The following is a 72,089-nucleotide window of genomic DNA, read 5'->3' as shown; positions in this document are numbered from 1 at the left end:
AAACAATCGAATCCAATCGAATCGAAAACTATCGAATCCAAATGAATCTAATCGAAAAAAAGTGGAATCAAAAAGAATCGAATTGTTTCAGAAAAAACGAATCGAATTGAATCAAATCGAATAGAATTAAATGGAATCGATTTTAAAAGAAAGGAATTCGACTCGAAAAGACTCGAATCAAGATTCGAATCAAATCTAATCGAAACAAAAAGAATCGAATCGAATCTAATAGAATCGAAAAGAAACTAATCGAAAACTATCATATCGAAAAGAAAAAAAATCGTATCGAATCAAAAAAATCGAATTGAATCGAATCGAAAAGGATCTAATCAATTCTAAATGAATCAAAAAGAATCGAAACGAATCGAAAAGAATCAAATCGAATCGAAAAGAATTGAATTGAATGGAATCAAAAACAATTGAATCCAATCGAAAACAATCGAATCATAGAGTTTCAAATCGAATCGAATTCAATCAAAAAGAATCTAATCGAACCAAAAACATTCAAATGGAATCAAAAAGAAATGAATTAAAAAGAATCAAATCGAATTGAATCGAAAAGAATCGAATCGAATCGAATCAAAATAATCGAATCCAAATGAATCGAGTCGAAAGGAGTGGAATCGAAAAGAATCGAATCGTTTAGAAAGAAACAAATCGAATTGAATTGAATCAAATAGAAAATAATCGAATCGAATCGCACCAAATCAAAAGAATTGAATCGAATGGAAGTGAAAATAATCGAATCAAATCGAATCGAATCAAAATAATCGAATCGAATCGAATTGAAAAGAATCGAATCGATTCGAAAAGAAAGGAATTCAAATCAAAAACATTCGATTAGAAAGATTCGAATCGAATCGAATTGAATAGAAAAGAATAGAATCAATTCAAATAAAAAAGAAACGAATAGAAAACTGTCGAATGGAAATGAAAAAAATCGAATCGAATCGTATCGAAGAGAATCGAATCGAATCGAAAAAGATCGAATGGAATCGATATAAGAATCTAATCGAATCGAATCAAAAAGAATCGAATCGAATCGAAAAGGATCGAATCGAATTTTATCGAATGGAAAAGAATCAAATCAAATCGAAAAGAATTGAATTGAATCGAAAAGGATTGAATCGAATCAAATCGAATAGAAAAGAATCAAATCGAATCGAAAAGAATCGAATCGAATTGAATCGAAAAGAATCAAATCAAATCGAAAAGAATCGAATCAAATTGATTCAAAAAGAAAGAAATTCATATAGAAGAGGCTAGAATCGAAAAGAATCGAAACGAATCGAATCGAAAAATATCGAATTGAATCGCACCGTATCAAAAGAATCAAATCGAATGGAAGTGAAAATAATCGAATTGAATCGAATCGAATAAAAAAGAATCGAATCGAATCAAAAAGAATTGAATCGAATCGAATCGAAAAGAATCAAATCGAATCGATTCGAAAAGAAAGGAATTCAAATCAAAAACACTCGAATAGAAAGATTCGAATCGAATCGAAAAGAATCGAATCGAATAGAAAAGAAACGAATAGAAAACTATCGAATGGAAACGAAAAAAATCGAATCGAATCGGAGAGAATCGAATTGAATCGAAAAAGATCAAATCGAATCGAATATAAGAATCGAATCGAATCGAATTGAAAAGAATCGAATCGAATCGAAAAGGATTGAATCGAATTGTATCGAATAGAAAAGAATCAAATCAAATCGAAAAGAATCGAATCGAATAGAAAAGAATCGAAAAAATCTAATAAAAAGAATCGAATCGAATCGAATCGAAAAGAATCAAATCGAATGGAAAAGAATCGAATAGAAAAGAATCAAATCGAATCGAAAAGAAGTGAATCAAAAAGAATCGAATCGAATCAAATCGATTGAAAAGATCGAATCAAAAAAATCAAAGAGAATCGAAACGAATCAAAACGAATCAAATCTAATCGAATTGAAAAGAATCATTGAATCAAATCGAAAAGAATCTAATTGAATCGTATCGAATCAAAAAAAATCAAATAGAATCAAATCGAAAAGAATAGAATCGTATTTAATTGAATCAAAATAATCGAATCGAATTGAATCGAAAAGAATCGAATCGAATCAAAACGAATCAAATCAAATCGAAAAGAATCGTATTGAATCGAATTGAATCGTAAAGAATCCAATCGACCGTAATCGATTCGAATTGAAAAGAATCGAATCGAAAAGAATCAAATCGAACCGAAAAGAAAGGAATCGAATCGAATAGAATCTAATCGAATGGTATCATTGAATCGAAAAGAATCGAATCATATCGAATTGAATTGAAAAGAATCAAATCGAATAGAATCGAAAAGATTCGAATCGAATCAAAAAGAATCGAATCGTATCGAATCAAATCGAATAGAATCGAGTCGAATACAACGAAAAGAATCAAAATGAATCGAAAAGAATCGAATCAAATCGAATCAAATATTATAGAATCGAATCGAAAAGAATCGAATTGAATAGCATCGAGACGAATCGAATCGAAAAGAATCAAATTGAATAGCATCGAAACGAATCGAATCAAAATGAAAAGAATCGAATAGAAAAGAATCTAATCGTATCGAATGGAATCGAAAAGAATCGAATCATATCGAATTGAATCGAAAAGAATCGAATCGAATCATATCGAATTGAAAAGAATCGAATTGAATCGAATTGAATTGAAAAGAATCGAATCGAACTGAATCGAAAAGAATCGAATCGAAATGTAACAAATTGAATCCAAATGATCGAATCGAATCAAATCGAAAAGAATCGAATCGAAACGAAAAGAATCGAATAGAATCGAACTGAAAATAACTGAATCTAATCGAATCGAATAGAATAGAATCGAACAGAATTGAATCGAATGAAAAGAATCTTATCGAATCGAATCGAAAAGAATCGAATCGAATCGAATGGAGAAGAATCAAATCGAATCGAATCGAAAAGAATTGAATTGAAAAGAATCGAATCGAAGAGAATCTAATCGAAACGAAAAGAATCAAATCGAATCGAAAAGAATAGAATCAAAACGAAAAGAGACGAATTGAATTAAATCGAAAAGAATCGAATAGAAAAAAATTGAATCGAATCGAATCGAAAAGAATCGAATTGAAAAGAATAGAATCAAAAAATTCGAATCGAATCGAATCAAAATGAATCGAATCGAATCAAATTGATTGAAAAGATCAAGTCAAAAAACATCAAAGAGAATCGAAACGAATCGAAACTAATCGAATCGAATTGAAAAGAATCGTATCAAATCAAATCTAAAAGAATCGAATCGAATCGAAAAGAATCGAATCGAATTTAATTGAAAAGAATCGAATCGAATTGAATTGAGTTGAAAAGAATTGAATCGAACAGTATCAAATCGAATTGAAAAGAATTCAATCAAACGGAAAAGAATCGAATCGAAACGAAAAGAATCGAATCGAATCGAATTCGAAAGAATCGAATTGAATTGAAATGAGAAGAATCGAATCGAATTGCATCGAAACGAAAATAATTGAATCGAATTGAATAAAAAATAATCGAATCAAATCAAATTGAAAATAATTGGAATTGAATCGAATCGATAATCGAATCGAATCAAATCGAGTCAAATCGAAAATAATCGAATCGAATCAAATGGATTCAAAAACAATTGAATTGAATCGAATCGAAAAGAATCGAAAAGAATCAAACCGAATCAAAAAGAATCGAAAAGAATTGAATCGAGTAGAATCGAATCGAAGCTAGGGGAAAAGAATTGAATCAAATCAAAAATTATCTAAACGAATCCAATGAAATCCAAAAGAATTGAATCGAATCGAATCGAAAAGTATCGAATCGAAATGTAACAAATCGAATCCAAATGATCGAATCGAATCAAATCAAAAAGAATCGAATCGAAAAGAATCGAATTGAATTGAATCGATTCAAGAAGAATCGAATTGAATGGTATCAAATCGAAAAGAATTGAATTGTATCAAATCGAATCGAATCGAAAAGAATCGAATGAAGAGAATCTAATCGAAACGAAAAGAATCGAATCGAATCGAATTGAAAAGAATCGAATTGAAGAGAATCTAATCGAAACGAAAAGAATCGAATCGAATCGAATTGAAAAGAATCGAATCGAATTGAAACGAAAAGAATCAAATCGAAAAGAATGGAATTGAAAAGAATGGAATCGAAAAAATCGAATCGAAAAGAATCGAATCGAATCGTATCGAATTGAAAAGAATCGAATCGAATCGAAAAGAATCGAATCAAATGGAATCGAATCGAATGAATCGAAAAGAATCGAATCGAATCGAATTGAATAGAAAAGAATCGAATAGGGGATCCCTGGGTGGCGCAGCGGTTTAGTGCCTGCCTTTGGCCCGGGGCACAATCCTGGAGACCCGGGATCGAATCCCACATCGGGCTCCCGGTGCATGGAGCCTGCCCTTCCTCTGCCTGTGTCTCTGCCTGTCTCTCTCTCTCTCTGATGACTATCATAAATAAATAAAAATCTTTTAAAAATGTTTTAAAAAAAGAATCGAATAGATTCGAATCGAAATGAATCGAAAAAATCGAAACGAATGGAATCATATCGAATGGAAAAGAATCCAATCGAATTGAAAAGAATCGAATCGAACGTAATCGAAAAGAATCGAATAGAAATGTAACAAATTGAATCCAAATGATCGAATCGAATCAAATCGAAAAGAATCGAATCGAAACGAAAAGAATCGAATAAAATCGAATTGAAAACAATCGAATCGAATCGAATCGAATGGAATAGAATCGAACAGAATTGAATCGAACGAAAAGAACCTTATCGAATCGAATCGAAAAGAATCTAATCGAATCGAATGGAGAAGAATCAAATCGAATCGAATCGAAAAGAATCGAATAGAAAAGAATCTAATCGAAACGAAAAGAATCAAATCGAATCGAAAAGAATCGAATCGAAATGAAGAGTCGAGTCGAATCGAATCGAAAAGAATCGAATAGAAAAAAATCGAATCGAATCGAATCGAAAAGAATCGAATTGAAAAGAATAGAATCGAAAAATTCGAATCGAATCGAACCGAAATGAATCGAATCGAATTAAATCGATTAAAAAGATCGAATCAAAAAACATCAAAGAGAATCGAAACGAATCGAAACGAATCGAATCGAATCAAATCGAATTGAAAAGAATCGTATCAAATCAAATCTAAAAGAATTGAATCAATCGAATCAAAAAGAATGGAATCGAATTGATTCGCATCGAAAAGAATCGATCGAATCGTATTGAATCGAAAAGAATCTAATCAAATCGAAAAGAATCGAATCGAATGGAATCGAATCGAATCGAAATTAATCGAAAAGAATCGAATCGAATCAAATTGAATCGAAAAGAATTGAATCAAAGAATATCAAATCGAATTGAAAAGAATTGAATCAAATCGAAAAAAATCGAATCGAAACGAAAAGAATCGAATCGAATCAAATTCGAAAGAATCGAATTGAATTGAAATGAGAAGAATCGAATCAAATTGCATCGAATCGAAAATAATTGAATCGAATTGAATAAAAAATAATCAAATCGAATCGAATCGAAAATAATTGGAATTGAATCGGATCGATAATCGAATCGAATCAAATCAAGTCGAATCGAAAATAATCGAATCGAATCAAATGGATTCAAAAACAATTAAATCGAATCGAATTGAATCGAAAAGAATCGAATTGAATCAAAAGAATCAAACCGAATCAAAAAGAATCGAAAAGAATTGAATCAAGAAGAATCGAAATGAATTTAATCGAGTAGAATCAAATCGAAGCTAGGGTAAAAGAATCGAATAGAATCAAAAATTATCTAAATGAATCCAATTAAATCCAAAAGAATTGAATCGAATCGAATCGAAAAGAACCGAATCAAAATGTAACAAATCTAATCCAAATGATCGAATCGAATCAAATCGAAAAGAATCGAATTGAATCGAAAAGGATCAAACCGAATCAAAAAGAATCGAAAAGAATTGAATCAAGAAGAATCGAAATGAATTGAATCGAGTAGAATCAAATCCAAGCTAGGGTAAAAGGATCGAATCAAATAAAAAATTATCTAAACGAATCCAATTAAATCCAAAAGAATTGAATTGAATCGAATCGAAAAGAATCGAATCAAAATGTAACAAATCGAATCCAAATGATCGAATCGAATCAAATTGAAAAGAATCGAATCGAATCGAAAAGAATCGAATTGAATCGATTCGAGAAGAATCAAATCGAATGGTATCGAATCGAAAAGAATCGAATCGTATCGAATCAAATCGAAAAGAATCGAATCGAAGAGAATATAATCGAAACGAAAAGAGTCGAATCGAATCGAATCAAAAAGAATCGAATTGAAACGACAAGAGGCGAAGTGAATCGAATCGAAAAGAATCAAATTTAAAAGAATCGAATCGGGGATCCCTGGGTGGCGCAGCGGTTTGGCGCCTGCCTTTGGCCCAGGGCGCGATCCTGGAAATCCAGGATCGAATCCCACATCAGGCTCCCGGCGCATGGAGCCTGCTTCTCCCTCTGCCTATGTCTCTGCCTCTCTCTCTCTCTGTGACTATCATAAATAAATAAAAAAATAAAAGAATCGAATCGAATTGAAAAGAATCGAATCGAAAAATTGAATCAAAAAGAATCGAATCGAATCATATCGAATCGAAAAGAATCGAATCGAATCGAATTGAATCGAAAAGAATCGAATCGAATTGAATAGAAAAGAATCGAATAGATTCGAATCAACATGAATCGAAAAAAATCGAAACGAATCGAATCATATCAAATTGAAAAGAATCGAATCAAATCAAAAAGAATCGAATCGAAAAGAATCGAATCGAACAGACCGAAAAGAATCGAATCGAAAAGAATCGTATCGAATCGAATCAAATAGAATCAAAAGAATCGAATCGATTCAAATCGACTTGAATCGAAAGGAATCGAATCGAACAGTATCGAATCTAATTGAAATGAATCGAATCAAATAAAATAGAAAAGAATCAAATCGAAACGAAAGGAATCGAATCGAATCGAATCGAATTGAAAAGAATTGAATCGAATCGAAAAGAATCGAATCGAAATGAAAAGAATCGAATTGAATCGAAATGATCGAATTGAAAAGTATCGAATTGAATCGTATCGAATCAAAAAGAATCAAATCAAATCGAATCGAAAAGAAGAGAATCGTATTTAATTGAATCGAAAAGAATTGAATCGAAAAGAACCGAGTCGAATCAAAATGAATCGAATCAAATCGAATAGAATCGTATCGAATCGAATCGAATTGAATCGAAAAGAATCGGATCGAATCTTATATACTTGAATCAAAAAGATTCGAGTCGATTCGAATCGAAAATATCAAACCGAATAGAAAAGAATCGAGTCGAAAAGAAAAGAATCGATTCAAATCGAAAATAATTGAATTGAATCAAAATGATTCGAATCGATACGAAACGAATCGAATCGAAAATAATAGAATCGAATTGAACCGAATCGAAATGAAAATAATCAAATTGAATCGAATTGAAAATAATCGAATCAAATCAAATCGAAAATAATTGAATCGAATCTAATAGAAAATAATCGATTCGCATTGAATTGAATCGAAAATAATCGAATTGAACTGAATTGAAAATAATGAAATCGAATCGAAAATAATCGAATCGAAAGTAATCTTATCGAATTGAAAATAATCGAATCGAATCTAATCGAAAATAATTGAACCGAATCAATCGAATTGAGTTGAAAATAATCGAATCGAACCGAATTGAATCGAAAATAATCGAATTGAATCGAATCGAAAAGAATCGAAACGAAACAAAAAGAATCGATCGAATCAAAAATAATCGGATCAAGTCGAAAATAATCGAATCAAATCCAATCAAATCGAATTGAAAATAATCAAATTGAATTCAAATGAATCGAAAATAATCGAATCGAACCGAAATGAATCGAATCAAATAAAAAATTATCGAATCGAATTGAATAAAAAATAATCGAATCTAATGCAATCGAATCGAATCAAAAATATTCTAATAGCATCGCATTGAATCGAAAATAATCGAATCGAATCGATAAGAATCGAATCAAATCGAATCGAAAATAATCGAATCAAACCATCGAATTGAGTCGAATCAAAAATAATCGAATCGCATCAAAAAGAATCAAATTGAATCGAATCGAATCGAATTGAAAAGAATCGATCAAATCAAAAAGAATCGAATCGAATCGAAAAGAATCGAATCGAAAAGTATCGAATCGAATTGAATCAAATCAAATCGAACAGAATTGAATCGAATCAAATCGAAAAGAATCAAATCGAATCGAAAAGAATAGAATCGAAAAGAATAGAATTGAATCGAATTGAAAAGAATAGAATTGATTCGAAAACATTCGAATCGAATTGAATCAAACCGAAAAGAATCAAATCGAAATCGAAATCAATCAAATCAAATCGAATCGAAAAAAATCGAATCGAATCGAAAAGAATCAAATCAAAACAAAAGATTTGAATCGAATTGAATCGAATCAAAAGGAATCGAATCGAAAAAATCGAATCGAATTGAAAAGAATAGAATCGAATTGAATCGAAGAGAATCAAATCGAAAAGAATAGAATTGAATTGTATCGAAAAGAATCGAATCAAATCGAATGGAAAAGAATCGAATCGAATCGAAAAAAAATTGAGTCGAATTGAAAAGAATCGAATCGAATTGTAAAGAATCGAATTGAATCGCATCAAAAAGATTTGAATCGAATCGAACTGAAAAGAATCGAATTGAAATGAATCGAATCAAAAAGACTCGAATCGAATCGAATCAAAAAGAATCGAATCGAATAAAATTGAATCGAATAGAAAAGAATCTATCTAATCGAAAAGAATCAAATCGATAAGAATCGAATTGAAAGAATTGAATCGAATCGATTCGAATCGAAAAGAATTGAATCATATCGAATCGAATCGAATCGAAAAGAATCGAATCGAATCAAATCCCTAACCTTAACCCCTAACCCCTAACACTAAACCTATCCTAACCCTAAGCCTTAACCCTAACACTTAACCCTAACCCTAACCGTAATGCTAACCCTAACCCTAACCCCTAACCCTACCCCGAACACTAACCCTAAACTTAACCCGTACCCTAACCAAACCCATACCCTAACCCTAACAGGTACACTAACACTAACCTGTACCCCAACCCTAATCCAGACCCTAACCCGTATCCTAACCCTAAGCCCGTCCCCTAACCCGTACACTAACCCGTCCCCTAAACCTAACCTAACCAGTACTCTAACACTAACCCATATCCTAACCCGTACCCTAACCCGTATCCTAACCCTAACACTAACACGTACCTAACCATAACCCTAACCCTAACCCTAACCCTAACCCTAACCCTAACACCTAACCGCTAACCCTAACCCTAAACCAAAACCTAACCCTAACCCCTAACCCTAACCTTAACCCCTACCCCTACCCCTAACCCTAACCTGAACCCCTAACCACTAACCCTAAACCTAACACTAACCTTTAACCCGAACCCTTAACCCTAACACTAACCCTAACCCTAATCCTAACACTAACCCAAACCCAACCCTAAACACTAACCCTAACCTTAACCCCTAACCTTAACCCTAACACTAACACTAACCCTAACACCTAAACACTAACCCTAGCCCTAACCCCTAACCGCTAACCCTAACCCTACCCCTAACCCTTAACCCTAACCCTTAACCCGAACCCTAATCCAAAACCTAACCCCTAACCCTAACCAAAACCCGTAATCCCTAACCCTAACCCTTAACCCTACCCTTAACCCTAACCCTAACCCAAACCCTAACCCTAACCCCAAACCCTATCAGTAACCCCAAACCTTAACCCTAACCCTAACGCTAACACTACCCCTAACCCTAACCCCTAACCCTAACCTCTAATGATCTCCGTAACCCTTAAACTCAACACTTAACCCTAAACCTAAACCTAAACCTTACCCTAACCTGTACCCTAACCCTAACCGAACCCTAACCGTAACCCGTACCCTAACCCTAACCCGTACCCTAACCCTGAACCATACCCTAACCCCAACCTTAACCCGTACACTAACCCTAACCCGTATCCTAACACTAACCCATACCCTAACCCTAACACGTAACCTAAATCTAACCCTGACCCTAACCCAAACAATAACCTAACCCTAACCCTAACCCGTGCCCTAACCCTTACGCTAACCCCAACCCTAATGCTAACCCGTACACTAACCCTAAATGGTACCCTAACACTAACCCTAACCCGTACCCTAAACCTAACCCTAAAATTAACCCTAACCCGTACCCTAACCCTATACCATACCCTACCCTAACCCTAAACATAACCCGTACCCTAACACTAAAACTACCCCTAAACCAAACGCTAACTCTAATCATAACCCTAACCCTATCTCTAAACCTAACCCTAAACCTAACCTAACTGTAACCCTCACACTAACCGTATCCCTAACACATAAACTAACCCTAACCCTAACCCTAACCCATAAACTAAACCTAACCCTAACCCTAACCCTAAACAGTGCCCTAACCCTAACATGTACCTTAACCCTAACCCTAACCCTAAACCTAACCCTAAGCCGTACCCTAACCCTAACCCTAATCCGTACCCTAACCCATACCGTGACCCTAAACCTAACCCGTACCCTAAACCTAACCCTAACTCTAACCTGAACCCTAACTCTAACCTGTACCCTAACCCTAAACCATAACGTAACCTGTACCCTAACCTGTACCCTAACCCGTACCCAAACCCTAATCCTATCCCGTTCCCTAACCCAAACCCTAACACTAACCCGTACACTAACCCGTAACCGTAGCCATACCCTAACCCATAAACAAACCTATACCCTACCCCTAACCCTAACCTGAACCCGTACCCTAAGCCTAACCCTAACCCCAACCCTAACCCTAACCCGTTCCCTAACCCTAACCCAAAACATATCCCATACCCTAACCCTAAACCTAACCCTAACCCATAACCTAACCCTAACCCGTAACCTAAACCTAACACTATACCTAACCCTAAACAGTACCCTAACCCTAGCCCTAACCCTAAAGACTAACCCTACCCCTAACCCTAACCGAAACCTAACCCTAACACTAACCCTAACCGTAACCTACCCTAACCCTAACCCGTACCCTAACCCAAACCCTAACACCGTAAACCTAACCCTATCCTGTACCCTAACCCTAACCCTAACCCTAACCCAAACCCTAACCGTTACCAGTACACTAACCCATACCTTAACCCGTACCGTAATCCATACCATATCTCTAAACCGTACCCTAACCCTAACCCTAACCCGTACCCTAACCCTAATCTGTACCCTAACCTAAGCCTAAACCGAACCCTAATCATAACCCTAACACTAACCCTAACCCGTAGCCTAACCCGAACCCGAACCCTAAACATAACCGAAACTCTAACTCTAACCCTAACCTGTACTCTAACCCTAACCGTAACCCTAACCTGTAACCTAACCCTAACCCTAACGCTGAACAGTACCCTAAACCTAACCCTATCCCATACACTAACCCTAAACCTAAACCTAACCCTAAACCTAACCTTAACCCATACCCTAATCCTAACCCGTACCCTAACGCTTACCCTAAGCCTCACCCGTACCCTAACCCAAACTCTAACCCATACCCTAACCCTAATCTTACCCCAACCCTAAACCTAACGAAACCCAATCCCTAATCCTAACCTTAACCCTAACCTAATCCTAACCTTAACCCTTACCCTATCCCTAACCCTAACTCGTAACCTAACCCTAACCCTAACCCTAAACAGTACCCTAACTTTAACCCTAACCCGTACCCTAACCCTAACCCTAACCGTAAACCTAAACCGAACCCTAACCCGTACCCTAACACTAACACTAACCCATACCCTAACCCGTAACCTAACCCGTAACCTAACTCTAACCCTAAACCTAATCCTAACCCGTAGCCTACCCCTAACCCTAACCTGAACCCTAACCCTAACCCTAACTCTAAGCTTAAACAGGACCCTAACCCTAACCCGTAACCTAACTCAAACTTTACAGCGTTGGAAGTCAGGTCGTTCCATGAATAAAGCTCTACTGCACCTGGAGACACAACCTTGAAGCCTGCAGCTTGCCCCTTGCGTCCCATGAGCGTCTGACAAACATGTCTAGTGAGGATGTTCGTAACTCCATCTGCAGGCAGTGTGGAACTGGGAAGGACCGCGTGTCAGCTCATCTTGCAGAAGGAAGTTCCCCAGAGAGACAGCTTTCAACTAGGTACTCAGGTTTGGAAGTTAGTATGTAGCTCCCTTCTGAGGGAGGAATTACTCAGAAGTTGGATTGGGCTAGGAGACACTTGCCTCTCACAAAACTTGTGTCCCGTATCAAACGACGTCCTTTCGAAGTGAAAGGTACAGGCGGTCAGCATGTGGGAGGAACAAGCCATAAGCTCATCCAAAGGAGTGTGCATCACTTGGAGGCAGGTGTCCGGTAGTCGTGAATTGACAATGCAGACACTTGGTTCTCACTTCGCTATAGTCCCGCATAGAAGGAATGCTGTGGAAGCGATCCGTACAGGCCGTCAGATTGTGGGAGGTACAGGCCATAAGCTCAACTCTGAGAAGCGTGTATGCCTTGCAGGCTCTGCTAGCCACTCTTTTATGGGAGTTAGAACCTAGCTACACTTTAATTGAACAAGGCTGTTGGAAATCGCTGTATTGAACTCAGTTACAAGTGACTACAAGCCGAAACTGTCTACATGCTTTTCACAACCTCTTCCAGCACCTAACATAAGGATGTTAGGACCTATGTCTACAGGCAGTCAGGTTGCGGGAGGGTCCTGTCCTCACCTCAACTCTCACAAGGAAGCATGTCTAGAAGCCAGCTTTCAACTAGCTGCATTCTTCTGGCCCTGAGAATGCAGCAGTATTCTAACTCAGGAGGTTCCAAGAATACCACTCTACTCCACCTGGAGACACCTTCCAGGCTTGCATTATTCCACTTGCGTCTCACAAGCTTCTGACAAGCTTCTCTGGTGAAGACGTTGGAAACACATTCTGCAGTCAGTGTGGAACTGTGAGGGACTGCGTGTGAGCCCAACTCTCGGATGTAAGTTGCCGTTGGATGCAGGGTTCAATTAGCTAGTATGGAACTTAGTATGTAGCACCAGTCTAAGACAGGAATTATTAGGAAGTCGCGGGATTGAGCTTGGAGGCACTACTCTTGTGGGCCTCACCTGGATGAGGTGACTGGTTCTCACCTGGGACTCAACTGGACCTGATAACTTCACTCCACACTTTGGCCTCACCTGGCCCTGATGACTCTGGGCCCCACCTAGGCCTCAATCTGGACTTGATGACTGTGGTCCCCACCTGGGTCTCACCAGGACCTGGTGACTCTTGTTCCCACATGACCCACACCTGGACCTGGTGACTGTGGTGTTCTTGTAGACTCACATTTACCTGGTGATTCTAGTCCCCACCAGGGCCTCACCTGGATCTGGTGACTCTGGCCTGCAGGTTGGCCTCACCTGGACCTGGTGAGTGGGGTTGCCACCTGGGCCTCACCCATACCTGGTGACACAGGTCCCCACGTGGGCCTCACTTGGACCTGGTGAATCTGGTCCTTACCTGGTCCTCACCCGGAACTGGTAACTCTGGTCACCACCTGGGCCTCACCTGGACCTGGTGAATCTGGTCCCCATCTGGGCCTCATGCAGTCCTGGTGACTTTGTTCCCCACCTGGACCTGATTGCTGTGGACTCCTTCTTGGCCTCACCTGGAACTGGTGACTCTGATCCTAACTGGGCCTCACCCAGATCTGGTGACTCTGGTCCTCACCTGTGGACCATTATGACCTGGATACTCTGTTCCACACCTGAGCCTCACCTGGACATGATGACTCTGGATCCCCTCTGGGCCTCACCCTGACATGGTGACTCTGGTCCCCATGTAGGGGGGTGATGTCACATGGACCAGGTGAATCTGGTACCCCTCTAGGCCTCAACTAGACCTGGTGACTCTGGTCCTCAACTGGGCCTCACCAAGACCTAGTGAATATGCTCCCCACCTGCGCCTCATCTGGACCTGGTGACTCTGGTTCTACCTGGACATCATCGGGACATGGTTACTCTATTCCCCACTGGGACTGACCTGATCCTGGTAACTCTGGTCCTGACTTTGGCCTCTTCTGTACCAGGTGACTCTGGCTCCACCTGGGCCTCACCTGGAACTGGTGACTCTGATCCTCAGCATGGCCTCACCTGACCTGGTGACTGTGGTTCCCATCGGGACCTCACCTGGACCTCATGTCTCTGGTCCCACCTGGGCCTCACCAGGACCTGGTGTCTCTGGTACCCACCTGGATAGCATCAGGATATGGTTACACTGTTCACTAACAGTGACCCAGCTGGACCTATTAACTCTGGTCTTCACCTGGGCCACACCTGGACATGGTGACACTGGTTCCCACCTGGGTCTCACCTGGACCTGGAGAGTCGGATCCCCACCTGGTCCTCACCTGTAACTGGTGATTCTCATTCCCACATGGACATCATGTGGACCTGGTGTCTGCAGTGTTTCTAGCTTCTCATGTACCTCGTGACTCTGGTCCCCACCAGGGCCTCACTGGGACCTGGTGAGTGTGGTTGCCACCTGCACCTCACCTGGACCTGGTGATTCTGGTCTGCACCTGAGACTACCCTGGATCTGGTGACTGTGGTCCCCACCTGGGCTTCACCTGGATTTGGAGACTCCGATCCCCATCTGGGCCTCACCTGGCCCTGTTGACCATGGTCCTCAACTGGGCATAATTGGGACCCGGTGACTGTGTTCCACAACTGGACCTCACCTGGACCAGGTGACTTTGGTCCCCCTCTGGGTCTCACTGTGCCCTAGTGACTGTGAACCCCACTTTGGCCTGACTTGGACCTGCTGACCCTGGTTGCCACCTGCGCCTGACCTCGAACTGTTGACTCTCGTTCTTTCAAGGGCCTCCCCTGTACCTGGTGATCCTGGTCCCCACCTGGGCCTCACCTGGATGTGGTGACTTGTCACCACCGGGGACTCACCTGGACCTGGTTACTGTGTTCCACACCTGGGCCTCAAGTAGACCTGTTGACCATGGTCCCCAAGCCGGCCTCACATGGACCTGTTGCCTCTGATCCCCACCGGGGCCTCACGTGTACCTGGTAACTCTGGTCCTCACCTGGGCCTCATCTGGACCTAGTGACTCTGGTCCCCACCTGGGCTTCACCTGGATCTGGTGACTCTGGTCCCCACCTGGACTTCACCTGGATCTGGTGACTCTGGTCCCCACCTGGACCTCTCCTGGACCTGGTGACTCTCTTTCCAATATGGACCTCACCTGGATCTGGTGACTCTGGTCCTCAGTTTGGCCTCACCTGGACCTGGTGTCTCTCGTCCCCACTTTGACCTAACTCAGAACTGCTGAATCTTGCCCCACCTAGGCCTCACCCAGACCTGGTGACTCTTGTCCCCAGCTATGCCTCAATTCGACCTGATGAATCTGGTCCTCACGTGGGCCTCACATGGACCTGGGACTCAGCTGGATAGATGGCTCTTGTTCCCACAAGGGGCTCACCTGATACTGGTGACTGTGGTCTTATTCTATGCCTCACCAGGACCTAGTGATTCTGATCCCCATCTGGGCCCGGCATGGCCCTAGTGACTCTGGTCCTCACCCAGGCATCACTGGGACCTGGATACTCTATTCCACACCTGGGCCTCACTTTGACCAGGGACCTCTGGTCCCATTCTGGGCCTCAAACTAAAATGGTTACTCTGGTTCCCCCTCTGGGCCTCACCCTTACCTGGTGACTCTGGTCACCCCTTGGGCTTCACTTGGACCTGGTGAATCTGGTCCTTAGCTGGTCCTCACCTGGATCTGGTGACTGGTCACCACCTGGGCCTCACCTGGACTTGGTGAATCCTGTTGCCACCTGGGCCTCACCTGGACCTTGTGACTGTGGTCCCACCTAGACCTCACCTGGATCTGGTGGCTCTGGTTCCCATATGGGGCTCTCCTGGACCTGGTTCCTGTGGTCTCCATCTGGCCTCACCTGGAACAAAATGACTCTGATCCATATTTGGGCCTCACCTGGACCTGTTGACTCTGGTCCTTACCTGGGCATCATTGGGACCTGGTTACTCTCTTATATACCTGGGCCTCACCTGGACCTGGTGACTCTGGTCCCCCTCTGGACCTCACCCTGACCTGGTGACTGTGGTCTCACCTGGGCTTCACCTGGATGAGGTGACTGGTTCCCACAGGGACCTCACCTGGACCTGGTGACTCAGGTCCTCATATGGGCATCATGGGACCTGGTTTCTCAGTTCCACATCGGGGCCTCACCTGGACCTAGTGATTCTCGTCCCCCTCTGGGCCTCACCCTGATGTGGTGACTCTGGTCCCCACCTGGATATCACCAGAACCAGGTGACTCTGGTCCCCCTCTGGGACTCACCCGGAGCTGGGGACACTGGTCCTCAACTGGGCCTCAACAGGACCTGGTGAATCTACTCCTCACTTAGGCCTCGTCTGGACCTTGTGACTCTTGTCCCGCCTGGCATCAATGGGACATGGTTACTCTGTTCCCCACATGGGCTTCACCTGGACATGATAACTTTGCTCCACACTTTGGCCTCACCTGGCCCTGATGACTCTGGGCCCCCCACCTAGGCCTCAATCTGGACCTGGTGACTGTGGTCCCCACCTGGGTCTCACCTGGACCTGGTGACTCTCGTTCCCACATGAACCACACCTGGACCTGGTGACTGTGGTGTTCTTGTAGACTCACATTTACCTGGTGACTCCAGTCCCCACCAGGGCCTCAACTGGATCTGGTGACTCTGGCCTGCAGATTGGCCTCACCTGGACCTGGTGAGTGGGGTTGCCACCTGGGCCTCACCCATACCTGGTGACTCAGGTCCCCACGTGGGCCTCTTGGACCTGGTGAATCTGGTCCTCACCTGGGCATCATAGGTACCTGGTTACTCTGTTCCACACCTGAGCCTCACCTGGACATGATGACTCTGGAAACTCTCTGGGCCTCACCCTGACCTGGTGACTCTGGTCCCCATCTGGATGTCACCTGGACCAGGTGATTCTGGTACCCCTCTAGGCCTCGACCAGACCTGGTGACTCTGGTCCTCAACTGGGCCTCACCTGGACCTAGTGAATATGCTCCCCATCTGGGCCTCATCTGGACCTGGTGACTCTGGTCCCTACCTGGGCATCATCGGGACATGGTTCCACTGCATGGCCTGCAGGTTGGCCTCACCTGGACCTGGTAACTCTGGTCCGTACCTGGGCATCATCGGGATACGGTTCCTCTGCATGGCCTGCTGGTTGGCCTCACCTGGACCCGGTAACTCTTGTCCTCACTTTGGCCTCTTCTGTACCAGGTGACTCTGGCCCCACCTGGGCCTCACCTGGAACGGGTGACTCTGATCCTCAGCAGCATGCCTCAAATGCACCTTTCCACTAGCTGCGTTCATATGGCCGTGAGAATGTAGCTACATTGTAAGTCAGGAGGTTCCATGTATACCACTCTACTGCACCTAGAGACACAAACATTGAAGCCTGCAGCTAGCTCCTTTTGTCCTATGAGCTTCTGACCAACACGTCTAGTGAAGATGTTCGAAATTTCATCTGAAGGCCATGAAGGTGAGCTCAAGTCTCAGAAGAAAGTACCCTTTGGACACTGCGTTCCACTAGCTTCTCATGTACTTACTATGTAGCACCAATCGTAGAGTGCAGTTCCTCACATATCTCTGGATTGGGCTTGGAGACACTAGGCGTGTGGGCCGGCACCTTCCACTAACCTCTCACAACCCTTCTGTCACGATTCAAGCCTAGGCCTGATAGGAGCGAAGTGTACCTGCAGTCAGCATGTGGGAGGTACAGGGCATAATTTCAACTCTCAGAAGTGTGTATGCTTTACAGGCAGATGTCTGCTAGACACTTATTTATGGGAGGTAGAACCGAGGTACACTCTAATTAAATAAGGACGTTGGCAATCGCTGCATTTAACTCAGATATACGTGAGTCAGGCCTGTCACTTCCACATGCTTTTCACACAACCTCTTCCAGCACCTAACATAAAGATTCTAGGACTTATGTCTACAGGCAGTCAGGATGCGGGACGGTCCTGCCCTGACCTCAGCTTGTACAAAGAAGCATGCCTAGAAGTCAGCTTTCAACTAGCTGCGTTCTTATGGCAGTGAGAATGTAGCAGTATTCTAATTCAGGAGGTTCCAAGATTACCACTCTACTGCACCTGGAGACACCTTCCAGGCCTGCATTATTCCACTTGCGTCTCACAAGCTTCTGACAAACGGCTCTGGTGAAGATGATCAAAACTCATTCTGCAGGCAGTGTGGAACTGTGAGGGACTCGGTGTGAATTCAACTCTCAGAAGAGAGACTCTTTTGGACTCGGGGTTCAGATAGCTTCTCACCTATGGAAATTAGTATGTAGCACCTGTCTAAGACAGGAATTACTAGGAAGTCGCTGGATTGAGCTTGGAGGCACTAGTCTTGTGTGCCGGGACTTTCCACTTACCTCCCACAACACTTCAGTCATGCATCGAGCCTAGGCCTTTTAGCAGCGAAGTGTACCTGCAGGCAGGATGTGGGAAATACAGGCCATAAGCTCAACTCTCAAAAGTGTGTACGCCTGGGAGGCAGATGTCTGCTACCCACTCGTCCATGGGAGTTAGAAACTAGCTACACTCTTTGAAGAAGGTCGTTTGAAATAGCTGTATTCAATTCAGATAATCAGGAGTACGGGCCTGAAACTTCCACATGCATTTCACCGACCTCTCCCAGCCCCTAACATAAGCATATTAGCAGGTACGTGTATGGGCAGGCAGGATGCGGGAGGGTCCTTCCATGAGCTCAGCTCTCAGAAGGAAGCATGCCTAGAAGCCAGCTTTTTACTAGCTCGTTCGGATGGCCGTGAGAACGTAGCAGCATTGTAAGGCAGGACGTTCCATGAATACTGCTCTACTGCACCTGGAGACACAACCATTGAAGCCTGCAGCTGGCCCTTGCATCCCATGAGCTTCAGACAAACATGTTTAGTGAGGATTTTCGTAACTGCATCTGCAGGCAGTGTGGAACTGGGAAGGACCGCGTGTCAGCTCATCTCCGAAAGGGAAGTTCCCCAGAGAGAGAGCTTTCAGCCAGGTACTCAGGTTTCGAAGTTAGTATGGAGATCCCATTTGAGGGAGGAATTCCTCAGAATTCGCTGGATGGAGCTAAGAGACACTTGCCTCTCACAAAACTTGCATCCCATATCGAACGAAATCCTTTAGAAGCATAGCGTACAGGCGGTCAACCTGTGGGAGGTTCAAGTCCTAAGCTCAATCCAAAGGAGTGTGCATTCCTGGGAGGCAGCTGTCCCTAGGCGCGAAATTGACAAGGCAGACACTTGGTTCTCACTCCGCTCCTCTCCCGCATACACCGAAATGCTGTGGAAGTGGAACGTCCATGTAGTCAGGATGGGGGAGGTACAGGCCATAAGTTCAACTCTCAGAAGTGTGTACGCTTTGCAGGCCGATGTCTGCTAGACACTTATCGAGGCGAGGTATATCCGAGCTACACTCTAATTGAACAAGGACATTGGCAATCCCTGTATTGAACTCAGATACACGTGAGTAGAGTCCTTACACTTCCACTGGCATTTCTCCAAACTCTCCCAGCACCTCACTTAAGGATGTTAACAGCTATGACAATGGGCAGCCAGGATTCGGGAGGGTCCTGCCCTGAGCTCAGATCTCACAAGTGAGCAAGGCTAGAAGCCAGTTTTCCACTAGCTTCATTCTAATGGCCGTGAGACCATAGCAGTCTTCTAACACAGAAGGTTCGAAGAATACCAGTCTCCTGCACCTGGAGATACCTTCCAGGCCAGCATTATTCCACTTGCGTCTCATAAGCTTCTGACAAACGTCTCAGGTGAAGATGTTCAAAACTCATTCTGCAGGCAGAGTGGAACTGTGAGGGACTGGGTGTGAATTCAACTCTCAGAAGAGAGATGCTTTTGGACTCAGGGTTCAGCCAGCTTCTCACGTATTGAACTAAGTAGGTAACACCTGTCTAAGACAGGAATTACTAATAAATCGCTGGATTGTGCTTGGAGGCACTAGTCTTGTGTGCCAGGACTTTCCACTTACCTCTCACAACACTTCAGTCACGCCTCGAGCCTAGGCCTGTTTGCAGCGAAGGGTACCTGCAGGCAGGATGTGAGAAATACAGGCCATAAGCTCAACTCTCAAAAGTGTGTACGCCTGGGAGGCAGATGACTGCTACCCAGTCGTACATGGGAGTTAGAAACTGGCTACACTCTTTGAAGAAGCCCGTTTGAAATCGCTGTATTCAACTCAGATAATCGAGAGTATAGGCCTGACACTTCCACAAGCATTTCGCCACCCTCTCCCAGCACCTAACATAAGCATATTAGCAGTTACGTCTACAGGCTGAAGGATGAGGGAGGGTCCTGACCTGAGCTTAGCTCTCAAAAGGAAGCATGCCTAGAAGCCAGCTTTCTACTAGCTTGTTCTGATGGCCATGAGAATGTGACAGCATTGTAAGGCGGTACACTTACAATGAATACCGCTTTACTGCACCTGGAGACACAACCTTGAAGCCTGCAGCTGGCCCTTGCGTCCCATGAGCTTCTGAAAACCTGTCTAGTGAGGATGTTCATAACTGCATCTGCAGGAAGTGTGGAACTGGGAAGGACTGCGTGTAAGCTCATCTCGCAGAAGGAAATTCCGCAGAGAGAGAGCTTTCAGCTAGTTACTCAGGTTTGGAAGTTAGTATGTAGCACCCCTCTGAGGGAGGAATTCCTCAGAAGTCGCTGGATGGAACTAAGAGACACTTGCCTCTTGCAAAACTTGCGTCCCGTATCGGACGAAATCCTTTGGAAGTGAAGCATACAGGCCGTCAGCATGTGGGAGGTACAAGCCATAAGCTCAATCCAAAGGAGCGTGCATGCCTTGATGGCAGCTGTCCGCTACGCACAAAATTGACAAGGGAGACACGTGGTTTTCACTCCGCTACTCTCCCGGATACAACGAAATGCTGTGGACGTGGAACATACAGGCAGTCAGGATGGGGGAGGTACAGGCCATAAGTTGAACTCGCAGAAGTGTGTTTGCTTTGCAGGCCGATGTCTGCTAGACACTTATCGAGACGAGGTATACAGGGGCTACACTCTAATTGAACATGGATGTTGGAAATCGCTCTATTGAACTCAGATACATATGAGTACAGTCCTGACACTTCCACTGACATTTCTCCAACCTCTCCGAACACCTAATATAAGGATGTTAGCAGCTACGACTACGGGCAGGCAGGATGCGGGAGGCTCCTGCCCTGAGCTCAGCTTTCAAAGGAGGCATGCCTGGAGGCCAGCTTTCTACTAACTGCGTTCTGATGGGTATGAGAACGTGGCCGCATTGTAATTCAGGATGTTCCATGAATACCGCTTTACTGCACCTGGAGACACAACCTTGAAGCCTGCAGCTTGCCCCTTGCATCCCATGAGCTTCTAACAAACATGTCTAGTGAGGATGTTTATAAGTGTATCTGCAGGCAGTGTGGAACTGGGAAGGACCACGTTTCAGCTCATCTCCGAGAGGGAAGTTCCCCAGAGTGAGCTTTCAGGTAGGTTCTCAGGTTTGGAAGTTAGTATGTAGCTCCCATCTGAGGGAGGAATTCCTTAGATGTTGCTGTATTGAAAAGAAAGAAAAGAAAGAAAGAAAAAGAAAGAAAGAAAGAAAGAAAGAAAGAAAGAGAAGAAAGAAAGAAAAGAAGGAAGGAAGGAAGGAAGGAAGGAAGGAAGGAAGGAAGGAAGGAAGGAAGGAAGAAAGAGTGGCACCTGTGTGGCTCTGTCAGTTAAGCTTCTGCCTTAGGCTCAGATCATGATCCAGGTCCCAAGGCAGGCTCCCTGTTCAACAGAGAACCTGCTTCTCCCTCTCCCTCTTCCCCTCTCGCTCATGCTTTATCTCTACTCTCTCTCTCAAATAAATAAAAAACATCTTTGAAAAAGAAACAAACAAATCCACAAGAAAGAGAAATTGCCCATGTAGAATAATTTCAAACAATTTGTGAAGACATTCCACCCTCAAGTTCATGAGCATAGCTTCCCACTCTTAAGTGTGGAATACACATAGTAACTTCCTTCTACAAAATATAATATGAAAACCTTAAAATAATAATGATAATATAATACTAATACTAATAATAATAATAATAAAGAATAATAATAAAGAATCAGTTTACTACTGAGAAAGCTGACAAACACTACATCAGCAAGATGATCAGATCGATACCAAGACTGATAAATCATGTTGATAGTATCTATCCTTTATATGATATAATGAAAATGGCAGTATATCTCTGTATATAATCCACAAAAACAGTTCAGTCATGAGATAAACAACAGACATGTCCCAACTGAGGGAAATTTTACAAAATACTCTACTTGTCAAAGTGTTCCAGTTCAACAACAAGAAAAGGCTGAAAGACTGTCACAATCCAGATGAGCCTAAGGAAAGAGGACAAATGGAATGTGATTTGAGGATTGGTAACTTAGCAAAAACTAAGGAAATCTGAATAAACTATGGTCTTTGTTTTTTTTTTTTGTCTTTGTTTAATGCGAATTTTTTTTTAAATTTATTTATGATAGTCACACAGAGAGAGAGAGAGAGGTGGAGACATAGGCAGAGGGAGAAGCAGGCTCCATGCACCAGGAGTCCGATGTGGGATTCGATCCCGAGTCTCCAGGATCACGCCCTGAGCCAAAGGCAGGCGCTAAACCGCTGCGCCACCCAGGGATCCCTAATGCGAATTTTTTAATATTGATTCATTAGCTCATATTTGTACCGTACTAATATAAGATATCAATAATTGGAGAAATTGAGTGCAAGTGCATGCGAATGCTCTGTACTATCTTCTCAGTTTCCCTATAAATCTTTGTTTTTTTCCTAATAAATAAGATTTATTTTGAAAATTGACAAATGAATCAGGCTCCAAGTGTGAAGACATTTTAAGAATTGTTGAATTGACTTTTGCCTTATTCTTAAAGAGTTCCTTTGATGGAAACAATTAAGAATTTTAGATCAAAGGAAAGAAAAACACTTATGAACACGTATAATGCCTCCTCAACCTGAAAAGCAGGAAAGGATAATAAATAGCAAAAATCAGATAAAAATACTTCTAGTACAATAGACACCATATTGCAAGTGCATTTAAAATTAGCGATGCATAACATTTATTTCCTTGACATTTGACTTCCAAAGAGTTCAAAGTGTTTCAGTGTCAGTTGAAACAGGGGAAGAATCTCAGGGAAGGATCCTTCACATAAATAATAGGACCACGGTAATAATGTCTCTCAGTTCTTTCCAAATCCATAAAGATGCATTTCCTGATGAGTGACTGAGCTGTGAAGAAAGAGATGAGAAACCCTCATCCCTCTGAATTACTTGTGTCAGAATATTTTGACCATAGTACCACGGATAGTAAATTATCCTTATTAACAGGAAATATGTCTCAGATTGGAATCTGAGCAATCAGATGGGCAGAGAAAAAATGCTTTGACTCGCTCTTCATCTTTTAAAGACAAAGGAGAGCTTTTTTATGTACAAAGTCTATTGTCAAGATAGCCTTAGGGAATAAGAGTCTGCAGCATGGAATCCCCCTGCACATCTGGGAAGCCCGTGCCCCAGGTCTTCCTGATTCGAAATCCCTGGGCCTGTCCCCCAACACAGGCTGCCACGCTGAGGTCATTTTCAATTGCTCTCTTAGGAGCTCTGGGGAAGGGGGAAGGAGCTAGATAGGATGTGACTGGAAGCCTGGAGGCCTAGAAAATTAAGGCCATACCAATTTAAATTCAGTGTTAGCACAAGTCCAGCCATCCCAGGTCCCTGTGAAGAACAGCTGAAATTAACATTACTTCAGTTACTGGAAAAAGCAAAAGTTTACAGCTTAATGTCCTAGAAAGCCCCACAATAGAAACAAAACTGAGTCAAGGCCAAGGACAGGAAGCCTCTATTAGAATGAGAACAGAGCTCAATGCCCTTGAATGTCCCATATCAAAATGTAAACAGAACTTGAGGAATTGCTCCACCCCTTCTGGAGGTCCCTGAGACCAGCCCTTAAAACTAAGCTAAAACCCACCTCGGGGTCCAAGTCCCTGCTCCACTCTGTCAGGTATACTTGCACACAAGCTCTAGCTTGTAAATAAACCCTCATGTGTTTGCATCAGTGTCGGCTTCTTGGTGGTTTCTCGGATTCACAATCTTGGGCACAACACTCTGAGATAAAAAAAACAAAGCCAAAAGAAGCTCAGACGCAGGTAGAGTAAATGCAGGGTTCTGAGAGAATCGGTGGAGACCCAGGGGCTTGGGAGCTCTTCTGTGGAGGCCCATGCAGACTGGGGGGCAGGATGCTCAGCCCCAGAGCCAGAGGACCCAGAGACCCCACCCGCATCCGGCCAATCAGGGGGGGTCTCAAGGAGCAGCACTGTGCCGCTCACTGGAGGCCAGAGGTGCTGATGCCCACCCCACCTCTGACTCCGCAGGTGCATCTACCACACAGATGTGCACCTGATAATCAGCGCCAGAACCCATCCCCAGACCCTGCACAGACCACTCACTGCCACCATGTTGTCGGACCACAGAGGATGCATAGATTCAGCTCTGCCTGGAAAGTAGGATATACCTTCCTTTGTACTTTGTGCTTTACTGTCATTTATTTTCCTTGATTTTTTTATTAATTTCTTATTTTAATTTTATGTATGTACCTTATATATTTCTTAATTTTACTTTCATGGTACTTTAATTGTGTTTCATATTTGGGGTTTAGAATCTTTTGAAATGCAGGCCAAAATAATCTGGTGGTTTTTTTTTTTTTTTTTGGAGAGCAGTTATTATTGTTTTCCTTGGTTTTTCTTTTTCTTCCCTCTCTCTTTTCTGGAAAAGGTAATGAGATGGAGAAATTCACCTCCATAAAATAACATGAGATAGTACTCACAGCCAGGAAGTCCATCAATACACATATATGATGTCTAACTACATTTTAAAACAATGATTATAAAGATAGCAGCTGGGCTGGATAAAGAGCACAGAGGAAAACTAGAGAATCCCTTACTGTAGAAGTAAAACAACTAAAATCTAGTCAGGCCAAGTTAAAAATGCTATAACTGAGATGCAGTCCCACGTGGAAGCCATAAAAACAAGAAAAGTTATGGACCACAGAGACAGACGTAGGGAAGTCAGCCACTTATTAAAAAATAACATTCATATCTTAGGAGACTCAGAAGCTGAAGAGAGAGAACAGGTGGGCCTTGCTCAGACATTAGAAACGACAAATAACCACCATTTGCTTCAACGTGGATGTAACTGGAAGGTATTATGCTGAGTGAAGTAAGTCAATCAGAGAAGGACAAACATTGTATGTTCTCATTCATTTGGGGAATATAGATAATAGTGAAAGGGAATATAAGGGAACGGAGAAGAAATGTGTGGGAAATATCAGAAAGGGAGACAGAACATAAAGACTCCTAACTCAGGGGATCCCTGGGTGGCGCAGCGGTTTAGCGCCTGTCCTTTGGTCCAGGGTGCGATCCTGGAGACCCGGGATCGAATCCCACATCGGGTTGCCGATGCATGGAGCCTGCTTCTCCCTCTGCCTATGTCTCTGCCTCTCTTTCTCTCTCTCTGTGTGTGTGACTATCATAAATAAAATTTAAAAAAAAGACTCCTAACTCAGGAATGAACTAGGGGTGATGGAAGGGGAGGAGGGCGGGTGGTGGGGGTGAATGTGTGATGGGCACTGAGGGGGGCACTTGACGGGATTAGCACTGGGTGTTATTCTGTATGCTGGCAAATTGAACACCAATAAAAATAAAATTATTATTAAAATAAAAGAAAGAAATAAATAAAGAAGAAAGAAATAGAATGAAAGAAAGAAAGAAAGATAAAAGAAAGAAAGAAAGAAAGAAAGAAAGAAAGAAAGAAAGAAAGGAAGGAAGGAAGGAAGGAAGGAAGGAAGGAAGGAAGGAAGGAAGGAGTGGCACCTGGGTGGCTCAGTCAGTTAAGCTTCTGCATTAGGCTCAGATCATGATCCAGGTCCCAAGGCAGGCTCCCTGTTTAGCAGGGAACCTGCTTCTCCCTCTCCCTCTGCCCCTCTCGCTCATGCTTTTTCTCCTCTCTCTCTCTCTCTCATATAAATAAATAACATCTTTGAAAAAGAAACAAACAAACTCAGAAGGAAGAGAAATCTCCCATGTAGAAGAATTTCAAACAATTCGTGCAGACATACCACACTCAAGTTCATGAGCATAGCTTCCCACTCTTATGTGTGGAAAACACATAGTAACTTCCTTCTGCAAAACATATTATGAAAAACCTAAAATAATAATGATAATATAATAATAATAATAATAATAATAATAATAATAAAAGAATCACTTTACTACGGAGAAAGCTGACAAACACTACCTCAGCAAGATGATCAGATCGATACCAAGACTGATAAATCATGTTGATAGTATCTATCCTTTATATGATATAATGAAAATGGCAGTATATCTCTGTATATAATCCACAAAAACAGTTCAGTCATGAGATAAACAACAGACATGTCCCAACTGAGGGAAATTTTACAAAATACTCTACTTCTCAAAGTGTTCCAGTTCAACAACAACAAGGAAAGGCTGAAAGACTGTTACAATCCAGAGGAGCCTAAGAAAACAGGAGGACAAATGGAATGTGATATGAGGGATGGTAACTTAGCAAAAGCTAAGGAAATCTGAATAAAGTATGGTCTTTGGTTAATGCGAATATTTTAATATTGATTCATTAGCTCATATTTGTACCGTACTAATATAAGATATCAATAATTGGAGAAATTGAGTGCCAATGCATGCGAATGCTCTGTACTATCTTCTCAATTTCCTATAAATTCCCTCAATTCCCTATAAATCTTTGTTTTTTTCCTAATAAATAAGATTTATTTTGAAAATTGACTCATTTCTTGATGAGTGACTGAGCTGTGAATAAAGAGATGAGAAACCCTCATCCCTTTGAATTACTTGTGTCAGAATATTTTAACCATAGTACTACGGATAGTAAATTATTCTTAGTAACAGGAAATACATCTCAGATTGGAATCTGAGCAATTAGATGGGCAGAGAAAAAAAACTTTGACTTGCTCCTCATCTTTTAAAGATAAAGGACAGCTTTTCTATGTACAAAGTCAGTTGTCAAGATAGCCTTAGGGAATAAGAGTCTGCAGCATGGAATCCCACTGCACAGCTGGGACGCCCATGCCCCAGGTCTTCCTGATCCCAAATCCCTGGGCCTGTCTCCCAACACAGGCTGCCAAGCTGAGGTCATTTGCAATTGCTCTCTTAGGAGCTCCAGGGAAGGGGAAAGAGCTAGATAGGATGGGACTGGATGCAAGGAGGCTGAGAAAATGAAGGCCTTTCTACTTTAAGTTCAGTGTTCGAACAAGACCAGCCATCCCAGGCCCCTGTGAAGAAGAGCTGAAATTTACATTACTTCAGTTACAGGAAAAACAAACAAACAAACAAAAGTTTACAGCTTAATGTCCTAGAAAGCCCCACAATAGAATGAAACTGAGCCCATGCCAAGGGCTGGAAGCGCCTATTAGAATGAGAGCAGAGTTCAATACCCTTGAAGGCCTCATAACAAAATGTAAACAGAACTTGAGGAATTGCTCCAGCCCTTCTGGAGGACCCCGAGACAAGCCCTTAAAACTAAGCTAAAACCCAGCTCAGGGTCCAAGTCCCTGCTCCGCAGTGTTGGGTGTACTTGGACGCAAGCTCGAGTTTGGAAATCAACCCTTGTGTGTTTGCATTGGTGTCAGCTCCTTAGTGGTTTCTCGGATTCGCAATCTTGGGCACAACACCCCCATGTTCCCTCCCACCTTGGTTGAACCGCTATCCCCTCCCACCCAGGGTGACACTCAGTCACCTCCCTCCCTACAACAGCTGGGCACAGGCCGTCACACAGGTCCCATGGGCACAGTGGGCACTCTCACCGTCCCTGGCCTCCCAGAGGAAGGAAGGAGGTTTTGGCAGTACCCACTCCATGGTGGCCCCAGGGCTCCCTGCCCAGGACAGACAGGTTAGGGTCTGTGTCCCTGACGCCAGCTCCTCCTCCCCGGTTTTCCCACAGGAAATGAAGGAGGAGGCCCTGGTCTCCTCTAGGGACATCACGCTGGGGGACCTGGACGTCAACAGGATATTCAGCAGTCACGTCATGTTTTGGGACTACTATGGGTTAGGGTGAAGCTGAGGGGCCAGGGGGATCGGGACCCGGGAGGACCGGGGGCTTCTGGGTAGGGAACATGGGGCTTCAGAGCCTGGGAGAAGAACAGCAGCCAACAACACATGGCTGCATGGTAGGTTGTTGGGGATGAACACCGTGCCCCCACCCTCGGGGTCTCAGAGATGAGGAGGCCACTAGGACGCGGCCTCCAGGGATTGCCATGTTAGCTGAACCCCAAAAGGGTGAGGGACAGCCCCCTGAAAAGCAGGGGGCTGGGGTGGGGGCCGTCGGGCCAGTAAGGGGACCTGGGGGCAGGGTGCATGGCCGTGACTGGAGGAAGACACACATCGATCTGATGAGGGTCGGACGGGTCAGGGTGATACCCACCCTCAGGACTTCATATATTTCTAAATTCTATGCATTAAATTTGAGACAATTTGAAATTTGTAAACATACATTGTATGATGACCCCCAGATAATGCCCCTGGTCCAGCCAGGGCCCTGTACTCACCACACGGGGCCCCAGGGGCAGGTGTCACAGCATACCCCAGACTGGGGTCGCTTTATCTGTGGACGTCTCAGTGTGCATCTTAGAGAAAGAGGATGCCCTGTGTCCGCCGGCCCCCCACACCATCCTCCCATTCCCCAGACCCACACCATCCCCTAACATCATCATCCCCCATGGCATAGCCCCTACACCATCCCCCTCACACACACACAGCCTCACACAATCCCCACCCACACTATACCCCAACACCATCCCCCCTACACCATCCCCCACACCCCACCACCATCATACCCATGCCCCCACACCATCCACCCCACACCATCGGCCCCGAGCAAGGACCCAGTGCAGCTGCACCCTGTGGGACATGCTCAGACTCCCCAGGGTTCTCTGGATACCCTGCTCCCATCAGAAGCCTGGGTGTCCCATTGAGTACCAGGGGTTGCAGGGAGGAGGGAAGGCAGGGAGCCCCGGACAGTGTGTGTGCAGGAGAGTGGTGCAGAGGACACACTGTGCCCTGCCTCCACCCTCTGTCCCTCCTGGAGGGTGGGACACCCTGCACAGGACACCAGGCCCTAACCCAGAGGGACCTGGGCTGACTTGGGCCCAGGCTCTGTGGGGGCTGGGTTGATTTGAGCCCACACCAGTCCCAACTCAAAGACTAATGGAATCAGGCCCCCATGGCCCTCGACAACCCTGGATTCTGGCGCCGGGCTCAGCGAGCCCTCTCAAAGCTGGATGTGGCCTACTGGGCCCTGGACATGTCACACAGATACAGGTCGCTTATCTAGGGCAGCCCTGGGGATCCCAGGACACACCAGTGTGGGGAGTGGAGGGGTAAGCCGGTGGGCCACACCCGCACCCACACCATGAGGCAGGCTCCTCCAGGTGCTGGGACCCTAGAGGGCCCGAGGCCGGGGTCCAGCTGCCCTGCGGGGACCCAGAGCAGGAGCCCATGAGCTACAGGTCCAGGTCAGCTCTGCTGTCCGCAGAACCGTCACTCAGGCTGAAACCTCAGGACACACGCCCCCACCCGGAGTCCACACATGCTCCCAGGTGGGGGACTCCAGCACCAGCCCACCCACCCCGTGTGATTCTTGCCCCCACTTAAAGGACAGAAAAGTCTCCTTCCCAGGGGAAGGCACGCACCCACGGCTCTGAGCCCGTTTGCTGTAGAAAGTCAATAAAGTGATGTGGTGCGAAAATGCACAGCCAGCCCATTTTTGTGTCTCATAGAACTCTGTGCACGGGGCGTGAAGAGACCCCCAGAGAGGAGGAGGGGGCACCACCTAGGCCCCAACCAGCCCCTGCAGGGGTACCGCCAGGCAAACACAGCTGACGTCCCCACGTGCCTTCCAGGGAAGGCCTGACCCACTGCCGGACATGGGAATGTGGCCGAGCCGGAACTTCCGCTCAGCTGGCCCTCCAGCTGAAAGTTCCTGCACGAGTTAGCCCTGGCATAGCCAGGAGAGCTCAGCTAGCCGCCAAGCGCCAGCATCAGAAATGATATTCTGCCAACCATTTTGGGGTTTTGGGTGACCCAGACAGAGGATCCGATAGCTGCATGGGATAGCTGCATGTGATAGACACACACGCACCTCAAAACCAACAAAAGTCAGAATCCCCCCAATGTTGTCAAACAGCAGCCAGATGGTTACATACACTAAGCTGTGGTCCCCAATAGGATACATGGAAAACGCTATAAGCCATGACTGCAGAGGTGCTGGAGGCACGTAGATGTGCCTGCTTGTGTTCCAACAAGGAGGGCAGAGGGGCAGGAAGCATCCTCCGGATGGGGGGCACTCCTAGGAAAGGACACCAGGTCCCTATGAAGGCTACGGAGGGTGAAATCTGTCCTCCTCTCTTTCTGCTTCTGGTTTTCCTCCTAAATGCCATTTTCCTCAATCATATTAGCAAGAATTTTTTTTTGTTTTTAAATTTCTTTTTATTGGAGTCTAATTTGTATGAATTCTTTCTTCAGCAAGTGTGTCATTCAGGAGGGAAAGAGAGATAAAGATTTTCCCAGACAGGCAACATATAAAGGAGTTCAGGACCACTTAACCAGTCCAGTAAGGAATTTTAAGACGGACTCTTCTAGTGGGGGAAAAAAAGAGACCAAAAGCAACAAAGACTAGAAAGGCCGAGAGAACGTCACCAGAAACACCAACTCTTCTGGTAACACAAATGCACAAAGTTCATATCTTTGAATAATCACTCTGAATGCTGATAGACTAAATGCTTCAATCAAAAGATATAGGGTATCAGAGTGGCTTAAAAAGCAGGATCTGGGATGCCTGGGTGGCTCAGGGTTTGACCCTCTGCCTTTGACTCAGGGTGTGATCCTGGAGTCTGGGATCGAGTCCCATATTGGGCTCCTGGTGGGGACCCTGTTTCTCTCTCTGCCTAATTTTCTGCCTCTCTCTCTCTCTCTCTCTCTCTCTCTCACACACACACACACACACACTATCATAAATAACATTATTATTAAAAAACAACATCCATCTGTACGCTGCCTACTAGATGCTCACCTTAGACCTATAGACACCAACAGATTGAAAGTCAGGGGATAGAAAATCATTTATGATGCTAATAGATATCAAAAGAAAGATGGAGGACCCATACTTATATCAGACAAACGAGATTTGAAACCAAACCCTGGGGGACACCTGGTGGCTCAGTGGTTGAGCATGTGCCTTCGGCTCAGGGTGTGATCCTGGGATCCCAGGATCGAGTCCCACATCAGGCCTCCCTTTGGGGAGCCTGCCTCTCACTCTGCTATGTTCCTTCCTCTGCTTCTCTGTGTATCTCTCATGAATAAATAAGTAATTTAAATTTCAAAAAAGAAAGAACAAATACTGTAAGAAGAGATGAAGAAGGGCATTATTTCATAATTAAAAAGACTCTCTATCAAGATCAAACAACTAAATATTTATGCTGCCAACATGGGAGTATCTAAATATAGAAACCACTGTTGGTGGGAATGTGAACTGGTGCAGCCACTCTGGAAAACTCTGTGGCGGTCCCTCAATGAGAAAAAAATAGACCTGCACAACGACCCAGAAATTGCACTGTTGGGGATTTACCCCAAAGATTCAGATGCAATGAAACGCCGGGACACCTGCACCCTGATGTTTATATTAGGAATGTCCACAATAGACAAACTGTGGAAGGAGCCTCGCTGTCCATCAAAAGATAAATAGATACAGAAGATGTGGTTTATGTATACAATGGAATATTACTCAGCCATTAGAAATGACAGATACCCACCATTTGCTTCAATGTGGATGGAACTGGAAGGTATTATACTGAGTGAAGTAAGTCAATCGGAGAAGGACAAACAGTGTGTGTTCTCATTCATTTGGTGAATATAAATAATACTGAAAGGGAATATAAGGGAATGGAGAAGAATTGTGTAGGAATTATCAGAAAGGGAGACAGAACATAAAGACTCCTAACTCTGGGAAACGAACTAGGGGGGCTGGGAGGGGAGGAGGGTGGAAGTGTGGGTGAATGGGTGATGGGCACTGAGGGGGACATATTATGGGATGAGCACTAGGTGTTATTCGGAATGTTGGTCAATTCAACATCAATACAAAATAAATTTATTTAAAAAAAAAGATCCAACAACTAAATATTTATGCTGCAACATGGGAGTACCTAAATATAGAAACGAATTAACAACAAACATACAGGAACTCACTGATAATAATACAATGACAGGGGTTTTAACACCCACTTATGGCAATGGACCGATCGTCTATGCAGAAAATCAACAGGGGAACAATAGCCTTGACACACTGGACCACAGGGACTCAACAGATATAGTCTGAACATTTCTTCCTAAAGCAGAATACACATTCCTTTCAAGTGCACATGGGACATTCTCCAGAACAGATCATATCATGGGCCACAAATCAGCCCTCAACAGGTACAACAGGTACAAGAAGGTTGATATAACATGCTGTACATTTTCGGAACACGATGCTATGAAACTCGAAGTCGACAGTAAGAAAAAAAAATTTGGACAGACAAAAAATACGTGGAGATTATGAACATCCTACTAGAGAATGAATGGATCAACCAGGAAATTAAACAGGAAATTTAAAACAAATGAAAATGAAAATATGTTTTTCCAAAACTCTGGGATGTAGCAAAGGCAGTCCTAAGAGGTAAGTACATAGCAATACAGGACTACCTCAAGAAACAAGAAGTCTCCAATACACAACCTAACCCTACACCTAAAGGAGCTGGAAAAGAAATAGCAAACAAAGCCTAAAGCCTACAGAAGAAGGGAAAAAATAATGATGAGAGCAGAAATAAACAATACAGAAACAACAAAACAGTAGAATGGAATAACGAAACTAAGAGCTGGTTCTTCAAAATAATTAATAAAATGGATCAAGCCCTAGCCAGCTTTATCAATGAGAAAAGAGAAAAGACCTAAATAAATAAAATAACAGATGAGAGAAGAGAGATCACAATCAACACCAGCAAAATTAGACAATTATAAGGGAATACTATGAAATTATACGCAAACAAACTGGAAGACCTGGAAGAAATGGACAAATCCCTAGAAATGTGCAAACGAGCAGAACTGAAATAGAAAGAAATAGAAAATGTGAACAGACCTATAATGAGCAAAGGAATTGAATCAGCAAGGTACCTGGGTGCATCAGGGGTTGAGCATCTGCTTTGGCTCAGATCATGATCCCGGGGTCCTGGGGGAATCATGTCCAACATCAGGGCCCACTGGAGGCTCATTTTCCCTCTGCCTTTACCTCTGCCTTTCTGTGTCTCACATGAATACATAAATAAAATATTTAAAAAAGAAAAAAGATAAAAAGTGAGAAAGGACCCAAATAAAATCACAAATGGGAAAAGAGAAATAACAACCAACACTAGAGAAATAGAAACGATTATAAGAGAACATTATGAAAAATTATATGCCAGCAACCTAGAACCTGGAAGAAATAGATCAATTCTGGAAATATATAACATAGCAAAAATGAAAAAGGAAGAAGTAAGGAACTTGAACAGACATATAACCAGCAGACGAAATTGAATCAGCAATCAAGGATCTCCCAACAGGAGACGCTTAGATCAACAGAACAGAATGGAAAGCCGAAACAAGATACAAACCTGTAACTCTATGATCCATTAATCGACAACAAGGCAGCAAGGAATATCCAATGGCACAAAGACAGTCTCTTCAACAAACCCTAACCCTGATCCCAGGAAAAGAACAAATAGTGTTGGGAAAACCAGGCAGCCACATGCAGAAGAATCAAAGTGGACCACTTTCTTACACCATATATATAAAAAATAAATTCAAAATGGATGAAAGACCTAAATGTGAGACCTGAAACCATATACAAAGAAGAAAAGATAGGCAGCAACGTCTTTGATATTGGCCATTGGATCTTCTTTCTAGATATGCCTCTGACGTGAGGGAAACAAAAGCAAAAATACTATTGGGACTTCATCAAATGTAAAAGCTTCTGCAAAGTGAAGGAAACAACCAAAGCTAAAAGGCAACATACAAAATGAGAGGAGATATTTATAAACAACCCATCCAATAAAGAGTTAGTATGCAAAATACATAAAGCAAATATAAATCTCAGCATCCTAAACACAAATTATCCAACTACAGATGGGCAGAAGAGATGAATGGACTTTGTCTCTGACAAGACATCCAGATGGCCACCAGACACACGGAGAGACACTCAGCGTCACCCATCATCAGGGAAATGCAATCCACAATGAGATGTCACCTGACAGCCATCAGATTGGCTAAAATTAACAGCACAAGAAACAACAGGTGTTGGTGAGGCTATGGAGAAGGAGAGCCCCCTTACACTCCTGGTGGGCATGCGAAAATGTACAACCACTGTGGAAAACAGTGTGGAGGGTCCTCGAAATTTTAAAAATAGGGGATCCCTGGGTGGCGCAGCAGATTGGCACCTGCCTTTGGCCCATGGCGCAATCCTGGACACCTGGGATTGAATCGTACTTCGGACTCTTGGTGCATGGAGCCAGCTTCTCCCTCTGCCTGTGTCTCTGCCTCTCTCTCTGTGACTATCATAAAAAAATAAAATAAAAAGAAGTTAAAAATAGAGCTAACCTATGATTCCAAAATTGCACAGCTAGGTATTTACCACAAGGATACAAAAGTAGTTTAGTAGATTGGAAGAGGGACACGCAGCCCAGTGTTTGCAGCAGCGTTATCAACAAAAGCCAATCTGTGGATACAGCCCAGATGTCCATCGACAGATGAATGGGCAGAGACGATGTGCTAAATATACACACTGTGACATCACTGGGTCATCAGAAGGGATGAAATGAAGCCATTTAAAATGACGTGAGAGAAGTGGAAAGGACTTATGCTAAATGAACTCAGTCAGTCAGAGAAAGACAGATACCAAATACCATACAATGGCATTCACATGTGAATTTTAAAAAACCAAACAAACTGGCAAAGGGGCAGAGGGGGGATGAGAGAAGCAAACCAAGATACACACTCTAACCACAGAGAATAAACTAATCAACACCAGAGGATGGTGGGGGAAAGGGGAATCAGGGCATGGGGATGCTGGAGGGCACCTGTGACCAGTACCAGGAGTTGTATCCAAGGATTAAATCACTATGTGGTAAACCTGAAAGTATATCATACTGTGTTTACAAACAGGAATTCAAGTAAAATTTTAAAATGATAATTGGTATGATTGATGAAACATGTGCACACAAGAGATAAAATCAGAAAGGCAACTGAAAATCCAAATAGAGTATTTAGAGGCACAAATCCCCTCCTTAGCTCAGCTCGGGAGAAGCCTGCCCTGTCTATTCTGACCCCAGCAGAAGCCTGGATTTTGATTCTCTGGGGAGGCCACTGACTTGGTGGAGTCAGGCTATCTTTGAACCCAAAACCTAAATAGAGTGCATAAAACTAAACTGCCCAAGATACTAGGAGTCCCAGTGAGGCACATGCCAAGACCCAAACTCTAACCATATACAGACATAACCCTAACCCTACACTTAATCCTAATGTTAACCTAAACCTTAAACAAGACCCATCACTAATCAAAAACCAAACACAAACCCCAAGACCGAAACACATTCACTAAACCTTCCTGCCAACCCTCACCCTAACTCCTAAACCTATTCTAAACCCTTAAGCCTGACCCCTAACTTAAATCTAAACCTAAGCCTACCCTCTAACCCTAACCTTAACTTAATATACTCAAATACTATTCCTAACCTTAACCAGTACCCTAACCCTAACACTCTAATACTAATCCTATCTCATACCCCAAACTGTACCCTAACCCGTACCCGTAAAACTAACCCCTAACCCACTCCCTAACCGTATCTCTTACCCTTTTCCAAATCCGTACCCTGACCCTGACCTGAACCTAAACCTAACCCCTAACCAAACACTAACCCTAACCCTAGCCCTAATCCCTATCTTAACCCTAACCCTAACCCTCGCCCTAACCCTAAACCTAGCCCTTCTTTAACTCTAACCCCTAACCCTTAACCCTAACCCTAACTCACACCCTAACCCCTAACCTTAAATGCAAACCTAAGCTCAACCCTAACTCTAACCATAACCCTAACCCCAACTCCAAACCTCCTGCCCTAATCCCTAGAGCCTAAACCCTAACCCTAACTCTAAATCCTGTCCCTAACCCTAACCCCCATCCTAACTCTTAACTACTGACCCTTACACTTATGCCTCACCTAACCTCTAATCCTGTAACCATAAGCATAATCATAACTCCTAACATCTAACCTAAGCCTAACCACCAACTGCCTCCCCTCCCCTGACCCTACCATTTATTCTACCCATTCACTTACCCTATGCTTGTGAGTAGTCCCTTCTGATATGGACGTGGCCCCCAATGGCGCCTCCAGAGTCCTCCACGGGGTCCTGAGTAATCCAGGATCATGTGAGTGCGGACGTGGCCCCACATGTTCCTGAGTCATAGTCAGCAGGTCCTGAGGACGCTGGGTCTCCTATCACTGTGGACTATGCCTCACATCCTCTGGAAACCTCACAGCAGGTCCTTAGGAGGCCGGGGGGTCCTGTCAGCCTGAGCATGGCCCCACGTCCCCCAGAAAACTCACCGCAAGTCCTGAGGAAGGGCTCCTATCAGCATAGACACATCCCCATACGTCCCAAAGCCAAAGTGCAGGTGCTGAGGATGATGGGGGTCCTGTCACTGTGAATGCGGCACCCAGCTTCCAGAAGCCTCAACTTATGTCCGGAGGGGGCCTGGAGCTCCTGCCAGAGTGGAAGCGGTGCCACATCTTCCTGAAGTGTCCCCGTGGGTCCTGAAGCAGCTCAGGGGCTCCTGTCAGCGTAGATGCGGGCCCACAATTTCCTGAAGCCTCCCCGCAGGACCTGAGGCGGCCCAGGCCTCCTGGCAGCGTGATGCGGGCCCACATCTTCCTGAACCTCACTGCTGGTCCTGAGGAGACCAGGGCTCCTGTCAGCGTGAACGCGGCCCAATTTCCCCATGAGACTTCCCGCGGGTCCTGAGGAGGCTGGGATTCATCAGCGTGGACTCGTCCCCATGTCCTCCTCAGGCCTCCCCAGCACAGGCTGGCTCCTGTTAGTGAAGGCAGAGGAGGCCTACTGCACATGCACACCCCTGGGTGGGGCCTGGGGTCGGGCGCCCCCTGCGGGACGCTCAGGCGCTGCAGGAGGCCATGCAGGAAGAGTCGGGTGCTCCACAGGCCACACCTGCCTCATCCAGGTTCCAGCTGTGGCCTGTTAGCTTCGGAAACATCTCACTGAAATGGAGCCCAACACCCGGATTCCCCAGAAATACTTAAGGACAAGGAATTGCAGCCACAGGACACGAAATGAAATGTGGACCAGACTTTTACCACGTCCTGCAAAACTCACTCAACCCTCTTCCACTGTGGGTGGGACTGCGGGCTAGTGTAGCCGCCCTGGACAGTGTGGAGGCTCCTCAGGAAGTTACAAATAGAGCCGCCCTGCGACCAGCAGGTGAACGGCCTGGAGCTCACTCCGAAGATACAGATGCAGTGAGACTCGGGACACCTGCACCCCAATTTCCACTGCAGCCGGGTCCACAGTAGCCACACTGTGGGAGGAGCCTTGGTGCCCTCGGGCAGATGATGGATAAAGAGGACGGGAGATAGATGATGGTCATAGAGAGAGGAATGGTACTCAGCTATCAAAGAGAAGGAAATCTTGCCATTTGCAATGATGTGGATAGAACTAGAAGAATCATGTTAAGTGAAATAAATCAGTCGGGAAAGAGAATGACCGTGTGGTGTCATTCATAGGTGGAATTAAAGAAGCAAAGCAGATAACAACTGTAAAGGGAAGGAAAAACAAATATGATAAAAACAGATGCAGGAAATACAGACTCTTAATGATAGGAAACAAACTGAGGGCCGCTGGAGGTTGGGGATAACAGGGGACCAGCATGAAGGAGGGCACGTGATGTCATGAGCACTGCTGTTATCTCCAACTGGTGAATCCCTGAATTCTTCCTCTGAAAGTATAATACACTATACATTAATTAATTGGGTTTAAATTAAATTAAGTTAAAAAATCATTTGTATCAGAGCACATTTCCTTCTAGACTCTCAGTTTTGCTCATTCAGCTTATACCGGGACCACCCACCGTGGGTCTGGTTTGTCTAAATAGGCTCCATGCCTCATCCATGGCCCAGCCCAGGGCTAGAACTCATGACCCCTGAGATCAGGACCGGAGGTGAGGTCAGGAGTCGGATGCTTAACCAACAGAGCCAGCTGGGGGCCCGAGAACCACACTGCTTTATCCTGTGTCTCTGTGACATCATTTGAAATAGGAAAGTGCTGCGTTCTGCTCTCTCCTGCTTCTCCAATACTGATTTGCTGTCCGGGGTCATTTGTGGGGGCGGATGGATGTTATGGGTTTTTTTTTTACTATTTCGAAGATCTGCCACCATGATTTTGATAGGAATGACATTGAATCTGAGGGTGGATTCAGGAACTGCGGACATTTTCACAAGATGAGGCTCTCACCCCACAAGCCCAGGACGGCCTCCCAGAGCCTGGTATGGCTCAGTGCAGAAGTCTTGTGCTCCTTTGGTTCAGTCTCATTATTAATTCTCCTTGATGCTCCTGAGAAGGGAGTCACAACTTCATTTTTTTCCTGAGTGCTCATTGTCGGGACACAGCAAGGCTACTCTGCTCTGTAGGGTCAGTTTGTGTCCGTGACTTTACTGAACTCACTCCTTAGTTCTAACAGGTTTTGGTGGAGGCTCTCGGGTTTCCTTCTTCTAGCACCGCATCTTCAGCATATAGGGACAGTGTACGTCCCCCTTCCAGGTGTGGAACCTTTGCTGTTTACAGTTTAATGTCCTAGAAAGACCCACAATAGAATCAAAACTGAGCCCAGGACAAGGACAGGAAGGCCCTATTAGAATGAGAACAGAGCTCAATGCCCTTGAAGGCCCCATATCAAAATGTAAACAGAACTTGAGGAATTGCTCCAGCCCTTCTGGAGGTCCCCAAGACCAGCCCTTAAAACTAAGCAAAAACCCACATCGGGGTCCAAGTCCCTGCTCCACTCTGTCGGGTATACTAGGACACTAGCTTGATCTTGTAAATAAACCCTCATGTGTTTGCATTCGTGTCGGCTTCTCAGTGGTTTCTCGAATTCGCAATCTTGGGCACAACAGACTGAGATAAAAAACAAAACCAAAAGAAACTCGGATGAGGGCAGAGTGAAAGCAGGATTCTGAGAGAAGCAGCAGAGACCCGGGGGCTTGGCGGCTCTTCTGTGGTGGGCCTGCAGACTGGGGGGCGGGATGCTCAGCCCCAGAGCTAGAGGACCCAGCGTCCCCACCCGCATCCCTCCCATTAGCACGGAGTCTCAGGGAGCAGCACAGTGCCACCCGCTGGAGGCCAGAGGCGCTGAAGCCCACCCCACCTCTGACCCCACAGGTGCATCTCCCAGGCAGATGTGCACCTGACAATCAGCGCCATGGGCCATTCCCAGACCCCGCACAGACCACTTGCTGCCACCAAGTTGTTGGACCGCAGAGGCTGCAGAGCTTCAGCTCTGCCTGGAAAGTAGGGTCTAGCTTCCTTTGTACTTTGTGCTTTATTTTCATGTATTTTCTTTGATTCTAGTTTATAAATTGCCTTATTTTAAATTTTATGTATGTACCTTATATATTTCTTATGTTTAGTTTCATGGTACTTTAATTGTGTTTCTTATTTTGGGATTTAGAATCTTTTAACAAGCAGGCCAAAATAATCTGGTGTTCTTTTAGGAGGGCAAATTTATTGTTTTTATTGGTTTTTCTTTTTCTTCCTTCTTTCTTTTTTGGAAAAAATAATGAGATGGAGAAATTCACCTTCATAAAATAACATGAGGTAGTACTCACAGCCAGGAAGTTCATCCATTCACATATATGATGTCTAAATACAGTTTAAAACAATGATTATAAAGATAGCAGCTGGGCTGGAAAAAGAGCACAGAAGAAAACTAGAGAATCCCTTACTGTAGAAATAAAAGAACTAAAATCTAGTCAAGCCAACGTTAAAAATGCTATAACTGAGATGCAGTCCCAAGTGGAAGCCTTAAAAACAAGGAAGGTTATGGACTACAGAGGCAGACATAGGGAACTCAGCCACTTATTAAAGCAATAACATTCATATCATAGGAGACTCAGAAGATGAAGAGAGAGAAAAGGTGGGCCTTGATCAGCCATTATAAATGACAAATACCCACCATTTGCTTCAACGTGGATGTAACTGGAAGGCATTATGCTGAGTGAAGTAACTCAATCAGAGAAGGACAAACATTGTATGTTCTCATTCACTTGGGGAATATAAATAATAGTGAAAGGGAATATAAGGGAAGGGAGAAGGAATGTGTGGGAAATATCAGAAAGGGAGACAGAACATAAAGACTCCTAACTCTGGGAAACGAACTAGGGGTGATGGTAGGGGAGGAGGGCTGGGGTGGGGGTGAATGTGTGATGGGCACTGAGGGGGGCACTTGATGGGATGAGCACTGGGTGTTATTCTGTATGTGGGCAAATTGAACACACACACAAAAATAAATTTATTATTAAGAAAAAAAAAAGAAGGAAGAAAAAGTGGCACCTGGGTGGCTCAGACAGTTAAGCTTCTGACTTAGACTCAGATCATGATCCAGGTCCCAAGGAAGACTCCCTGTTCAGCAGGGAACCTGCTTCTCCTTCTCCCTCTGTCCCTCTCGCTCATGGTTTTTCTCTCCTCTCTCTCTCAATTAATTAAATAGCGTCTTTGAAAAAGACACAAACAAACCCAGAATGAAGAGAAATCTCCCATGTAGAAGAATTTCAAACAATTTGTGCAGACATTCCACCCTCAAGTTCATGAGCATAGCTTCCCACTCTTATGTGTGCAATACACATAGTAACTTCCTTCTACAAAATATATTATGAAAAACTTAAAAATAATGATAATATAATATTAATAATAATAATAACAATAACAATAAAGAATCACTTTACTACGGAGAAAGCTGACAAACACTACATCAGCAAGATGATCAGATGGATACCAAGACTGATAAATTATGTTGATAGTATCTATCCTTTATATGATATAATAAAAAAGCAGTATATCTCTGTATATAATCCACAAAAACAGTTCAATCATGAGATAACAACAGACATGTCCCACTGAGGGAAATTTTACAAAATACTCTACTTCTCAAAGCATTCCAGTTCAAAGACAACAAGGAAAGGCTGAAAGACTGTCACAATCCAGAGGAGCCTAAGAAAACATGAGGACAAATGGAGTGTGATATGAGGAATGGTAACTTAGCAAAAACTATGGAAATCTGAATAAAGCATTGTCCTTGGTTAATGCAAATATTTTAATATTGATTCATTAGCTAATATTTGAACCATACTAATATATCAATAATTGGAAAAATTGAGTGCAAGTGAATGAGAATTCTCTTACTATCTTCTCAATTTCCCTATAAATCTTTGTTTTTATTCCAATAAATAAGATTTATTTTGAAAATTGAGTTAAATAAATCAGGCTCCAAGTGTGAAGACATTTCAAGAATAGTTGAAGTAACTTTTGCCTTATTCTTAGAGAGTTCCTTCGTTGGGAACAAAGTAAAAATTTTATATCAGAAGGAAAGAAAAACAGTTATGAACACGTACAATGCCTTCTCAACCTGAAAAGCAGGAAAGGATAATAAATAGCAAAAATCAGATTAAAAAACTTCTATTATAATAGACACCATATTGCAAGTGCATTTAAAATTAGCAAGGCATAACATTTATCTCCTTGACATTTGTCTTCCAAAGAGTTCACAGTGTTTCAGTGTCAGTTGAAACAGGGGAAGAATTTCAGGGAAGAATCCTTCACATAATAATAGGACCATTGGTAATAATGTCTCTCAGTTATTTCCAAATCCATAAAGATGCATTTTCTGATGAGTGACTGAGCTGTGAAGAAATAGTTGAGAAAGCATCATCCCTCTGAATTACTAGTGTCAGAATATTTTAACAATACTACTACGGATAGTACTTTATCCATATTAACAGTCAATACGTCTCAGATTGGAATCTGAGCAATCAGATGGGCAGAGAAAAAACGCTTTGACTTGCTCCTCATCTTTTAAAGGCAAAGGAGAACTTTTCTATGTACAAAGTCAGTTGTCAAGATAGCCTTAGGGAATAAGAGTCTGCAGCATCAAATCACGCTGCATAGCCGAGACGCCGATCTCCAGGTCTTCCTGATCGCAAATCCCGGGGCTTGTCCCCCAACACAGGCTGCCACGCTGAGGTCATTTGCAATTGCTCTCTTAGGAGCTCCGGGGAGGGCGGCAGGAGCTAGAGAGTATGGGACGGGACGCGTGGAAGCCGAGAACATTACGGCCATTCCACTTTAAGTTCAGCATTTGCACAAGTCCAGCAATCCCAGGCCCCTGTGAAGAAGAGCTGAAATTTACATTACTTCAGTTACAGGAAAAAAACAAAAATTTACAGCTTAATGTCCAGAATGCTCCAGAATAGAATAAAAACTGAGCCGAAGCCAAGGGCTGGAAGCCCCTATTAGAATGAGAAGAGTGCTCAATGCCCTTGAAGGCCCCATATCAAAAAGTGAACAGAACTTGAGGAATTGCTCCAGCCCTTCTGGAGGTCCCCGAGACCAGGCCCTTAAAACTAAGTTAAAACCGTCCTCGGGGTCCAACTCCCTGCTCCACTCTGTGGGGTATACTTGGACCCATGCTCGAGTTTGTATAACAACCCTCGTTGTTTGCATCAGTGTCGGCTCCTTAGTGGTTTCTCGGATTCGCCATCTTGTGCACAACACCCCCATGTCCCCTTCCCACCTGGACTGACCCCCTGTCCCCTCCCACCCAGGCTGACCCTAAGTCACCTCCCCGCACACAACAGCTGGGCACAGGCCCTCACACAGGTCCATGGGCATGCTGGGCACTCCCGCCATCCCCAGCTTCCCAGGGGAAGGAAGGAGGATTCGGCAGGACACAATCCCAGTGGTGGCCCCTGGGCTCCCTGCCCAGGATGGCACCTGGTGACATGTCGGGGTCTGAGTCCCTGACGCTGGCTCCTCCTCCATGGTATTCACACAGGAAATGAAATAAGAGGCCCTGGTCTCCTCCAGGGACATCAAGCAGGTGGACCTGGACATCAACATGACGTTCAGCAGTCACATCATGTTTTGGGACTACTACGGGGTAGGGTGAGGCTGAGGTGCCAGGGGGGATTGGGACCCGGGGGAGGACTGGTGGCTTCTGGGAAGGGAACATGGGGCTTCTGAGGCCGGGGGAAGAACAGCAGCCAACAAAACACAGCGGCATGGTAGGGTGCTGAGGATGACCTCCGTGTCTCTACCTCTGGTGTCTCAGGGATGAGGAGGCCACTAGGATGGGGCCTCCAGGGGTTGCCATGTGAGCTGATCCCCAAAGGGGTGACGGACGGCACCCTGAAACCAGGTGCCTGGGTGGGGGCCATGGGGGCATTAAGGGGACCTGGGGGCAGGTTGCATGGCTGTGACTGGAGGAGGACACACATTGATCCGATGAGGGTCTGAAGGGTCAGAGTGACACCCACCCTCGGTGCTTTATATATTTCTAAATTCTATGCATTTAATTTGAGACAACTTGCAATTTGTAAACATACATAGTATGATGACCCCCAGATAATGCGCCCAGTCCAGCCAGGGCCCTGAACTGACCACACGGGGCCCCTGAGACAGGTGTCACAATAAACCTAAGACTGTGGTCGCCTTTATCTGTAGATGTCTCGGTGTGCATCTTAGAGAAAGGGGATGCCCTGTGTCCTGCAGGCCCCCCACGCCATCCCCTTCATTCCCCACCCACACACTATCCCCCTACATCATTATCCCTCATGGCATCCCCCCTACACCATCCCCCTCAAACCCACACAACCCCAAACAAACCCCACCCACACTATACCCCAACACCATCCCCCATACACCATCCCCCTCAATCCACCACCATCATACCCCTGCCCCCACACCATCCACTCACACACCATCGCCCCTCAGCAAGGACCCGGTGCAGCTGCCCCCTGTGGATCATGGTCAGCCTCCCCATGGTTCTCTGGACAGCCTGCTACCATCAGAAGCCCGGTGTCCCATAGTGTATCCAGGGGTTGCAGGGAGGAGGAAAGACAGGGAGCCCCCGACAGGGTGGGTGCAGGTGCATGGAGCAGAGGAAGCACTGTGCCCTGCCTCCTCCTACTCTTCCTCCTGGAGGGCGGCACAACCTGCACAGGACACCAGCCCCTAACCCAGAGGGACCTGGGCTGACTTGGGCCCAGGCTCTTTGGGGCTGCGTTGATTTGAGCCCACACCAGTCCCAACTCAAAGGACTAATGGAATCAGGCCCCCATGGCCCTGGCCAGCCCTGGATTCTGGCCCTGGGCTGAGTGAGCCCTCTCAGAGCTGGATGTGGCCTCCTGGGCCCTGGGCGTGCCCCACAGATACAGGTCGCTGATCTAGGGCAGCCCTGGGGATCCCAGGACACACCAGTGTGGGGAGAGGAGGGGTAAGCCAGTGGGGCCCACCCACACCCACACCAGGAGGCAGACTCCTCCAGGTGCTCCAGCGCCAGAGAGCCTGAAGCCGGGGTCCTGCTGCCCTGCAGGGACCCAGAGCAGGAGGCCATGAGCGACAGGTCCAGGTCAGCTCTGCTGTCCTCAGAACCGTCAATCAGGGTGAAACCTCAGGACACTTGCCCCCACCCGGAGTCCACACATTCTCCCGGGTGGGGGACTCCAGCACCCGCCCCCCCACCCCGTGTGATTCTTGCCCCCCCTTAAAGGACAGAAAGGTCTCCTTCCCCAGGGGAAGGCACGAACTCATGGCTCTGAGCCTTTGCTGTAGAAAGTCAATAAAGTGTTGTGGTGTGAAAATTCAGAGCCAACCCATTTCTGTGTCTCCCAGAACTATGTGCACGGGGCATGGAGAGTACCCCCAGAAAGGAGGAGGGAGCACCACCTAGGCCCCAACCAGCCCCTGCAGGGGCACCTCCAGGCACACACAGCTGACCTCCCCACGTGCCTTCTAGGGGAGGCCGGATCCACTGCTGTACATGGGAATGTGGCTGAGCCTGGAACTTCCAGCTCTGCTGACCCTCCAGCTGAAAGTTCCTGCATGAGTGAGCCCCAGCATGGCCAGGAGAGCCCAGCTAGCCGCCCAGCGCCAGCACCAGAAATGATGTTCTGCCAACAATTTCGGGGTTTTGGGTGACCCAGCCAGAGGATCTGATGGCTGCACGGGATAGCTGCATGTGATAGACACACACGCAGCTCAAAACCACAAAAGTCGGAATCCCCCCAATGTTGTCAAACAGCAGCCAGATGGTTACATACACTACAATGTGGTCCCCAATAGGATATTTGGAAAACGCTATAAGCCATGACTGCAGAGGTGTTGGAGGTACGGAGATGTCTTTGCTGTGTTCTAAAAAGGAGGACAGAGGGGCAGGAAGCATCCTCCGGAGGCGGGGGGCCCTCCTAGGAAAGGAAACCAGGTCCCTATGAAGGCTACGGAGGGTGAAATCTTTCCTCCTCTCTTTCAGCTTCTGCTTTTCCACCTAAATGCCATTTTCCTCAATCATAATAGCAAAAATTTATTTTATGTTTTTAAATTTCTTTTTATTGGAGTCCAATTTGTATCAATTCTTTCTTCAGCAAGGGTGTCATACAGGAGAGAAGGAGGGAGAAAGATTTTCCCAGACAGGCAACATATAAAGGAGTTCATGACCAATTAACCAGTCCAGTACGGAATTTTAAGATGGACTCTTCTAGTGGGGGAAAAAAAGAGACCAAAAGCAACAAAGACAAGAAAGGCCCAGAGAACGTCACCAGAAACACCAACTCTTCCGGTAACACAAATGCACAAAGTTCATATCTTTGAATAATCACTCTGAATGCTGATAGACTAAATGCTCCAATAAAAAGATATAGGGTATCAGAGGGGCTTAAAAAACAGGATCCGGGATGTCTGGGTGGCTCAGGGGTTGAGCCTCTGCCTTTGAATCAGGGTGTGATCCTGGAGTCTTGGAACGAGTCCCATATTGGGCTCCTGGTGGGGAGCCTGTTTCTCTCTCTGCCTAATTTTCTGCCTCTCTCTCTCTCTCTCTCTCGCTCTCTCTCACACTATCATAAATAAAATTATTATTAAAAAAACAACATCCATCTGTACGCTGACTACAAGATGCTCACCTTAGACCTATAGACACCAACAGATTGAAAGTCAGGGGATAGAAAATAATCTATGAAGCTAATGGATATCAAAAGAAAGCTGGAGGACCCATACTTATATCAGACAAATGAGATTTGAAACCAAACCCTGGGGGACACCTGGTGGCTCAGTGGTTGAGCATCTGCCTTCGGCTCAGGGTGTGATCCTGGGATCCCAGGATCAAGTCCCACATTAGCCTCCCTTTGGGGAGCCTGCCTCTCACTCTATGTTCCTTCCTCTGCTTCTCTGTGTAATTCTCATGAATAAATAAATAAAGATTTTAAATTTCAAAAAAGAAAGAACAAATACTGTAAGAAGAGATGAAGAAGGGCATTATTTCATAATTAAAAAGACTCTCTATCATGATCAAACAACAAAATATTTATGCTGCCAACATGGGAGTACCTAAATATAGAAACCACTGTTGGTGGGAATGTGAACTGGTGTAGCCACTCTGGAAAACTCTGTGAGGTTCCTCAATGAGATAAAAATAGAATTGCATAACGACCCAGAAATTGCACTGTTGGGGATTTACCCCAAAGATTCAGATGCAATGAAACGCCGGGACACTGGCACCTCGATGTTTATATTAGGAATGTCCACAATAACCAAACTGTGGAAGGAGCCTCGGTGTCCATTGAAAATTGAATGGATAAAGAAGATGTGGTTTATGTATACAATGGAATATTACTCAGCCATTAGAAATGACAGATACCCACCATTTAATTCAACATGGATGGAACTGGAAGGTATTATGCTGAGTGAAGTAAGTCAATCGGAAAAGGACAAACAGTGTATGTTCTCATTCATTTGGGGAATATAAATAATAGTGAAAGGCAATATAAGGGAATGGAGAAGAATTGTGTAGGAAATATCAGAAAGGGAGACAGAACATAAAGACTCCTAACTCTGAGAAATGAACTAGGGGTGCTAGAAGGGGGAGGAGGGCGGGAAGTGGGGGTGAATGGGTGATGGGCACTGAGGGGGACACTTGATGGGATGAGCACTGGGTGTTATTCGGTATGTTGGTCAATTCAACACCAATAAAAAATAAATTTATTTAAAACAAAGATCCAACAACTAAATATTTATGCTGCCAACATGGGAGTACCTAAATATAGAAACCAATTAACAACAAACATACAGGAACTCACTGATAATAATACAATGACAGGGGATTTTAACACCCACTTATGGTAATGGACCGATCGTCTATGCAGAAAATCAACAGGTGAACAATAGCCTTGACACACTGGACCACAGGGACTCAACACATATAGTCTGAATATTTTTTCCTAACGCAGAATACACATTCCTTTCAAGTGCACATGGGACATTCTCCAGAACAGATCATATCATGGCCCACAAATCAGCCCTCAACAGGTACAAGAAGGTTGATATCACACTGCTGTACATTTTCGGACCACGACGCTATAAGACTTGAAGCCAACAGTAAGAAAAAAAATTGGACAGACCAAAAATACTTGGAGATTATGAACATCCTACTAGAGAATGAATGGAGCAACCAGGAAATTAAAGAGGAAATTTAAAACAAATGAAAATGTAAACATGTTTCTCCAAAACTCTGGGATTTAGCAAAGGCAGTCCTAACTGGGAAGTACAAAGCAATACAGGCCTACCTCAAGAAACAAGAAGTCTCCAAAACACAACCTAACCCTATACCTAAAGGAGCTGGTAAAGGAATAGCAAACAAAGCCTAAAGCCTACAGAAGAAGGGAAAAAATAAAGATGAGAGCAGAAATAAACAATACAGAAACAACAAAACAGTAGAATGGAATAACGAATCTAAGAGCTGGTTCTTCAAAATAATTAATAAAATGGATCAAACCATAGCCAGCCTTATCAATGAGAAAAGAGAAAAGACCTAAATAAATAAAATCACAAATGAGAGAAGAGAGATCTCAATCAACAGCAGAAAAATTAGACAGTTATAAGGGAATACTATGAAATTATACGCAAACAAATTGGGAGACCTGGAAGAAATGGACAAATCCCTAGAAATGTGCAAATGAGTAAAACTGAAATAGGAAGAAATAGAAAATGTGAACAGACCCATAACTAGCAAAGGAATTGCTAGCTAGGAATTGCACCTAGTCACCTAGGTGCCTCAGTGGTTGAGCATCTTCTTTGGCTCAGGTCATGTTCCCAGGGTCCTAGGGGATCACATCACACATCAGGCTCCCTGCATGGAGCCTCATTTTCCCTCTACCTATACCTCTGCCTCTCTGTGTTTCTCATGAATAGATAAATAAAATCTTTAAAAAAGAAAAAAGATAAAAAGATGAGAAAGGACCCAAATAAAATCACAAATGAGAAAAGAGAAATATCAACCAACACTACAGAAAAACAAACGATTATAAGAGAACATTAAGAAAAATTATATGCCAGAAACCTAGAATCTGGAAGAAATAGATCAATTCCTGGAAATATATAACATAGCAAAAATAAAAAGGAAGAAATAAGAAACTTGAACCGACAGATAACCAGCAGAGAAATTGAATTAGCAATCAAGAATCTCCCAACAGGAGACACTTAGATCAATAGAACAGAATGGAAAGCCGAAACAAGATACAAACCTGTAACTCTATGATCCATTAATCGACAACGAGGCAGGAAGGAATATCCAAAGGCACAAAGACAGTCTCTTCAAGAAACCCTAACCCTGACCCCAGGATAAGAACAAATGGTGTTGGGAAAACCAGGCAGCCACATGCAGAAGAATGAAACTGGACCACTTTCTTACACCATCTATATAAAAAATAAATTCAAAATGGATGAAAGAGCTAAATGTGAGACCTGAAACCATACAAAGAAGAAAAGATAGGCAGCAATGTCTTTGACATTGGCCATTGGATCTTCTTTCTAGATATGCCTCTGAGGTGAGGGAAACAAAGTAAAAATACTATTGGGACTTCATCAAATTGAAAATCTTCTGCAAAGTGAAGGAAACAAACAAAGCTAAAAGGCAACATACAGGAGGAGGGGCAAGATGGCGGAAGTGTAGAGTCCCCAAATCACCTGTCCCCACCAAATTACCTAGATAACCTTCAAATCATCCTGAAAATCTACGAATTTAGCCTGAGATTTAAACAGAGCCCAGATCGAATGCTACAGTGAGAAAAGTTCGTGATTCTATCAAGGCAGGAAGACGGGAAAAAAAATAAAGAAACAAAAGGCATCCAAGTGTGAAGGGCCCTGAGAGGAGCCCGGCTGAGGCCGGGGTGAGTGTCCACAGGACAGAAGAGCTCTGTCCTGGGAGAAGGAGGAGCTGCACCAATCTTCCAGGGCGGAATGGCACCTTCAAGGAGTCAGAGAAGAACCCCAGGAGGGCGGGGATGCCGTAGGGCTCCCTGGGACACTAACAGAGACCTGCACTACCAGGAGAGTGCACCGAGCTCCCTAAGGGCTGCAGGGCACATGCATTGACCAGGGAGTAGCACTGAGAGGCTCCGGCAGGTGGCTCTGTGTGTAGGAGTTTGAGCGGCCCCGGGAGCACCTTGGCGGTGGCGTCTCCTGCAAAGGAAGAGGCGCCGTGTGGAGGGGCTGCGCGGCTCCAGGAGGAACTCGGAGGGGCTTGGGTGGTGGCTCTGCAGTGAGGCAGCTGTATGGCCAGGAGCGAGAATCCAACAGCGCAGGCCCTGGAGCACAGGGCGCCAGGACACAGCCCAGGATTTGGCCTCTGCTGGGACAGGCAGAGGCACGGAGGGCCCAGGATAGCAAGGACGCTCCTGCTCAGAGCTGAGCAGATCAGCGGCCCTGCCCAAGAGCCTCCAGGCCCTGCAGATGGACTGCTCCCGAGTTACTGCGGGGGCTGAATAGAGGTTTCCAGAGCTGACCGCTGCCACTGGGGTTGTTCCTCCTGGGGCCTCACGGGGTAAACTAACTGCACTGAGCCCTGCACCAGGCAGGGGACAGAGCAGCTCCCCCACGTGCTAACACCTGTAAATCCACACAACAGGCCCCTCCCCTGGAAGACCAGCTAGACGGACAAGTCCAAGGGAGGTCAAGAGACTTAAAGTATACAGAATCAGAAGATACTCCCCCATGTTTTTTTTTTATTTCTGATTGCTACCCCCACCCTCTTTCTCCACTTTCTTTCTTTTCTTTCTCTTTTTATTCTCTTTTTCCTTCTTTCTTCATTTATTCTTTTTCCTTTTTCTCTTTTCTTTCCTTCTTTCTCTCCTCTCTTTTTGTCCTATTCCCAATTCAATTTGTTTTTGGCCACTCTGCACTCAGCAAAATGACTAGAAGGAAAACCTCACCTCAAAAGAAAGAATCAGAAACAGTCGTCTCTCTCACAGAGTTACAAAATCTGGATTACAATTCAATGTCAGAAAGCCAATTCAGAAGCACTACTATACAGCTACTGATGGCTCTAGAAAAAAGCATAAAGGACTCAAGAGACTTCATGACTGCAGAATTTAGATCCAATCAGGCCGAAATTAAAAAGCAATTGAATGAGATGCAATCCAAACTGGAAGTCCTAACGACGAGGGATAACGAGGTGGAAGAACGAGTGAGTGACATAGAAGACAAGTTGATGGCAAAGAAGGAAACTGAGGAAAAAAGAGACAGACAATTAAAAGACAAGGAAGACAGATTAAGGGAAATAAACGACAGCCTGAGGAAGAAAAACCTACGTGTAATTGGGGTTCCCGAGGGTGCCAAAATGGACAGAGGGCCAGAATATGTATTTGAACAAATCCTAGCTGAAAACATTCCTAATCTGGGAAGGCAAACAGGCATCAGATCCAGGAAATAGAGAGATCCCCCCTAAAATCAATAAAAACTGTCCAACACCTCGACATTTAATAGTGAAGCTTGCAAATTCCAAAGATAAAGAGAAGATCCTTAAAGCAGCAAGAGACAAGAAAATCCTGACCTTTATGGGGAGGAGCACTAGGGTAACAGCAGACCTCTCCACAGTGACCTGGCAGCCCAGAAAGGGCTGGCAGGATATATTCAGGGTCCTCCATGAGAAGAACATGCAACCAAGAATACTTTATCCAGCAAGGCTCTCATTCAAAATGGAAGGAGAGATAAAGAGCTTCCAAGACAGGCAGGAACTGAAAGAATATGTGACCTCCAAACCAGCTCTGCAAGAAATTTTATGGGGGACTCTTAAAATTCCCCTTTAAGAAGAAGTTCAGTGGAACAATCCACAAAACAAGAGCTGAAAAGATATCATGATGACACTAAACTCATATCTGTCGATAGTAACTCTGAACGTGAACAGGCTTAATGACCCCATCAAAAGGCGCAGGGTTTCAGACTGGATAAAAAAGCAGGACCCATCTATTTGCTGTCTACAAGAGACTCATATTAGACAGAAGGACACCTACAACCTGAAAATGAAATGTTGGAGAAAAATTTACCATTCAAAGGGTCCTCAAAAGAGAGCAGGGGTAGCCATCCTTATATCAGATAAACTAAAATTTACCCAGAAGACTGTAGAGAGAGATGAAGAGGGACACTAAATCATACTTAAGGGATCTATCCAACAAGAGGACTTTACAATCCTCAATATATGCCCAGAATGTAGGAGCTGCCAAATATTTAAACCAATTAATAACCAAAGTGAAGAAATACGTAGATAATAATACACTTATACTTGGTGACTTCAATCTAGCTCTTTCTACCCTCGATAGGTTTCTAAGGACAACATTTCCAAAGAAAGAAGAGCTTTAAATGATACACTGGAGCAGATGGATTTCATAGAAATCTACAGAACTTTACATCCAGACTGAACTGAATACACATTCTTCTCAAGTGCACATGGAACTTTCTCCAGAATAGACCACATACTGGGTCACAAATAGGGTCTGAACCAATACCAAGGGATTGGGATCGTCCCCTGCATATTCTCAGACCATAATGAATTGAAATTAGAACTAAATCACAACAAGAAGTTTGGAAGGACCTCAAACATGTGGAGGTGAAGGATCATCCTGCTAAAAGACGAAAGGGTCAACCAGGAAATGAAGGAAGAATTAAAAAGATACATGGAAACTAATGAGAATGAACATACAACCAGTTCAAAATCTTTGGGATGCAGCAAAAGCAGTCCTAAGGGGAAAATACATCACAATACAAGAATCCATTCAGAAACAGGAAACTACTCAAATACAAAAGCTAACCTTACACATAAAGGGGCTAGAGGAAGAAAAAGCAGATAGATCCTACACCCAACAGAAGAAGAGAGTTAATTAAAATTCGAGCAGAACTCAAGGAAATCGAGACCAGAAGAACTGTGGAACAGATCAACAGAACGAGTAGTTGGTTCTTTGAACGAATTAATAAGATAGATAAACCATTAGCCAACCTTATTAAAAAGAAGAGAGAGAAGACTCAAATTAATAAAATCATGAATGAGAAAGGAGAGGTCACTACCAACACCAAGGAAATACAAACGATTTTAAAAACATTATGAACAGCCATACGCCAATAAATTAGGCAATCTAGAAGAAATGGACGCATTCCTGGAAAGACACAAACTACCAAAACTGCAACAGGAAGAAATAGAAAACCTAAACAGGACAATAACCAGGAAGGAAATTGAAGCAGTCATCCAAAACGTCCCAAGACACAAAAGTCCAGGGCCAGATGGCTTCCCAGGGGAATTCTATCAAACGTTTAAAGAAGAAACCATACCTATCCTACTAAAGCTGTTTGAAAAGATAGAAAGAGATGGAGTCCTTCCAAATTCGTTCTATGAAGCCAGCATCACCTTAATTCCAAAACCAGACAAAGACCCCACCAAAAAGGAGAATTATAGATCAATAGCCCTGATGAACATGGATGCAAAAATTCTCAACAAGATACTAGCCAATAGGATCCAACAGTACATTAAGAAAATTATTCACCATGACCTAGTAGGATTTATCCCTGGGACACAAGGCTGGTTTAACACTCGTAAAACAATCAATGTGATTCATCACATTAGCAAGAGAAAAACCAAGAACCATGTGATCATCTCATTAGATACAGAGAAAGCATTTGACAAAATAGAGCATCCATTCCTGGTCAAAACACTTCAGAGCATAGGGATAGAGGGAACATTCCTCGACATCTTAAAAGCCATCTATGAAAAGCCCACTACAAATATCATTCTCAATGGGGCAGCACTGGGAGCCTTTCCCCTAAGATCAGGAACAATACACGGATGTCCACTCTCACCACGGTTATTCAACATAGTACTGGAAGTCCTGCCTCAGCAATCAGACAACAAAAAGAAATAAAGGCATTCAAATTGGCAAAGAAGAAGTTAAACTCTCCCTCTTCACCGATGACATGATACTCTACATAGAAAACCCAAAAGCCTCCACCCCAAGGTTGCTAGAACTCATACAGCAATTTAGTAGCATTCAAGGATACAAAATCAATGCCTGGCAATCAATGGCATTTCTATACACTAACAATGAGACTGAAGAAAGAGAAATTAAGGAGTCAATCTCATTTAAAATTGCACCCAAAAGCATAAGATACCTAGGAATAAACCTAACGATGGAGTTAAAGGATCTATACCCTAAAAACTATAGAACACTTCTGAAAGAAATTGAGGAAGACACAAAGAGATGGAAAAATATTCCATGCTCATGGATTGGCAGAATTAACATTGTGAAAATGTCAATTTTACCAAGGCAATGTTCACCTTTAATGCAAACCCTATCAAAATACCATGGACTTTCTTCAGAGAGTTAGAACTAATTATTTTAATATTTGTGTGTAATCAGGATCCCTGGATGGTGCAGCCATTTGGCACCTGCTTTTGGCCCAGGGCACGATCATGGAGACCTGGGATAGAATCCCATGTCAGGCTCCCGGTGCATGGAGCCTGCTTCTCCCTCTGACTGTGTCTCTGCCTCTCTCTCTCTCTGTGTGTGTGTGACTATCATAATAAAAAAAGACTTGTGTGGAATCAGAAAAGACCTTGAATAGCGAGGTGAATTTTAAAAAAGACAGCCATATCTGGGGCTTCACTATGCCAGATTTCAGGGTGTACGACAAAGCTCTGGTTCAAGACAGTGTGGTACTGGCACAAAAACAGACAAATGGATCAATGGAACAGAAGAGAGAACCCAGAAGTGGACCCTGAACTTTATGGTCAACTAATATTCAATAAAGGTGTAAAGACTATCGATTGGAAGAAAGACAGTCTCTTCAATAAATGGTGCTGGGAAAATGGACATACACATGCAGAAGAATGAAACTAGACCACTCTCTTTCAGCATACACAAAGATAATCGCAAAATGGATGAAAGATCTAAATGTGAGACAAGAGTCCATCAAAATCCTAGAGGAGAACACAGGCAATAAGTTTTTTGAACTTGGCCACAGTAACTTCTTGGAGATACATCCACAAAGGCAAAATAAACAAAAGCAAAAATGAACTATTGTGATTTCATCAAGATAAGAAGCTTTTGCATAGCAAAGGATACAGTCAACAGAACTAAAAGATAACCTAAAGAATGGAGAAGATATTTGCAAATGACGTATCAGATAAAGGGCTAGTTTCAAAGATCAATAAAGAACTTCTTAAAATCAACAACAAAGAGACAAAGAATCCAATCATGAAATGGGCAAAAGACATGAAGAGAAATCTCACAGAGGAAGACATTGCCATGGCCAACATGAACATGAAAAAGTGCTCTGCATCACTTGCCATTAGGGAAATACAAATCAAAACCACAATGAGAACCACCTCACACCTACTGAATGGGGATAATTAACAGGGCAAGAAAAAACAAATGTTGGAGAGGATGCGCAGAAAAGGGAAGACTCTTACACTTTTGGTGGGAATGGGAACTGGTGCAACCACTCTGGAAAACTGTGTGGAGGTTCCTCAAAGAGTTAAAAATAGACCTGCCCTACGACCCAGCAATTGCACTGTTGGGGATTTACCTCAAAGATTCAGATGCAATGAAACGCGGGGACACCTGCACCCCGATGTTTATAGCAGCAATGTCCACAATAGCCAAAATGTGGAAGGAGGCTTGGAGTCCTTTGAAAGATGAATGGATAAGGAACATGTGGTTTATGTATACAATGGAATATTACTGAGCCATTAGAAACGACAAATACCCACCATTTGCTTCAACGTGGATGGAACTGGAGGGTATTACACTGAGAGAAGTCAATCGGAGAAGGACAAACATATGTTCTCATTCAATTGGTTAACATAAATAATAGTGAAAGGGAATATAAGGGAATGGAGAAGAAATGTGTGGGAAATATCAGAAAGGGAGACAGAACATAAAGACTCCTAACTCTGAGAAAGAAACAAAGGATGCTGGAAGGGGAGGAGGGCAGGAGGTGCGGGTGAATGGGTGATGGGCACTGAGGGGGGCACTTGCCTAGATGAGCATGGGTGTTACTCTGCTTGTTGGTAAATTGAACACCAATAAAAAATAATTAAAAAAAAAAGTCCAAACAACTAAATATTTATGCTGCCAACATGGGAGTACCGAAATATAGAAACCAATTAACAACAAATGTAAAGGAACTCACTGATAATAATACAATGACAGGGGATTTTAACACCCACATATGGCAACGGACCGATCGTCTATGCAGAAAATCAACAGGAGAACAACAGCCTTGACACACTGGACCACAGGGACTCAAAGATATAGTCTCAACATTTCATCCTAAAGCAGAATACACATTCCTTTCAAGTGCACATGGGACATTCTCCAGAACAGATCATATCATGGCCCACAAATCAGCCCTCAACAGGTACAACAGGTACAAGAAGGTTGGTATCACATCATATACATTTTCGGACAATGAGGCTATGAAACTCGAAGTTGACAGTAAGAACAAATTTGGACAGACCAAAAATACGTGGAGATTATGAACATCCTACTAGAGAATGAATGGAGCAACCAGGAAATTAAAGAGGAAATTTAAAACAAATGAAAATGAAAACATGTTTCTCCAAACCTCTGGGATGTAGCAAAGGCAGTCCTAAGAGGGAAGTACATAGCAATACAGGCCTACCTCAAGAAACAAGAAGTCTCCAATACACAACCTAACCCTACACCTAAAGGAGCTGGTAAAGGAATAGCAACAAAGCCTAAAGCCTACAGAAGAAGGGAAAAAATAAAGATGAGAGCAGAAATAAACAATACAGAAACAACAAAACAGTAGAATGGAATAGCGAAACTAAGAGCTGGTTCTTCAAAATAATTAATAAAATGGATCAAGCCCTAGCCAGCCTTATCAACGAGAAAAGAGAAAACCTAAATAAATAAAATCACAAATGAGAGAAGAGAGATCACAATCAACACCAGAAAAATAAGACAATTATAAGCGAATACTATGCAAGATTATACGCTAACAAACTGGGAGACCTGGAAGAAATGGACAAATCCCTAGAAATGGGCAAACGAGCAAAACTGAAATAGGAAGAAATAGAAAATATAAACAGACCCATAACTAGCAAAGGAATTGAATCAGCAAGGCACCTGGGTGCCTCAGTGGTTGAGCATGTGCTTTGGCTCAGGTCATGATCCCGGTGTCCTGGGGAATCAAGTCACACATCAGGCTCCCCGCATGGAGCCTCATTTTCCCTCTGCCTATACCTCTGCCTCTCTGTGTCTCTCATGAATACATAAATAAAATCTTTAAAAAAGACAAAAAGACAAAAAGATGAGAAAGGACCCAAATAAAATCACAAATGAGAAAAGAGAAATAACAACCAACACTAGAGAAATAGAAACGATAATAAGAGAATATGATGAAAAATTATATGCCAACAACTGAGAACCTGGAAGAAATAGATCAATTCCTAGAAATATATAACATAGCAAAAATGAAAAAGGAAGAAACAAGAAACTTGAACAGACAGATAACCAGCAGAGAAATTGAATCAGCAATAAGGGATCTCCCAACAGGAGATGCTTAGATCGATAGAACAGAATGGAAAGCAAAAAAAGATAAAAACATGTAACTCTATGATCCATTAATGGACAACAAGGCAGGAAGGAATATCCAATGGCACAAAGACAGTCTCTTCAAGAAACCCTAAACCTGACCCCAGGATAAGAACAAATGGTGTTGGGAAAACCAGGCAGCCACATGCAGAAGAATGAAACTGGACCACTTTCTTACACCATCTGTATAAAAAATAAATTCAAAATGGATGAAAGACCTAAATGTGAGACCTGAAACCATACAAAGAAGAAAAGATAGGCAGCAACGTCGTTGACATTGGCCATTGGATCATCTTTCTAGATATGCCTCTTAGGTGAGGGAAACAAAAGCAAAAATACTATTGGGACTTCATCAAATTGAAAAGCTTCTGCAAAGTGAAAGAAACAACCAAAGCTAAAAGGTAACATACAGGAGGAGGGGCAAGATGGCGGAAGAGAAGGGTCCCCAAGTCACCTGTCCCCACCAAATTACCTAGATAACCTTCAAATCATCCTGAAAATCTAGGAATTTGACCTGAGATTTAAACATATACCAGCTGGAATGCTACAGTGAGAAAAGTTTGTGCTTCTATGAAGGTAGGAAGATGGGAAAAAGAAATAAACAAAAGGCATCTAAGGGGGAGAGGCCACCGAGGAGCCGGGCTAAGGCCAGGGCAAGTGTCCCCCGGTCAGGAGAGCTCTGTCCCAGAGAGTCAGGAGCTGCACCAATCTTCCAGGGTGGAATGGCGCTCGCAACAATTCAGAGCAGGACCCCAGGAGGATGGGGAACCCTTGGGGTCCATGGAACACTAACAGACACCTGCACTCCCAGGAGAGTGCACCGAGCTCCCTAAGGGTTGCAGGGCACATGCATTGACCCAGGAGCAGCTCTGAGGGGCTCGGGTGGCCGCTCTGTGCAGAGGGGGCTGTGGGTCCCTGGGAGGAGCTAGGTGTCAGCACCTAGGCAAAGGAAGAGGCGCCGTGTGGAGGGGGCTGCGCGGCTCCTGGAGCAGCTCAGAGGGGCTAGGGCGGCGGCTCTGTGGAGAGGTGGCTGCACGGCGGGGAGCGAGAATCCAACAGCGCTGGCCCCGGAGCACAGGGCGCCGAGACACAGCCCAGGATTCGGCCTCCCCCGGTACAGGCAGAGGCCCGGAGGGCCCAGGACAGCAAGGACGCTCCTGCCAAGAGCTCAGCAGACCAGCAGCCCACCCTGGAACCTCCAGGCCCTGCAGATGGATTTCTCCGGAGTTACTGCAGGGCTGAATACCGGTTTTCAGACCTGGCCACTGCCACTGGGGTCGTTCCTCCTTGGGCTTCACGGGGTAAACAACCTCCACTGAGTGCTTCACCAGGCAGGGGAGAGGAGCTCCCCCAAGGGCTAACACCTGAAAATCAGCACAACAGGCCCCTCCCCCAGAAGACCAGCTAGACGTACAACTTCCAGGGAAGTCAAGGGACTTAAAGTATACAGAATCAGAAGATACTCCCCCATGTTTTTTTTTTATTTCTGATTGCTTCCCCCACCCTTTTTCTCCCCTTTTCTTTCTATAATTTCTCCTTTTATTCTTTTTTGCTTTTTTTCTTCCTTTTTACTTTTTTCTTTTTCTCTTCTCTTTCCTTCTTTCTCTCCTCTCTTTTTCTCTTAAGCTCAATACAACTTGTTTTTGGCCACTGTGCACTGAGCAAAATGACTAGAAGGAAATGCTCACCTCAAAAGAAAGAAACAGTCCTCTCTCCCACAGAGTTACAAATCAGGATTACAATTCAATGTCAGAAAACCAATTCAGAAGCACTATTATACAGCTACTGGTGGCTCTAGGAAAAAGCATAAAGGACTCAAGAGACTTCATGACTGCAGAATTTTGATCCAATCAGGCCGAAATTAAAAATCAATTGAATGAGATGCAATCCAAACTAGAAGTCCTAATGATGAGGGATAACGAGGTGGAAGAACGAGTGAGTGACATAGAAGACAAGTTGATGGCAAAGAGAGAAACTGAGGAAAAAAGAGACAGACAATTAAAAGACCAGGAAGATCAGATTAAGGGAAATAAACGACAGCCTGAGGAAGAAAAACCTATGTGTAAATGGGTTTCCTGAGGGCGCTGAAAGGGACAGCGGGCCGGAATGTGTATTTGAACAAATCATACCTGAAAACTTTCCTAATCTAGGAAGGGAAACAGGCATTCAGATCCAGGAAATAGAGAGATCCCCCCTAAAATCAATAATAACCATCCAACACCTCGACATTTAATAGTGAAGCTTGCAAAGTCCAAGGATAAAGAGAAGATCCTTAAAGCAGCAAGAGACAAGAAAATCCTGACCTTTATGGGGAGGAGCATTAGGGTATCAGGAGATGTCTCCAAAGCGACCTGGCAGGCAGAAAGGGCTGGCAGGATATATTCAGGGTCCTCCATGAGAAGAACATGCAACCAAGAATACTTTATCCAGCAAGGCTCTCATTCAAAATGGAAGGAGAGATAAAGAGCTTCCAGAAGGGCAGGAACTGAAAGAATATGTGACCTCCAAACCAGCTCTGCAAGAAATTTTAAGGGGGACTCTTAAAATTCTCCTTTAAGAAGAAGCTCAGTGGAACAATCCACAAAAACAAGGACTGAATAGATATCATGATGACACTAAACTCATATCTGTCGATAGTAACTCTGAACGTGAATGGGCTTAATGACCCCTTCAAAGGCGCAGGGTTTCAGACTGGATAAAAAAGTAGGACCCAACTATTTGCTGTCTACAAGAGACTCATATTAGACAGAAGGACACCTACAATCTGAAAATAATGTGTCGGAGAACCATTTACCATTCAAATGGTCCTCAAAAGAGAGCAGGGTTAGCCATCCTTATATCAGTAAACTAAAATTTACCCCGAAGACTGTAGTGAGAGATCAAGATGGACACTAAATCATACTTAAGGATCTATCCAACAAGAGGACTTACCAATCCTCAATATATATGCCCCGAATGTGGGAGCTGCCAAATATTTAAACCAAATAATAACGAAAGTGAAGAAATATTTAGATAATTATTATCTTATACTTGGTGACTTCAATCTAGGTCTATCTACCCTCGATACGTCTTCTAAGCACAACATCTCCAAAGAAACGAGATCTTTAAATGATACACTGGAGCAAATAGATTTCACAGATATCTACAGAACTTTACATCCAAACTGAATTGAATAAACATTCTTCTCAAGTGCACATGGAACTTTCTCCAGAATAGACCACATCCTGGGTCACAAATCGCATCTGAACCGATACCAAAAGATTCAGATCGTCCCCTGCATATTCTCAGACCATAATGCCTTAAAATTAGAACTAAATCACAACAAGAAGTGTGGAAGGACTTCACACATTGGAGGTTAAGGACCATCCTGCTTAAAGATGAAAGGGTCAACCAGGAAATTGAGGAAGAATTCAAAAGATTCATGGAAACTAATGAGAATGAAGACACAAACGTTCAAAATCTTTGGCATGCAGCAAAAGCAGTCCTAATGAGGAAATACATCACAAAACAAGCATCCATTCAAAAACTGGAAAGAACTCAAATACAAAAGCTCACCTTACTCATAAAGGAGCTAGAGAAAAAAACAGCAGCTAGATCCTACACCCAACAGAATAAGAGAGTTAATGAAAATTTGAGCAGACCTCAAGGAAATCGAGACCAGAAGAAATGTGGAACAGATCAACAAAACCAGGAGTTGGTACTTTGAAAGAATTAATAACATACATAAACCATTAGCCAGTCTTATTAAAAAGAATAGAGAGAAGACTCAAATTAATAAAATCATGAATGAGAAAGGAGAGATCACTACCAACACCAAGGAAATACAATCGATTTTAAAAACATATTATAAACAGCCATACGCCAATAAATTAGGCAATCTAGAAGAAATGGACGCATTCTGGAAAGCCCCAAACAACCAAAACTGGAACAGGAAGAAATAGAAAACCTAAACAGGCCAATACCCAGGAAGGAAATTGAAGCAGTCATCAAAACCTCCCAAGACACAAAAGTCCAGGGCCAGATGGCTTCCCAGGGGTATTCTATCAAATGTTTAAAGAAGAAACCATACCTATCCTACTAAAGCTGTTTGGAAAGATAGAAAGAGATGGAGTACTTCCAAATTCGTTCTATGAAGCCAGCATCACCTTAATTCCAAAACCAGACAAAGACCTCACCAAAAAGGAGAATTACAGACCAATAGCCCTGATGAACATGGATGCAAAAATTCTCGACAAGATCCTAGCCAATAGGATCCAACAATACATTAAGAAAATTATTCACCATGACAAAGTAGGATTTATCCCCGGGACACAAGGCTGGTTCAACACTCGTAAAACAATCAATGTGATCATCATATCAGCAAGAGAAAAACCAAGAACCATATGATCATCTCATTAGATGCAGAGAAAGCATGTGACAAAATAGAGCATCCATTCCTGATCAAAACACTTCAGAGCGTAGGGTAGAGGGAACAATCCTCGACATCTTAAAAGCCATCTAGGAAAAGCCCACTACAAATATCATTCTCAATGGGGCAGCACTGGGAGCCTTTCCCCTAAGATCAGGAACAAGACAGGGATGTCCACTCTCACCACTGCTATTCAACGTAGTATTGGAAGTCCTAGCCTCAGCAATCAGACAACAAAAGACATTAAAGGCATTCAAATTGGCAAAGAAGTCAAACTCTCCTTCTTCACCGATGACATGATACTCTACCTAGAAAACCCGAAGCCCTCCCCCGCAAGATTGCTATAACTCATAGCAATTTGGTAGCGTTGCAGAATACCAAAATCACTGCCCAGAAATCAATGGCATTTCTATATACTAACAATGAGACTGAAGAAAGAGAAATTAAGGAGTCAATCTCATTTACAATTGCACCCAAACCATAAGATACCTAGGAATATACCTAATCAAGGAGGTAAATGATCTATACACTAAAAACTATAGAAAACTTCTGAAAGAAATTGAGGAAGACACAAAGAGATGGAAAAATATTCCATGCTCATGGATTGGCAGAATTAATATTGTGAAAATATCAATGTTACCCAGGCAATGTACACGTTTAATGCAATCTCTATCAAAATACCATGGACTTTCTTCAGAGAGTTAGAACAAATTATTTTAAGATTTCTGTGGAATCAGAAAAGACCCCGAATAGTCAGTGGGATTTTATTTTATTTTTTTAAGATTTATTTATTTATGATAGACATAGAGAGAGAGAGGCAGAGACACAGGAGGAGGGAGAAGCAGGCTCCATGCAGGAGCCTGATGTGGGACTCGATCCCAGGTCTCCAGGATCACGCCCTGGGCTGCAGGCAGCACTAAACTGCTGCGCCACTGGGGCTGCCCAGTCAGTGGGTTTTTAAAAAAGAAAACCATATCTGGGGGCATCACAATGCCAGATTTCAGGATGTACTACAAAGCTGTGGTCATCAAGACAGTGTGGTACTGGCACAAAAACACACATAGATCAATGGAACAGAATAGAGAACCCAGAAGTGGACCTTGAACTTTATGGTCAACTAATATTCGATAAAGGAGGAAAGACTATCCATTGGAAGAAAGACAGTCTCTTCAATAGATGGCGCTTGGAAAATTGGACATCCACCTTCAGAAGAATGAAACTAGACCACTCTCTTTCACCATAAACAAAGATAAACTCAAAATGGATGAAAGATCTAAATGTGAGACAAGAGTCCATCAAAATCCTAGAGGAGAACACAGGCAACACCCGGTTTGAACTTGGCCACAGCAAGTTTATGCAAGGTACATCCATGAAGGCAAAAGAAACAAAAGCAAAAATGAACTATTGTGACTTCATCAAGATAAGAAACTTTTGCACAGCAAAGGATACAGTCACCAAAACTAAAAACAACCTTCAGCATGGGAGAAGATATATGCAAAAGACGTATCAGATAAAGGGCTAGTTTCCAAAATCGATAAAGAACTTCTTAAAATCAACACCAAAGAGACATACAATCCAATCATGAAATGGGCAAAAGACATGAAGAGAAATCTCACAGAGGAAGACATTGACATGGCCAACATGCACATGAAAAAATGCTCTGCATCACTTGCCATTAGGGAAATACAAATCAAAACCACAATGAGATACCACCTCACACCAGTGAGAATGGAGAAAATTAACAAGGCAGGAAACCGCAAATGTTGGAGAGGATGCGGAGAAAAGGGAACCCTCTTACACTGTTGGTGGGAATGTGAACTGGTGCAACCACTCTGGAAAACTGTGTGGAGGTTCCTCAAAGAGTTAAAAATAGACCTGCCCTACGACCCAGCAATTGCACTGTTGGGGATTTATCCCAAATATTCAGATGCAATTCAACGCTGGGACACCTGCACCCCGATATTTATAGCAGAATGTCCACAATAGCCAAACTGCGGATGGAGCCATGGTGTCCATCGAAAGATGAATGGATAAAGAAGATGTGGTTTATGTATACAATGGAATATTACTCAGCCATTAGAAACGACAAATACCCACCATTTGCTTCAAAGTGGATGGAACTGGAGGGTAGTATGCTGAGTGCAGTAAGTCAATCGGAGAAGGACAAACTGTATGTTCTCATTCATTTGGGGAATATAAATAATAGTGAAAGCGAATATAAGGGAATGGAGAAGAAACGTGTGGGAAATATCAGAAAGGGAGACAGATCATAAAGACTCCTACCTCTGGGAAATGAACTAGGGGTGCTGGAAGGGGAGGAGGGCGGGGGGTGGGGGTGAATGGGTGACGGGCACTGAGGGGGACACTTGCCGGGATGAGCACTGGGTGTTATTCTGTATGTTGGTCAATTGAACACCAATAAAAAATAAATTTGGGATCCCTGGGTGGCGCAGCAGTTTGGTGCCTGCCTTTGGCCCAGGGCGCGATCCTGGAGACCCGGGATCGAGTCCCACATCAGGCTCTCAGTGCATGGAGCCTGCTTCTCCCTCTCCCTCTGTCTGTGTCTCTGCCTCTCTCTCTCTCTCTCTCTCTCACTGTGTGCCTATCATAAGTAAATAAAAATAAATAAAAATAAAAAAATTTATTAAAAAAAAGACCAAACAACTAAATATTCATGCTGCCAACATGGGAGTACCAAAATATAGTAACCAATTAACAACAAAAGTACAGGAACACACTGATAATAATACAATGATAGGGGATTTTAACACCCACTTATGTCATGGACCGATCGTCTATGCAGAAAATCAACAGGGGAACAACAGCCTTGACACACTGGACCACAGGGACTCAACAGATATAGTCTGAACATTTATTCCTAAAGCAGAATACACATTCCTTTCCTGTGCACATGGGACATTCTCCAGAACAGATCATATCATGGCCCACAAATCAGCCCTCAACAGGTACAACAGGTACAAGAAGGTTGGTATCACACCATATACATTTTTGGACAATGAGGCTATGAAACTCGAAGTCGACAGTAAGAACAAATTTGGACAGACCAAAAATACGTGGAGATTATGAACATCCTACTAGAGAATGAATGGAGCAACCAGGAAATTAAAGAGGAAATTTAAAACAAATGAAAATGAAAACATGTTTCTCCAAACCTCTGGGATGTAGCAAAGGCAGTCCTAAGAGGGAAGTACATAGCAATACAGTCTTACCTCAAGAAACAAGAAGTCTCCAATACACAACCTAACCCTACACCTAAAGGAGTTGGTAAAGGAATAGCAAACAAAGCCTAAAGCCTACAGAAGAAGGGAAAAAATAAAGATGAGAGCAGAAATAAACAATACAGAAACAACAAAACAGTAGAATGGAATAACGAAACTAAGAGCTGGTTCTTCAAAATAATTAATAAAATGGATCAAGCCCTAGCCAGCCTTATCAACGAGAAAAGAGAAAACCTAAATAAATAAAATCACAAATGAGAGAAGAGAGATCTCAATCAACACCAGAAAAATAAGACAATTATAAGGGAATACTATGCAAGATTATACGCTAACAAACTGGGAGAACTGGAAGAAATGGACAAATCCCTAGAAATGTGTAAACGAGCAAAACTGAAATAGGAAGAAATAGAAAATATGAACAGAACCATAACTAGCAAAGAAATTGAATCAGCAAGGCACCTGGGTGCCTCAGTGGTTGAGCATGTGCTTTGGCTCAGGTCATGATCCCGGGGTCCTGGGGGAGCACGTCCCACATCAGGCTCCCCGCATGGAGCCTCATTTTCCCTCTGCCTATACCTCTGCCTCTCTGTGTCTCTCATGAATACATAAAGGTGCAGCCACTGTGGAAAACAGTCTGGAGGGTCCTCGAGAAGTTAAAAATAGGGGATCCCTGGGTGGCGAATCCGTATGGCACCTCCCTTTGGCCCAGTGCGTGATCCTGGAGACCCGGGATCAAATCCAACATCAGACTCCCGGTACATGTAGCCTGCATCTCCCTCTGCCTGTGTCTCTGCCTCTCTCTCTGTGACTATCATAAAAAAACTTAAAAAAAAGAAGTTAAAAATAGAGCTACCCTACGATACCAAAATTGCACAGCTAGGTATTTACCCTGAGGATACAAAAGTAGTTTAGTAGATTTGAAGAGGAACACACAGCCTAGTGTTGGTAGCAGCGTTATCAACAACAGCAAAACTGTGTATACAGCCCAGATGTCCATTGACAGATGAATGGGCAGAGACGATGTGGTAAACATACACACTGCGACATCACTTGGTCATCAGAAGGGATGAAAGGAATCCATTTACAATGACGTGGGAGAAGTGGAAGGGACCTATGCTAAATGAACTCAGTCAGTCAGAGAAAGTCAGATACCAAATACCATACAATTGCATTCACATGTGAATTTTAAGAAACCAAACAAATTGGCAAAGGGGCCAAGGGAGGGATGAGAGATGCAAACCAAGGAACACATTTTAACCACAGTGAATAAACTAATAAATACCAGAGGAAGGAGGGGGGGATGGGGAATCAGGGGATGGGGATAGTGGAGGTCACCCCTGACCAGAACCAGGCGTTGGATTCAAGGGTTGAATCACTATGTGTAAACCTGAAACTACATCATACTGTGTTTATAAAGAGGAATTCAAATAAATCTTTAAAATAATAATTGGTAGTATAGAGAAAACATGTGCGCAAAAGAGATAAAGTCAGAAAGGCAACTGAAAATCCAAACAAAGAATCTTTAGAGCCACAAATCCCCTCCTTAGCTCAGCTCAGGAGAATCCTGCCATGCCTATTCTCACCCCAGCAGAAGCATGGATTTTGATTCTCTGGGGAGGCCACTGACTTGGTGGAGTCAGGCTATCTTTGAACTCAAAACCTAAATAGAGTGCATAAAACTAAACTGCCCAAATGCTAGGAGTCCCAGTGCAGGCACATGCCAAGACACAAACTCTAACCATACACAGACATAAGCCTAACCCTCCACTTAAGTCTAATGTTAACCTAACCCTTAAACAAGAAATATCACTAATCAAAAACCAAACACAAACCCCAAGACCGAAACACATTCACTGAACCTTCCACGCCAACCCTCACCCTAACTCCTAAACCTATTCTAAACCCTTAACCCTGACCCTTACCTTAAATCTAACCCTAACCCTAACCTCTAACCCTAACCTTATCTTAATGTACTCAAATCCTATTCCTAACCTTAACCTGTACCCTAACCCTAACCCTCTAATACTAATCCTATCTCATATCCCAAAGTGTACCCTAACCCTACCCTAAAAGAAATCCCTAACCCACTGCCTAACCCTCTTACCCTTTTCCAAAACCGTGCCCTGACCCTGACCTAACCCTAACCATAACCCCTAATCAAACACTAACCCTAACCCTAGCCCTAACCCCTACCCTAAAACTAACCCTCGCCCTAACCCTAAACCTAGCCCTAACTTTAACTCTGAACCCTAAAACTAACCCCTAACCCTAACTCACACCCTAACCCCTAACCCCAACTGCAAACCTAGCCTAAACCTAACTCTAACCATAACCCAAACTCCAACTCGTAACCTCCTGCCCTAATCCCTAAATTCTAAACCCTAACCCTAAGTCTAACTCCTGTCCCTAATCCAAACCCCGATCCTAACTCCTAACAACTGAACCTTACCCTTATCCCTCACCCTAACCTTTAATCCATAACCATAAGCATAATCACTAACCCCTAACATCTAACCTAAGACTAACCACCAACTGCCTCCCCTCCCCTGTCTTACCATTCATTCTACCCATTCACTTACCCAGAGTTCTGAGGAGTCCCTTCTGACATGGACGTGGCCCCCAACGGCGCCTCCAGAGTCCTCCAGGGGGTCCTGAGGAAGCCGGGCTCCTGTGAGTGGGGACATGGCCCCACGTGTTCCTGAGTCATAGTCAGCGGGTACTGAGGACCCGGGTCTCCTGTCAACCTGGATTATGCCTCACATACTCTGGAAGCCTCACAGCAGGTTCTCAGGATGCTGGAGGCTCCTGTCAGCCTGGACATGGACCCACGTCCCCCAGAAAACTCACAGTGGGTCCTGAGGAGGCTGTGGGTTCCTGTCAGCCTAGACGCAGCCTCATGTGTCCCGAAGCCAAAGTGCAGGTCCTGAGGAGGACATGGCCCCACATTTTCCTCTGCCTCACCATAAGACTTGAGGAGCCTGGGAGCTCCTGTCAGCACGGACGTGGCCCCAAATCATCCCGATCCTTCACAGTGCATCCTGAGGAGGCTGGAGACTCCTGTCAGTGTGGATTCAGCATCCACATCTTCCTTAGGCCTCACCACAGGCTCTGACAAGGCTGGGGTCTTCTGTCTGCATGGACGCATCTCCATATTTCCTGAAGACTACACCGGGTGTCCTGAGGACATCAGTGTCTGTTGTGTGGACGTGGCCCCACGTCCTCCCAAAGCGACACCACAGGTTCTGAATGGCTGGGGCTCCTGTCACTGTGGATGCTGCCCCCAGCTTCCAGAAGCCTCAACTTATGACCTGAGGAACCAGTTAGCTCCTGCCAGAGTGGACACAGCGCCACATCTTTCAGAAGCCTCCAGGCATGTCCTCAGGTGGCCCAGGGGCTCCTGTCAGCGTGGATGCAGGCCCACATCTTACTGAAGCCTCCCCGCGGGTCCTGAGGCAGCCCAGGGGCTCCTGTCAGGGTGGGTGCAGGCCCACAATTTCCTGAAGCCTCCCCGCAGGGCCGGAAGCGGCCCAGGGTCTCTTGTCAGGGTGGATGTTGGCCCACATCTTCCTGAAGCCTCACCGTGTGTCCTGAAGAGACTGAGGCTCCTGTCATCATGAACGCTGCCCAATATCCCCCTGAAGACTCTGCGTAGTTTCTGAGGAGGCTGTGGCTCATCCACGTGGACATGTCCCCACGTCTTCCTCAGGCCTCCCCAGCACAGGCTGGCTCCTGTTAGTGCAGGCAAAGGAGGCCTACTGCACATGCATGCCCCCTGGGCGGTGCCTGGGCTGGGCACCCACTGCGGGATGCTCAGTCGCTACAGGAGGCTGTGCAGGAGGCAGCGTGCCCGTCTCTGGGCCCACCTCTGCCTCCTTCCAGGCTCTAGCTGTGGCCTGTTATCTTCGGAAACATCTGCCTGAAAAAGAGCCCAACACCCGGCTTCCCCAAAAATACTTAAGGAGAAAGAATTGGAGCCCAAAGGACGTGAAACGAAATGTGGACCAGACTTTTACCATGTCCTGTAAAACTCACTCAACCCTCTTCCACTGTGGGCGGGACCGTGGGCTGCTGCAGGCACCCTGGAAACAGTGTGGAGGCTCCTCAGGAAGTTGCAAATAGAGCCGCCCTGCGACCAGCAGGTGTACGGCCTGGAGCTCACTCCGAAGATACAGATGCAGTGAGATGTGGGACAACTGCACCCCAATGTCCACAGCAGCGGGGTCCACATTGCCACACTGTGGGAGGAGCCTCGGTGCCCTGTGGCAGATGAGGGATAAAGAGGATGGGAGATAGATGATGGTCATAGAGAAAGGAATGGTACTCAGCTATCAAAGAGAAGGAAATCTTGCCATTTGCAATGTCATGCATAGAACTAGAGGGATCATCCTAAGTGAAATAGGTCATTTGGAAAACAGAATGACCCTGTGGTGTCATTCATAGGTGGAATTAAAGAAGCAAAGCAGAACATCTGTGAAGGGAAGGAAAAACAAATAAGATGAACACAGATGCAGGAAATACAGACTCTTAATTATAGGAAACAAACTGAGTGTTGCTGCAGGGGAGGGGATGGGGGAGGGGATAACAGGGGACCAGCATGAAGGAGGGCATGTGATGTCACGACCACTGCGGTTATCTCCAACTGGTGAATCCCTGAATTCTTCCTCTGAAAGTATAATACACTATACGTTAATTAATTTGGTTTAAATTAAATTAATTTTAAAAAATCAGTTGTATCAGAGCACGTTTCCTTCTGGACTCTCTGTTCTGCTCCTTCAGCTTATGCTGGGACCAACCCTCGTGGGTCTAGTTTGTTTAAGTAGGCATCAGGCCTCATCCATGGACCAGCCCAGGGTTAGAACTCACGACCCCGTGATCAGGACCGGAGGTGAGGTCAGGAGCCGGATGCTTAACTTACAGAGCCAGGTGGGATCCCGAGGACAACACTGCTTTATCCTGTGTCTCTGTGACATCGTTTGAAATAGGAAAGTGCTGCGTCCCGCTCTGTCCTGCTTCTCCAATACTGATTTGCTGTCCGGGGTCATTTGTGGGGGCGGATGGATGTCACAGGTTTTTTTTTTTTTCCTATTTATAAGATCTGCCACCATGATTTTACAGGAATGACATTGAAATTGAGGGTGCCTTAGGAACTACCGACATTTTCACAAGATGAGGCTCCCAACCCACGAGCCCAGGACGGCCTCCCAGAGCCTGGTGTGGCTCAGTGCACAAGTCTTGTGCTCCTTTGGTTCAGTCTCATTATTTATTCTCTGTGATGCTCCTGAGAAGGGAGTCATGTCCGTCATTTCCTTCCTGAGTGCTCATTGTCAGGACACAGCAAGCCCAACAGTAGAATAAAAATTGAGCCCAGGCCAAGGGCAGGAAGGCCCTATTAGAACAGATCTCAATGCCCTTGAAGGCCCCATATCAAAATGTAAACAGAACTTTAGTAATTGATCCACCCTTCGGGAGTTCCCCGAGACCAGCTCTTAAAACTAAGCTAAAACCCACCTGGGGGTCCAAGTCCCTGCTCCACTGTGTCGGGTATACTTGGACACAAGCTCGAGCTTGTAAATAAACCCTTGTGTGTTTGCATCAGTGTCGGCTTCTCGATGGTTTCTCGGATTCGCAATCTTGGGCTCAACAGTCTGAGATAAAAAAAAAAAAAAAAGAAGCTCGGACACAAGTCGAGTGAATGCAGGGTTCTGAGAGAAGAGGCGGAGACCCGGGGGCTTGGGGGCTCTTCTGTGGAGGCCCCAGCAGACTGGGGGGCGGGATGCTCAGCCCCAGAGCTAGAGGACCCAGCGTCCCCACCCGCATCCCGCCCATCAGGGCCGGGTCTCAGGGAGCAGCACAGCGCTGTCCGCTGGAGCCCAGAGACGCTGATGCCCACCACGCCTCTGCCCCCGCAGGTGCAACTCCCAGGGAGATGTGCACCTGACAATCAACACCACGGCCCATCTGCACACCCACACAGACCATTCGCTGCCACCAAGTTGTCGGACCACAGAGGCTGCTGAGCTTCAGCTCTGCCTGGAAAGTAGGGTCTAGATTCCTTTGTACTTTGTGCTCTATTTTCAATCATTTTCTTTGACTTTTTTTATTAATTGCCTTATTTTAATTTTTATGTATGTACCTTAGATATTTCTAATTTTTACTTTCATGGTACTTCATTGTGTTTTTTTTTAATTTTTTTCAATTTATTTATGATAGTCACAAACAGAGAGAAAAAGAGAGAGAGAGAGAGAGAGGCAGAGACACAGGCAGAGGGAGAATCAGGCTCCATGCACTGGGAGCCCGACGTGGCATTCAATCCAGAGTCTACAGGATCATGCCCTGGGCCAAAGGCAGGCGCTAAACCGCTGCGCCACCCACGGACCACCTTAATTGTTTCTATTTTGGGATTTAGAATCTTTTAACAAGCAGGCCAAAATAATCTATTGGTTTTCTTGTGGGGGGGGGAGGGCAGTTGTTATTGTTTTTCTTGGTTTTTCTTTTTCTTCCTTCTTTCTTTTCTGGAAGAAATAATGAGATGGAGAAATTCACCTCCATAAAATAACATGAGGTTCTACTCACAGCCAGGAAGTTCATCAATACACATATATGATGTCTAACTACAGTTTAAAACAATGATTATAAAGATAGCATCTGGGCTGGAAAAAGAGCACAGAAGAAAACTAGAGAATCCCTTCCTGTAGAAATAAAACAACTAAAATCTAGTCAGGCCAATGTTAAAAATGCTATAACTGAGATGCAGTTCCAAGTGGAAGCCTTAAAAACAAGAAAGGTTCTGGACCACAGACACAGAAGTAGGGAAGCCAAAGGCTACCG

General features: G+C 44.1%; 1 long non-coding RNA gene across 6 annotated transcripts; it reads right to left on the bottom strand.

Annotated features, from left to right (window-relative positions):
• Positions 1-17,045: 17,045 nt before the first annotated feature.
• On the bottom strand, positions 17,046-70,935 carry LOC125754761 (uncharacterized). 6 transcript variants are annotated; one of them, XR_007409570.1, is made up of 5 exons: positions 67,841-70,935; positions 36,741-42,863; positions 24,264-24,400; positions 22,570-22,632; positions 20,971-21,164 (listed from the first exon to the last, which is right to left on the bottom strand). It is a non-coding gene; the product is annotated as an uncharacterized LOC125754761 (long non-coding RNA). The 6 variants fall into 6 exon arrangements; XR_007409572.1 differs by lacking the exon at positions 20,971-21,164 and having other exon boundaries at positions 22,382-22,632; positions 67,841-69,924; positions 70,770-70,934; XR_007409573.1 differs by lacking the exon at positions 20,971-21,164 and having other exon boundaries at positions 22,383-22,632; positions 67,841-69,518; positions 70,770-70,933.
• Between the last annotated feature and the right edge of the window lie 1,154 nt (positions 70,936-72,089).

The sequence above is a fragment of the Canis lupus genome, unplaced genomic scaffold, assembly GCF_003254725.2.
Source record: "Canis lupus dingo isolate Sandy unplaced genomic scaffold, ASM325472v2 SANDYSCAFF101, whole genome shotgun sequence".
In the NCBI taxonomy this organism is placed as follows: Eukaryota; Metazoa; Chordata; class Mammalia; order Carnivora; family Canidae; genus Canis; species Canis lupus.
This window is presented reverse-complemented; position numbering and strand designations above follow the sequence as displayed.